The sequence below is a fragment of the Lynx rufus genome, unplaced genomic scaffold (assembly GCF_022079265.1).
Source record: "Lynx rufus isolate CCGP_SWC_20201006 ecotype Redwood Valley unplaced genomic scaffold, mLynRuf1.p SCAF_7, whole genome shotgun sequence".
In the NCBI taxonomy this organism is placed as follows: domain Eukaryota; kingdom Metazoa; phylum Chordata; class Mammalia; order Carnivora; family Felidae; genus Lynx; species Lynx rufus.
The window spans coordinates 136,975,268-137,044,959 of NW_025814889.1; positions in this window are offsets into that span (position 1 = coordinate 136,975,268).

A 69,692-nucleotide genomic window follows, 5' to 3' on the forward strand; every position below is an offset into this window, starting at 1 on the left:
AAGCCCCCTTTGGGAGGGAGCGAGGCCCGCGGAGGCCGAGCCCCTGGGCTGGGCAGGGGGAGGGGTGCCAGCGTGCGCACCCCCCAGCTGCTCCCCCCCTCCCCGGCCTCTGAACCACCTGAGCAGACTCTCAAGTCCCTCCTCCCTCTTCAAGATCTTAGGGTTCCGACCCCGAGTCCCTGTTCCCCCAGTTCAAGACAAGGCCCCGGGGCTCAGAGACATTGGAAACCTCACCCCCCAGAGTCACCCATGGAGGATGTGGCCAAGCCTGGATTTGAACCACTGGCCTGGCTCAGGGCTTGTATTCTGGGCCATCTGGCCACTCGGTCCCTCCCGTGGGGAGGACGGGGGTGGTGGGCAGGCCACTCACCTCTTGCTGGCTGTTGCCTTCTCAGTCCAAAAAGGCTGCCCCGCCTCTGGATAAAGCACTCTGAAGGGCCCTGGAGGGCATCACGTCCACCCGCCTCGTTCACGGAGGACACGAGCCCCGGGAGAGTGGGAGGAGCTGGCCGGCAGCCGGGCCTCTGGGCCTCCCAGCCCCGCCCCCTCTGACGCATGAGGCCAGTTAGGTCACGGCCACCCTGGGACCTCGCTGCTTACGCTCTCCCAACTGGCCACGGCAGTCACGTGTTGCAGAAAATCTATAGATTCCCCGTGGTGGCAGGGCCACGGGGTCGGTGGGACGCCCAGTGATGGGGGACCGGGGCCCCGAGCTTGCACCCGGCGGCCCGGGCCAGGCTCTCGGCCTGTTTGCTCACCCGGAAGACGTGGTGAGTCTTGACCTGCTCAGAGCCAGGCACATAGTAGGTGCTCAGGGTGTGAAAGCCACTGCCGTGGCCGACTGCCATTCTGAGGATCTGGGAGACCGGACGCGGTGAGCTGGTCGCCGATCGCCGGGTCCAGAAAGGCTGTTCCGTGGGCCAGACGGGCCACGGCGACACCAGCATGTGCCGTGTCCTGCAGGCCGTGAGCGGGGCCATAAACTCACCAGGGGGCCTCCGCGGAGTCTCCCGCTCCTCCCTGCTCCCGCCTGCCTGCCTCCTGGCCACAAGGTGTGAACACAGTTTCTATTCTGGCCCTGGCAGGAAGCCCGGCAGGGCCACTCAGAGCCGAGAAGAGGCCGGGTTTCTGTCTGCATCCAAAGTGCACGTGGCAGGCCCATTTCTAAAATGTTCCCACCGCCTCCTGCCCCCCGCCCTGCCGTTACGCCGTCATGACATTACGTGCCCAAAGGGGTTTTCTAGATACGACGGAGGTTACTGATCAGTTGACCTCAAGGAGCTGATCCTGTGCCTGAGCTGATCGCAGGAGCCCTTCCAAAGCTGGTGTCAGAAGAGGAAGTCGGAGGGTCCGCATGCTGAGATGGGGGGGTGGGTCTCAGGGAAAGGAGGTGAGAGCAGCCCCCAACCCAACCAAAGGAAAAGGATCTCCGTCCTGGGCCACCAGGAACCGCATTCGCCAATCCTGAAGGAGCCCCGGAAAAAAGTCTCCCAGAACTTCCTCTCGAGGGCCCGTCTGGGCTGATACCTTGATTTCTTTTTTTTTTTTTTCTTTAAAGTTTAGTTATTGGGGCGCCTGGGTGGCTCCGTCGGTTAAGCGTCCGACTTCGGCTCAGGCCATGATCTCGCGGTCCGTGAGTTCAAGCCCCGCGTCGGGCTCTGTGCCGACAGCTCGGAGCCTGGAGCCCGTTTCGGGTTCTGTGTCTCCCTCTCTCTCTCTGTCCCTCCCCTGCTCGCACTCTGTCTCTCTCTCAAAAATAAATAAAACATTAAAGTGTATTTTGAGAGAGAGGGGGGCAGGAGGGGCCGAGAGAGAAGGAAAAAGAGAATCCCAAGCAGGCTGCCCGATATGGGGCTCGATCTCACGAACCAGGAGATCATGACCTGAGCTGAAACCAAGAGTCAGACACCTAACTGACTGAGCCCCCCAGGCACCCCTGGGCTGATGCCTCGATTTCTGCCTTGTGAGACCCCAAGCAGAGGACTCGCTGAGCCCATGCGGCCTTCTGACCTGCAGAGCTCTGAGGTAATAAACGGGCGCTGCATTTATTAAGCGCTAATAGAAAAACCAATACACTGAGCCACGACTTGGTGCCAATTACTTACTTAATTTTTATGGGGCGAGGATGCTTACAACCCATCCCTCCCGCTGCAGACCCCCAGGGTGGTCTTTGTGCAGCCCAGCCCTGACCTAGCCCACCCCTCTGCCTGCGGCCCTTCTGTGGTTTCCTCAGGCACCGTGGGTAAGTCCCGGCAAGCCTGTGGGATTGGAGCCAACCGATGTCCTCCGTCACTATGACAGTCTCGCAGGTGAGGGACTCGGGAGGGTCACACCGTGACTCCAGTTCTCGGGAGCGGCAAGAGCTGGGGAAGCAGGGCCCTGGCCGTGAACCCTGGCCCCCTGAGAGCCAGCTGGTGGCCGTGGGCAAGTTCACCTCCAGAGGCGGGAGGAGCGGGGGGCCGGCTCTCAGGAGGCACCGCGCGGGCCCACGCGGGAGGCAGAGAGGCCACGCTGGGGACAGTGAGAGACCTCCAGCCAGGCCTCGGATGCCCGGCCGGTCTGTCCCCCGACCCCGGCACGCATCTGACTGATAGGACCTCCGTTCCCGTGTCCGTCCGGGTTTGGACTCTGCTGCGGCCCGTGGCTCCGGGGCTCCCGTGTCTCACCAGCACCTCCAACCCGGCGCACGGATGACGGAGATTAATACGATGCAAATTGGTGGGTTGAGCCGAGCACCCTGAGCTGAGGCCTAATTTGCACGCAGCCCGGCCCTCCCCACGGGCAGGCCCCGGAATAATCACAACAACAGTGACGATCGGATCATTGGCACGTACAGAACCTCTCCAGCTCGGGGCCGTCCGTCGGCACTTACACCCAGAGGAGACGCGGGGTGTAGGGGCAGGGGGGGCCACCCTCGTCTCAGGGCCGCAGGAGGGGGCCCGGCGAGGTCCCGGGACAGGCCCGAGGTCACGCTGCCGGTGAGAGGCAGTCCAGGGGCAGAGATCTGAGGGCCTCGCTGCCCCGGCGGCCCCTCCTCAGAAGCTCCGCCTTGGGAGACTGGGGCGAGGGCTTTGCTCTGTGGAACGGTCGCTGGAGAGGTGAGGCCCAAATAGGGGTCTCCACCTTGCAGCGGCATGACCCCGGCCGCCTAATCTGTCTGGGATGACGATCTACCTTTTCTCTCGAGTTAAGTGGACAGCTTCTCGGGGTGGGAAGTGCCCCTTCCCTCTCCCCGCTTCCTGGGTGGGCACAGGGTACCGGCTCCGTAAGCATATGCACTCAGTGGGTGCTCTGTGCCCCACGGCGTCACTTGGATGCGCCCCCGAAATCGTCACTACCATCCCAGAAGTTGCTTCTGCACATTCCTGTTTACAGCTGACAAAACAGGCCCAGAGAGGTTAAGGGACTGGCCCAGGATCACACAGCTAAGAAGTGGTAAAGCTGGGATTTGAACCTGGGTCTGTCCACCCCCTGCCCTGGCCCCGTGCTCTCAGTGCCACGAGGAACAGCGTAGAGAGCCCTGGAACGGGAGCACGTCCTGGCCTTCAGGGCCCTCCGGCTCAGACGGCGTGGGGCTCTGGGGGCTCAGCCGGGTGCCGCTTCTCGCGGGTTTAACCCAGGCAGGTTGGGAAGGGTTGGGAGGCAGGTTGTCTAGGGTTCTAGGGTTCCCCAGCCGCCCCCCCCCCCGTGACCTGGATCGGAACTCCAGGCTTCTCTGACTTTGGCCTCTCCCAATATTGTCAGTTGTTTGACTTAGCCTCCCAGAGCCACGTGTCCTTGCAAGATCTCGTGTTTCCGGGGAGGCCCGGGGAAAGTGGAGCCTTTGGTGGTGGGTTCAAGCATCTGTCTGAATTCCGTTCCGGCGAGACCCTTGGCTGTGGGGAGTGGGCCCCGGCCCGGACAGCTGGGCGGAGCCCGTGACCCTGGCCCGGTAGCCCCTGCCCGTCCGGTCGATGTCCCGGCACAGCTTATTCACGGGAGGGAGGGCCGCTCAGGAGCCCGAGGGGTGTGGCTGGGGTGACGAGACTAAGAGGGGGGGGGTCACAGGCTAGGACTCTTCTGGCTGAGCAGGGCCAGCCCACCCCCGGCTCCTGTAGAAGGAGGGGAAAGTCCAGCTTCTGGAACCCGATTCGTATACCCCATGCCAAGCCCAGACTCTGCAAATACTCCCTCATGAGCCTCCCCAGCCCCCCATAAGGGAGGCTCTGTTAGTTTTGCCCCGTCTCAGGTGAGGATGGGGGGGATCAGAGAGGTTAAGTGCCTTGCCCACGGTCACACAGCAGGTAAATAGAGGCCTGTCTACCCTGTGTTAGAATTCCAAGCTCAGAACCGTTCACGCCAATATCCCTCTCTGGGTCAGAGAGAGTGCGGCCTCACTCTGGTGCCCTGGGGGTGCCTTTGTGTCCGTCCTGCCCACAGGGACTAGACCATGGCGGGGCCAGGCTCCCCACGGTCGCTTCTGTTCAGGCCTCGCGCTGAGGTCTCCCCAGAGCCCAATGCCCAGTGCCGGAACCCAGAGCGAAGACAGCATCGGCTGCCTTCTCCTTTCAGAGCCCTGTGGGGGTGTCCTGGCCAGGGATGCACCTGCAAAGATAGGACCCCAAACCATGGCCCAGGAGAGCAGCCTTCCAGGATTAGCACCAGGAAGCCCCACCGCAGATGAGCAAACTGAGGCTCAGAAGTGTCCAGTGACCCGCCCAGGGTCATCCGGCACATTAAACCCTCCCGTCACCTTGATGTATTTTAATGTGAAAATTACAAACCAGCCGTGGCGCACGACTCCTGGGTCCGCCTCATGTCGCAGCAGGCCCTCGGATAAGTCTCTTTCCCTCTCTGAGCCTCGGTTTCTTCATCTCTGAGATGGGGACAGCAGTTCCTATCTTTCAGGGACCCTGTGATAAACGGCCAGCTGAGGCCATGTTGGGAATGCCTTCGTGTAAAGCCCGGCACGTGGTGGGGACCCTGCTTGGCTAACCGTACCCTCTACCCCCGCAGGTCACCGGTGCCTGTAGTTCGGTCTTTCTCTGTCTTCCACCCACAAGGGCACACCAGAACCAGCTTGGGGACCAGCACGCTGGGAGAGGAAGGGGGGAAACAGAGTCATCAAGCACGGCGTGGGGGGACTTTGGGGTACCTCCCCACAGGTGGAGTCCGCAGGGCCGACGATCCGAGAACACCCTTGGCCAAGAGCATGGGGCCTGGCGGTCAGAGAAGGATAGAATGGTTGCCACGGATGCAGAGGCCAGTCCGTGTGGGTGCTCTGCCCGTGACCCTGTCGCGGCCGGGGGCTTCCCGAGGGCCGGCCTGGGTCCGACCCCGCTCCGCGTCCTTAGCGTCGCAGCGCAGGGCCCAGCCCCGAGGTGGCCTTCGTTCAAGAAACTGTGTCTGTGGTTCTAACCGGCCCGGGTGAAGCGAGTCTGCAACTTGGCCCCGATATTTTATTAATAAGCACATTTGGCACTTGCCTCACACCTTTCATCGGCAGCTCTCCCAGGCGTCCCCAACCTTAATTAATTCTCCCCGCACCCCAAACAAGCTGGTCTTCCCTTGGCAGATGATGATGTGGGAAGTCCTTAAAGGTGCCGTGATTAATCCCACCGCGCAATTAGGTCCCTCTCTTCCCCCGGCAGCTCCTCCCTCCCTCTCCCAGCTGTCGGGGGGCCTTGAGACTTCAGACCCTCCCTGACTTCAGACCCCATCAACTCGTGCTGGATTTGGCCTCAGCCCCCGCCCCCCCCCAGCTGTCCCAGTCCCCCCTGTGCCCTTTCCACAAGGCAGCCAAGGGGATCCCGCCAAAGCACAACCCCAATCCTGCCTCCTGCCTGCCCCAAGCCCTCCCCTGGCCCCCCAACACCCGTGGACACCCAGCCTTCTTGCACCCGGTGTCTCATAGCCAGCCACCGAGGACACACCGAAGGTCTCCCGTTTTCTCCACGACAGGTTTCTTTCAGGCTCCCGGGTCATTGCCTCTGTGCTGCCTCTTCTAGAATGCAAGTGACTTCTGCAGGAGCTGACACGTAAACAGTGCCCTGGAGACGACTGGCTCCGGCAACCCTTCCTAAAGCGACTGCCTGCGCCCCAAAAATGAGATCGGGGCTCCTTCGGGGATTAATCAATACGTTCCACAGGTACTGATGGAGATTTTGCAGGTGCCAGGCACTGTCCTGGGTGCCCCGGGACGCATCCGTGGACCCTGGGCACCTGCGGGCGAGTGGCGAGGATCTCACCGCGGCATCGCTTACCTGCCTCGGGGCTGTGGCCCTCCCCCACCTGGCTGCCCCCCCTGGGGCCGGGTCCCCCCACCCCGGCTGCCCACCCTGGCCTGTCCCCTTGCCTTCCGGATCAGGGCAGCCCATGGACCAGGCACTCTGTCAGCCTGTCCAAATCTGAGTCACTTCTCTCTCGGGACAGCAGGGTGACCTTGCCTGTGGGCCCCCGGGAGCTAAGAATAGCCCGGGGAGCTGAGAACCCGCCATCGCCCCTCCCAGCCCTGTGTGCGGCCAGGGCAAAAGGACCCTGTCGCCCGCGGAGGGGACAGCTGCTCCCGGCATGTTTGGGCGCGCGGCTGAGCCCTGCCAGCTGTTCGGAAGAGGAGAGGAGCCAAAGGAAGGGGGGAGTTTCCGACTCCAAAAGTGCCGAGCCCACGCTTGGCCGCTGTGCCGCCTGGAGTACCGGGAAGGTGCTTGAGCCCTGGCTCTGCCTGTCATCGGTGAGTGACCTTTGGCAAGCCACCTCTGCCTCCCAGGTGAGGAAATGGCACCCTTGCTTCAGCCTGGGGAGCTGGTCCACGGCCCCTCCCTACCCTGCGCCTCCGAAGCACCTAGCAGGTGCCCGGTGTGGGTCTCGTGCGTCCTCGTGGGAGGGGCAGGGTGCAGAGACTGGCACACAGGTGAGCTCCACAGGGCCGGGCTGGCCGGGAGAGGTCATGGCCACGCTCTGTGTCCCCGAGGGGCAGGGCTGGGGCCGGCAGGGAGACCGTGTGGGCCGATTGGGAAGAGTAACCCCAACCAGTGGAGCTGAGAGAGACGGTCCCGTCGGGTAGAGAGCTCCCCGTTTCTAGGGGCTACCAAGTGTTAGCTGGTCCTCTGCTCTTAAGGGGGATCGAAACAGTGACTCACACATATGTGGGCCCATGTCTCCTCGGGGGTTTCATGACCCTGGGGTTCATCTGGACCCGGGGCCAGTAGGGGCAGGCTGTGTAGACTGTTGGCTAAAATCCGGTGTGCATCTGCCAGGCTGCTTCCGGGCGCCCCTCCATTTTTCCGCTGCCCCAACAGGCACGGGAGGGGAGACGGGACGGGACGGGACGGGATGACGGTGGCCCTGCAGACCCCCGTCCTGGCCCCCAGAGCTGGGCGGGGGGACGGACGTAAAGCCACGACCACAGGCCGGGCGAACGTGGACGGGGTACATCCGATCCCCAGATGTGGCCGGAGAGGACGAGGCGAGGCCGTGACTGGAGCAAGAAAATGCTCCCCGTGCCGCTGGGCTCTGGGCGAGCGATTCACTGGCCGAATTCGCCCGGTCTCACAGAGGCGGAGCCTGAGGCTCCCAGAGGGTAGGCGAGAACTCCCCACGATGGGTGCACCTTGCGGGTTTACTGGATACGAGGCAGGTGGCAGCGGGGTGGGGTTGGTGGTAGGGCCCCGGGGGGCTGTGGTTCTCCTGTGGCTTCCTTGCTTGAGGGGGAAACATGCAGACCTCTGGCTCTGTTCAGGGCCCTCGGTCCCTGTCCGCCTCCTGAGGTCACGCAGTTGTGGCTCCCTGTGCTGCCCATCAGGCTGGGGGCGGGGCTTATGCCTACCTGGGCCTGCATTCCGGGTCTCAGGGACCCTGAGGCACCTCTGTCAACACGGAGACGCATGAGCTGAGCACGGACAGGTTTAGACCGTGGGCAGGGCCTGGCGGGGTCCCCTCCGGGCCCCAAGTCTGGCCTCAGGGGCCTAATGAGGGACCCTCCGCTTGCAGCTAAATTCCCGTTGGTGGCGAGCTGGGGCGGCCCCGCCCCTCCCCTGCACTCCCTGTGCCTCCCGGCAGGTAGCAGGTGCTCACTGGCGCCTGACCTCCCAGCCCCTTTTGAGAACCCTCCGGGGCCACTCAGTGGTGGCCACAGGGCTCCTAAGGGTGCCTCTCGGCACGCAGAGAGCACCTGACCTGCACGCAGCCCTCGCGTAGAACTCACGGCAGCCAGTGGGGCCACACGCTGATTGGAGACACGAGCCGGCCACAGGCTGGCTTGTCCAAGAAGGCCCAGCGGCCGTCGGGAGAACCAGCTTTCTAAGCCTCGGTGCAGGGCGCCTGGGGGGCTCAGTGGGTTAAGCATCTGACTTCGGCTCAGGTCATGACCTCATGGTTCGAGTTCGAGCCCCGAGTTGGGCTCTGTGCTGACAGCTCGGAGCCTGGAGCCTGCTTCGGATTCTGTGTCTCCGTCTCTCTCTGCCCCTCCCCTGCTTGTGCGCTCTCTCTCTCTCTCTCTCTCTCTTGCTCAAATATAAATAAACATTAAAGTAACCTTAAAAAATAAAATAAAATAAACCTCAGTGCAGTCACAGAGGCTTTTGGGTCATTTGAGGACCAGAGACTCACGCAGTTGAGATATTTGGGGCAGAGCTGTGACTCAAATGCCCCTCTGCTTCCCAGTCTACTCGCGGCCAGCAGCCCGAGGGACCCCTTCGCTCCCGGGTGCTCAGGCTCACCACGGCCCCATCCCAGCCAGAACCAAGGCAGGCTCGTAGCCTCCCTTCTCTGCAATACTCTCTCTCTCTCTCTTTAAATGTGTATTTATTTTATTTTTGAGAAACACAGAAAGAGAGAGAGACAGAGGCAGAGAGAGACAGAGAGAGAAAGAGAGAGAATTCCAAGCAGGCTGTGCTAACAGCACAGAGCCCGAGGCGCGGCTGGTTCCTTCCCTGGTCTGTTTCTGCAGAAGCACCTCCCTGCCCATCTGGGCATTTTTGCTCCTTTGTCATGTTGTTACAAATACGCCCAAGTTCTGGAGCAGGGGGGCGGGGGGGGGGGGGGGATCCTGTATCTGCTGGCTCCCTGCTGTGCCTGGGGGGCGGGGGGGCTGGCACACAGTAGGCCCTTAGCAAAGCTTTGCTGAACGCTCAGGGACATTTTGCAGAAATGTTAGGCAGCTCGCCTGCTGCTCCTGACTGTGCCAGTGTTTTTAATATTTTTGTTCCATTTATCAGAAATCAAGCCTACGTCAAGCACGGCAATACATCTAAATTGGTTGATTAAAGCATCAGGAAGAAAAGTGGTGCTTTGCGGCAATTAAACCAAAGCCACGGGAAGATTTGGAAATATTGTGATCTCTTCTGCGGTTTTTGCAAATAGGGTTTCTCTTCCTAGTGAGTCCGTGGTCTTTGTTTCATTATTTCTGGGGTTTTTTTTCCCCCGGGCTCCTGCCCGCCCAGGGTTGCGGGATACACTGTTACAGAAAGTGACTTTCAGTCCTGACCACGCAGCACTGTTTGCTTTTGCCGGTTTGGGAGCCCAGGTTTATTGTGCAGCCAGGAAAGGCCTGGGGGCCTGGGTGTGACTCAGGGGTTGGGATTCAGAGGTTGAGGCTTCTCTCACCATCACATGGAGGGATCAAGGGGAACAAGCCTGGGCCAGAGGCTGCGTTACATGAGGCAACCCACGCACCTCCAAGACCTCCTTTCCTGTGCCTTTCTCACGTGTCCCTTTCCTCTACTCCACTGTCCTCCTTGCTGCTCCCGGGACGTATCTCGCACACGCCTGCCACAGGGCCTTTGCACGGGCTGGTCCTGCTTACCGGCTAGTTCTGCTGTCCCCCAATATCTCCGCCCACCCCGGGCTCCTCCTTCCTTCCTGCCTTGGCTGACACACGTGCCCTCCCTGAGGCGCCCTCCCCTCCTGACACTTCCTACCTGCCTTCTCGGCTTTTCCCCCTGAGGGGTTCCCTGTCGTCTGCTACATTGCATGCGTACTTGCTGCTTTGCGAGGCGTGAACAGGTTTAAGAGTTCTTGAGGCGGTGGGGGTTCAGATCTGAAGGCTGAGGGAGGCACCAGGGCCCCCTCCCGGGTTTATGGTTTGAGGGTGGGGATGGGGTGGGGGTGGGGCCACTTGCCCTGATGGGGAACCCAGGCGACACTTCCCTGACCAGCCGATGGTGTCCCCATTGTCCCCCCTCCCGCAGCTGGCCTGTCCCCAGCGCCCACCTGGCACTCAGCCTGACCTCACTGATTCCATGGTTGGCCCAGTTTCCCGGAGCCCCACCTGGAGTCACCGTTACGGGTTGAATTCGACCTCCAGAACCCACAGGTTGAAGTTGTAACGCCTCAGAATGTGGTACTTTGTTTGGAAATACGATTGTTGCACATATAGAATTAATGACGGGACCATAAGGTCATTCTGGAGTCCGCCCTAATCTGAGAGGACCGATGTCCTTATGAAGGGGAAATTTGGACCCAGACTCATTCACAGGGCGGTCGTGTGAAGCCAAAGGCAGAGATCCGGGTGATGTGTCCACACACCAGGGAACTCCCCACGTTGCCAGCAAACACCCCCCGCCCCCCCGCCTCCCCAGAAAGGGCGAGAAGCCCGGGCAGATTCTCCCGCTCAGCCTCAGAGGGAAGCAGCCTGCCCACACCTTGGCCTCAGACTTCCAGCTTCTAGAACCGTGAGAGCATAGCTTCCCGTTGTTTGGGGCCCCCTCCCCTTGCCCCGGCCGTGGTGCTCTGTCACAACGGACCCCGGGACACCAGCCACGTGGCCCCACTCACCCGCACGCCCCTTCCAGCCCCCCCCCCCCGCTGCCCGGAACCCCTCTCCAGGGCCGCCCTCGCTCATCAAAGGAGTCAGTTCTCTGAGTCTCCAGTTCCTCGTCTGAGAAATTAGGATAAGAATACCCACCTCCCACGGCTGTCACGAGCCCTCAGCAGAAAACGCTGGAAAACACACCTGGCTCATCGTAGGGCTCAGTGACGGCTGGTGGCAGTGGTGTGCTGGTTATTTTTATTATTGGTGTATTAATAGCGTTCTTGTAATTAGCTGTCAGTTGCCGGGTCCGAGCCGGCCCTTGTGGGGATAAAAGCGCCTCGCGATTGGGTCTCTGCCGGCACCGCGTGTGGGGCAGGAAGAGGCCTGCCGGAGGGGGGATGGGCTGTCATGCCATCATTTATTCAGACGGACCGTGGCCGCCTCTCTGTTCAGACACATCTGCCCGTAAGAGGGGGCTACGCCAGCAGCCAGCGCAAGGCAGCAGGATCAGGGCTCCGTCGAGGGGGCCCTGAGCCGGCCTGGGGACGGGGGTGGATGCAAGGAAGGCTTCACAGAGGAGGTGACTTTCGAAGGAGGCATAAAAGGAAAGGAATCCATGCACCTGGCCCCAGCGCCTGCATCGACAGTCGTCCCGTGACCCTGCAGGAAAAAACACACCACTCGCGCTTGTCTGTCCCCCGGGAGAGCTCAGGCCGTCACCTTTGCAAAGTCCCGCTGCCCCCAGGCCCTTCCCTCTAAGTCAGCCAAGGTAAGGACCGCAGGTTGCCCGCAAGGCCCTCCGGTGAGTGGGTCACCTTCCAGCCAGTTCCAAGAAGGCTGCCTGCCTGAGGGTACGAAGATGAAAACTCCGGACAAACGTCTAAACCATTTCACAGACTCCCTGCCCCGCTCTTTCAGTTGGGGGTGGGGGGGAAGGGGGACAAAAGGCCAAGCCAATCTTGCTGAGGACGCACACCCCGCCGGGGCCGAGCCCAGACCGTCCAATACCTTCCCGGTCCTTCCACTCGATGTCGGCTCTGCGGCCGGCCACCTGCCTGTCCTTTTGAGCACCGAAATAGAGAGATAAATGGGGAAGCAGAGCCGGGCGGATGTCACCGTTTCCGAGAGCGGCTGCTCCCTTACCACCTGGGATTTTGTTTTCCCCTTTGGAAGCCAGAACATTCCAGCAGCGTGGAGACTTCGCTGGCAGATTTAAGGCATCTTGTAAACAGGCGCCCGAGGCGGACAAAGAGATACCTGTTTGCCGAGCGAGCACCTGTTCCGCTCGGGGAGCTGCCTCCTATGCTGTGGGTGTGGTTTCTTCTCTCTTCTCTACCCGTTTTACAGATGTGGTTGAAGGTGCAGGGAGAGCGCCCTGGGCGGGGAGCCAAGAGGTGAAGTCAGGGCTCTGAACGCCAAAGCTTGCTGCAGACCGGGTCAGGGTAAGATTTCAGGGATGGGCAGCTTTGCCGGGGAGGTGGCTGGGCTGGCGGAGGCCGGGGAAGGGGGGGCGGGGGGCTTGGGTTAAAGAGAAAAGTTGCACCAGATGCTTGTTGCAAACAGCAAGGAAGACTGTATTCAAGACTATTATTGCTGCAAGGGTCAAGAGATTGAACTCCATTCCAAATACAGCAAAGACAGCTGGACATTTACAGCCGTGGAGCAGAGCGGGGGGTCACCCGATGGAAAATTACTAAGAGGGGCTTGATTAGACACCAGGGAGAGGGGGATTCCTGCTAAACGGCCCCACAGAATTCTTCCTAGGGGCCGAGGACTTCGATACCGAGGGCGGGGGCTGAGGAACAGAGAGATCCTGGATAAAGCGGCTTAGCGAGATTTCTTTGCCGAAGCTGGACTCGGGCCGAGCGGGGCCTGGGACACTGGCGCCGCCTGGGGCACCTGCCTGCTCCCCAGGGGGCCACAGCGCAGTTGATGCTAAGCGCTCTAGTGGCCACAGAGCGAAGCCCGGCTCATCCTGTTGCTGATGGTGGTGGTGATGAAGACGAAGGAAGAGGAAGGACGGGGGCAAGAATTAGGTCCCCCCACCCCAAGCCGTGGCTCCCCGGCCTGACCACTGGGCTCTGTAAGGCTGACTGAAAGGGAGAGACCTCATCTACACCCGCATGAGCTGCACGGGGGTATGTGCAAGGGGCCTGGGGCAGGCCGGTGATGACACACTTAAAAGCTTTTCCTGTTTTGAAAAGAATTTCTCATGTCACCTCTCCCCGACCCTCTCATAGCTCTTAGAAGGCCCCGCGTCTATTCCCGTTCTGTGGATGCAGAAACTGAGGCGGGGCGGCTCAGAGAGGCCAAGGGGTCCACCTGGGGCTCGCAGCCGGCAAGGAACTCGGGAGATGTGAGTCTGGGCCTGGGGACCGTGCGTCCAGCTCTCTGGCCACGAGTCCTCACCCGCAGTTGGGGGGGGTGGGGGTGGAGTGGGGGTGCGGGGAAGGCATTTCAGGGAGTCGGACAGCTCAGGCCAAGGCTGGGAGGCGGGAAGGGACACGAACCCTTGGGGGGTTGGGTAGGAGCGAATGTTCGGGGAGCACAGAGCAGAACCGGGAAAGCTCTTTTCCTTTTTGGGAAAAGCGTCCCTGGGATGAGGCCAGGGCCACCCAGGTACATGAGCGACGGAGCCCTAAGTGTGATGGGAAATTCCTGCCCCTCCCCGCCCCCCGGCTGCGCGCCATAATTTGACCCTGACTGAGTTTCTCCATCTGTCAGGTGGGGCCCCGATGCCGATTAGCTGAGAACCACAAAGGAGCACAGCCCGTGAAAGGGGCACAAAATCATGGCTCCTCCCCCGGGGCGATCGCCACCCCGCAGCCTGGGGGGCACCCCGAGCTCCGACACAGCAGGCCCGGCCGGTCACATGTCATTTGGCAACACAGTGCCAACGGGGACAGAGACAGACGGGCTTGCCGCTGTAGGTCCCCGCCCTGCGGGCTGTCCGGGCACGCTGTCTACACCGGGGACCCCAGGGGTGAGGCCTTCAGAGCTGGGCCCAGTGTCCTCCACGGGCTCTTCTGCGTGACGAGGTGACAGGCTGGAGCCGCTCGCTCGGATGCAGGCAGGCGGGAACATGTGGGGGCCAGATTTGCGCCCCACCAGAAACCCCTCCAAGCTCCGTCGTGACTCAGTTCCGGGACAGCTGGGGGCTCGGGACGTGGGGAAAGGTCAGCCCCACCCAGGCCCCAAACCAGAGGGGAGGGCGGCCCGGCTCTTGGCTGGGCGTCCTGGGTGTTCAGATGTGTGGCCAGCCGCCCTCCGGCAGAGCGGGTGTGTTCCTCCAGGGCAGCGACAGTGCCTCGTGTCACCCAGGATTCGACCAGCGGTGAGCGGACCGGGGCTGCGGGCCGGTCGCTGTGGCTACAAGATCACTAGGTGTCAGTTCTGTGTCCCTGAGCGGGCTCCAGGACTGGGCAGCTGGCCAGTGCCTGCAACCTGATGTAAGGCGACTGACCGCGTCGCGGCCCCTGCAGGCAGCTTCCGGGGAGTCCGGAACTTTCCCGGACCACTTTAGGAAGCCGTTATGGCACGGCGGAAGGCCAACAGGCTCCGGAATGCGCCAGGCCTGGGTCCCAGGGCTGTCTCGGCACCTGGCTGGCTGTGTGGCCGAGGGAAAGTCAGGGTCTCTCCCAGCCTTGGTTTCCCTGTACGAGGCAGCGCTCTCGGTGGTGCTGGGAAGGGGCATTCTGTTTTGGCTTTTTTTTTTTTTTGAAGTTTATTTATTTACTTTGAGAGAGAGAGCGTGATGCACACACGTGGGTGGGGGAGGGGCAAGAGAGAGGAAGAGAGAGAATCCCAAGCAGGCTCTGTGCTGTCAGCTCAATCCCAGGACCCTGGGGTCACGCCCTGAGCCGAAATCAAGACTCGGACACTTAACTGACCGAGCCCCCCGGGCTCCCCGAGGGGGGTGGCCGATCTCACAGGGGTTCCCGGGGTAGTGGTCCTGAGACTCATGACGGGTGCCCCATAAATTCTAGAATTACGAGCAATCACCAGTGTGCTACCAGATTGATTGTGAACCTGCCCTTCCTGTGTGGAGCCCTTGGACCTGAGTCCTAAGCCCTTGAGTCCTAAGCCCTCGGACCTCAGAACGTGACTGTATTTGGAGGCAGGGTCTTCAAAGGGGTCGTTAAGCTCAATGAGGTCATTAAGGAGGCCTTAATCCAATAGGACTTATGTCTTTATGAAAAGGGTTTAGGACGCAGACCCGCCCAGGGAGAGGATGGCCGTCTAGAAGCCAAAGAGGAGACTCAGAAGAAGCCGGCCCTGTAGATACCTTGACCTTGGACTTCCTGCCTCCAGAGACAACAGATGACGACGGCTCTTCGCCCAGAGGATCCCAAATGCTCAATGGCTCCCGGCACCCCTGACGGGGGCAGAGCCAGAGTTTGCTGCCCCCGGGCCGGGCGTCTGCCCCTGGGGGCCGTTTGCAAGGAAGCATCTGGGCACAGATGTTATCGTGGGCACAAATCACGGGCAGAAACGGCCAAGTGAGCCGCGCGGGTCCGCTCCACGGAGGCCCCTCTTTCTAGGCTGTCTGTGTGTTTCTCCTACTATCCTAAGTGAGGCAGAGAGTTTTGTCCCTATTTCGCGAGGCTAAAGAGCAGGCCCGGGACCACTCAGCCAGAGGGCGGCAGTGCCTGGGGCGACCCCGGAGAAGGAAACACACGGGGCGCGGGGGCGGGGGTGGGGGTGGAGGGAGCCCAGCCCGGGGCACTGACGGGAGGCAGGCGGCCCTGAGGGCGTCCACGCAGGTTAGGGCGGTGGGGTCAAGGGAGCTCCCGAACACTCCTCACCCGCTGTTGTGCAGCGACAGCGTGCTCGAGGCGCGTGAGGCCTGGGGCAGCCCCAGCCCCCTGGAGGGGCCAGCCGCTGGGTCAGGGACACTGGCCCGGCTGGTGGGGAGGGTTCCCTGCGGAGCGGGCTGGGCTGGCGGCACCTGGACAGCACCCGGCGCTCTTCTAGGGCCTTCCGGAATCCTTCTCCGGCTCCTGCCTGGACCCCCTTCGGCCGACGCCGAGTCGGCCCTGCTCGGGAGGTGCTGGGGGACGCAGGGCCAGATGGTGGCCGGATTAGAAGACGGGTGGGTCCTAGAAGCCGGGGCAGAGGGCAGAGCATGGCCCAGAGGCTGCAGGCTGTGGAGCTCGTGGGGGGTGTCTCCAAAGACTGCTCGGGGGGCCCGGCCCCAGCTCACGGCCGCCTCTCCTCACCGCCTGCCCGGCAATGCGACGGAAGGGGGACAGAGGAGAAGCCAAGCAAGCCCCTGGCCCCTAAACCAGCTGAGCTGAGCTGTCGCAGGCGGGAACTTTAGATTCCATGAGATTCTCCTGCTAAGTACCCTGCGATGCGTGTGCGAACGTGGGAAGAACGAGTCTCTCGAATAAATAAATAAACTTTTTTTTTTTTTTTTTTTTTTTAAAGAATGACGCTCTTAAAAAAAAAGAAAAAGAAATTCGGCAGTTTGGCCCAGGTGAACCCTAAAAAGGATGACGTGTGTGAAAATGGAGTAAAGACAGAAGTGCTCCTGTCTCAAGCCTTTGCTCAGGCAGCTGGCGCGCCAGGGGCGCCCTCCCCAGGCCTGGGCCAGCTGGGCGTCTACACGGCGCCCCGCGGGTGTAGACCCAGCCTTCCCGGTGGATCACAGATCTGCAAGATCCAGCCCGAGGCTCTGATGCCTGGCTAAGCCTTCCCCGACCACCCCCTGCGGGGGCTCTTGGTGCTTCTGCGCCTGATTCCCGTGCCTTGGCACGAGGTGGGAGTGCCACAGAAATGCGTGATCCCTGCCCGTCACCCAGATGGGAAACTGAGCCTCGGGAGGAGCCACCTGCACGGGGCCGGACGTGGAGCTGGCTCGTGCGGGGCCCCTCCCGGCTCCCCGGGTCTCAGCCCCGGCACGGGGGCCTGGGGACTCTCCGGGAGCAGAAGCGGGTCCGAATCCGCTTGTGACCCGGCAGCTTGCAGGACTCGCTCCACACTGAATGAGGGCGCAAAGGAACGGACCCCAGTTTTTGGGGAGCAGCGATAAAAATAAAAGGACAAAACCGACTCCTCCCCCAACCGCCACGGGTGGGGTTCTCCTGCCGCCGCGTCAGGGAGACTCCGAGCTCAGCCGAGCGCCGGGCCCGCTCTCCAGAGGCCACCGAGGCCCGGGGAGGCTAAGGGACGCCCCGAGGTCACCCGGCCGAGCTGGGGCTGGCCCCCACGTGGACGCAGTCGCCAGCATCTCCTGGGGGCCTCCCGTGACGCGCAGCACCCCTGCACCAGCAGACGGAAACTCCGTTGATGGACCAGGCAACCCTCAGCCTCAACGGGGAGACTTCGCTCCCGAGAGAGGCAGATGTCCCCCCACCTGAAGCCCCTTGCTGTGTGGTGCTGTCACACGGCCGAGGAAGCAGCTCAGGGAGGCGGGAGGCTTGGGCTCCAGCAATAACGTCACCGAGCGTGGACCTACGCATACCCTGCACGCCAGACACGGTTGTACGCGTTTTGCACAAGTCACTGAACCCTTCCCCCAACCCCGGGACGGAAGGACAGCGAACGGACCCACCCTGCGGACGGGAGACCCAGCCCCAAGAGGCCGGGGGCGCCCCCCGTCCCCAGGATCAGGGAGAGGGAGGCGGCCACGCAGGTGGCACAGTGCTCCTTCCCTCCCCTCGGCTGTCTTGGGCATCCGTGACTCAGTTTCCCCACTGTGAAGGGTCTGGGCGGTCTGCAGCCGTCTCCGGTCTCTGGCACTCTGAGACCCCACCCCCAGCTCCTCCTCGCTGCTGGCCTCCGGCAGCCCCTCGCCCCCTCGTCACCTCACGCGGGACGCCCTCTCGGAGTGGAGTGGGCTGGGTTTGTGAACAGATTTTCGTGTTTAGAGCATTTTAGGCTCACAGCTAATGAAGCGGAAGGTACAGAGTTTCCTACATATCCCCGCCCCCGCCCCCGCCCATTATCGACACCCTGCACCAGAGGGGGACATCTGTCACCCGAAGCCCATCAGGGTTTGCTCTTGGTGCTGTTCCTGCCGTGGACGCAGACAAACGTACGACGACACGCGGCCACCATTACAGGGTCCCCGAGTCTCGCTGTCCCCAAATCCTCTGTGCTCTGCCTTTCATCCCTCCTCCCCCATCACCCTGGCCTGACTGGTCTTTTTAGTGCGCCCGTAGGTTTGCCTTTTCCAGAACGTCACAGACCTGGAATCACACAGTCTGTGGCCTCGTCAGACGGGCCCTCACTGAGCAACATCGGCTGGGTTTTAATGGCACCTTGGCTGGGGGGGGGGGGTTGCGAGCTTGCGTGCCCCCCACCCCCAATACCACCAACCACCCAAGACAGGATGCCCAAGGCCACTTGAGAAGATGGCTCACCTCCCACTTCCCCTACCCCGTCTAACGAACCCTACCCTCATTTTCCAGAAATAATAATGACCTGGGGTGCCGGGTGGTTCAGCTGGTTAAGCGTCCAACTCCGGCTCAGGTCATGATCTCATGGTTCGTGGGTTCGAGCCCCACGTCGGGCTCTGTGCTGACAGCTCGGAGCCTGGAGCCCGCTTCGGATCCTGTGTATCCCTCCCTCTCTGCCCCTCCCTGCTCCTGCTCTCTCTCCCTCCCTCCTTCTCTCTCTCTCTCTCAAAAATAAATAAACATTTAAAAATTAAAAAAAAAACAAAACGATAATGATCTTAGATTGCAAAAACGGCCACCTCTTCTCTCCCTGCCTCTTCCGTTGAGCTGGGTAGTCCCTCCCTCACCGAGGCTGGGCTTGCCCTTGGGACTTGCTTTGGCCAAGGGGACACGAGCAAGGGCGGAGAAAACAGAGGCTTGGAAACCACACGTGCACTGGGGTTTGCCCTTGTGTTGTACTTGGGATGTTGAGAGCAGCAGGTGAATTGTCCCCAGCTCATTTGTTGGAGAGGCCACGTTGCGGGACGAAGGTGCCTGCGGACCACCGGTCAAGTGGGCGAGGCCACCCTAGGTCACTCTATCGGCAGTCAACCTGCCAGCTGACCGCAGGTGCGTGAGGGAGCCCAGCAGGAATGAGCTGAGCTGACCCAGACCCAGCACTTCTCAGCCAACCCACAGAGTCATGAGCTAAGTTGTTTCCTTTTTTTAAGTTTTATTTTGAGAGAGAGAGTGTGAGCAGGGGAGGGGCAGAGAGACAAGGAGAGAGAGAGAGAGAGAGAGAATCCCAAACCCTGTGGGCTCAGAGCCCTCTGCAGGGCTTGAACTCACAAACCACGAGATCACGACCTGAGCCAAAATCAAGAGTCCCACGCCTCACCGACTGAGCCACCCTGGTGCCCCCAGCGGTTGTTATTTTTAAGCCGCAAAGATTTGGGGATGGTTTGTTACACAGCAGAAACTAACTGATACAGCCAGTAATATCCGATTTGAGAATTGGACACTGGGTATGGTATTCAAAACTTCTGGGTACCGGGGGAGTCGCTTTCAGCGCAGACTTGCCTGGAAATTGCTCTCCACGTCAAGAGCTCAGAGCGCAGTCCAGCCTCGTGTGCCCACGGCCAGCTGCCCGCCCCTGCGGGGCTGGGCCTCCGTGAGTTTCAGGACCTGTCCCCGGGCGGCTGTGCGCCCTGGGAACAGCGCCTCCTGCAGGTCAGCGGCCGGTGACGCCTTCACAGGGAGCCTCCCGGGTCGCTCAGCTCACCGCAGCCACCCTCTGCCACCCTGGCCACCCCCCGCTCTACTGTCATTACTTTCCACGGCACTTGCGATCGCCTGGCATCTGGTGCCATGGCCGCCCCCCTCCCCCCCCACGCCGCCTCTGCCGGGATGTCAATTCCACGAGGACAGGGATGTTTGTCTATTTTGTTTCTCCGCCGTGTCCCCACTGTCTGGAAGAGTGCCTGGCACGTCATGGGTGCCCCGTGACTGTTGGGTAAATGAACCAGTAAAATAAGGTGATTTTGAGCCTCACCCCATCTTTCCAGAAGGGCGGACAGAACCCTATTCTGCCAGTAGGAGAAACGGAGGCCCCCAAAAAAGCAGTTTGCCTGAGGTCACGTACAAGTAAGCGGTGAGGCAAGTTGGGGCCCAGAACCCAGCCGGCCAAGGCCAGGGACCCTCACGTGCGTGTTCAGCAAACACTCGTGGAGCCCCGATCATGCGGCAGGCGCAGTGCTAGTCAGGGGGATATAGCAGTGAGCCAGCTCCTTGTGGAGTTTGCGGTCCCGGGGGAGATGAGGGGACACCAAACGGTCATCACCAATAACATACCGTCGCAAGCTGACACGTGGGGAGCTTGACCCGAGCAAAGGACGTTCAAGCTGAGACCTAAATGGTGGGGAGAATCAACTGACCACACGGATGGGGGGGGGGGGGGGAGAAAGAGCATTCTCAGGTTGGGGGACAGCTTGTGCAAAGGTCCTGGGGCAGGACCTCGGGACGTATTTGAGGCAATGAAGGACTTTCAGGGTGGCCCAGAGAAGGGGTGTTGGGTGGCCAAGAACGGGGCAAGAACCCATGGGTTCTTGGTGGCCACACTGAGATATTTGGTCTTGACTGAGGGTAGCTGGGTCCCTTGAAAGTTTTATCTGGAGTGCGGTCACCAGGCCTGAGGCCCTTAGAGCTGGACACCAGGGGACTCTTTTGGGCCGCTAGCTCTGGTCCCCTGGCAGCCCAGGTCCCGTCGGGCTTGCAGGCCCTCGTAAGGAACACCCAAACCTGATGCCGTGGGCTCATGCTGTGTGCATGACCCACGGATGCCTCCAACACTGGGAACCAGTTTGCCGTGGCTCTGTGGCCAGAAACCGGCTGGAGGTGCCCTGAGTGAGGGCAGCAGCACACACAGTGTGCCTCGAAGGATGGCCTCGGGGGGGGGTGACAGGCTTGGGGACACATTTCAGGGTCTCGGGGACGGCGGTGGGCCGGGGCGCCCACCCAGTGAGGGAAGCACATCTCTGGATCGATCACAAATACTCGCTAAGCTCCTGTCCTGGGCTGGAAAGGGTCCCCCCAGATCCTTGTCTGCCTGGAACCTCAGAACGTGACGTTATTTGAAGCTAGGCTATTTGCAGACGTGATTGGTTCAGATGGAGGTCCATCCTGGAGCAGGGTGGGCCCTAATCCGGTGACCGGTGTCCTTCTAAGAAGGCCCCGTGGAAAAGACCGACAAGGAAGAAAGCAGGGTCTGGAGGGATGTGGCCACAAGCCAGGGAGCACCGAGGATGAAGCGGGAAGAGGGGGGAGGAGTCTCCCCTAGAGCCTTCAGAGGGAGTGCGACCCTGCCGACACTTGGTTTGGGACTTCCGGCCTCCAGAGAGTACATTTCTGTTGCGTTACGCACCCCGCCCCCCCCAGCCTGTGGTCATTTGGAACAGCAGCCCCAGGACGCTGACCCAGCATCCGGGTCTAGCCCGGGCCCCGGGGTGGGGGGGGGGGACACCTGGAATGTGCTAAGAATTTAGGGGGCTACCGGGCACCTGAGCGTGAATCACCTCCTGGTGGTGAGTTGGCCACTATATTACTCTCTGGGCTAGGAAGGGCCCTGCGGCAGAGGGGGTGGGGGGGGCTGCATCGGGTGACCTGGCTCAGCCAATCAGAGGCTCCCCTGGGACTCTGCATCTGGGGCTCGTGGGGCGAAGAAGCGGGTGTCACGAGGGCACGTTCTCGGGGGAGACCCGGCCACCCAGAGCCTGGCAGAGCCGGTGCTGAGTGCCCAGGTGGCCACCAGGCTGTTCTTGGCCTCTAGGCCTCTTCCTGGCCGGGCTCTGCGTTTCTCATTCTTAGACTCCCCGAACATGCCTCCTATAAAACACTTCTTGCGGCCAAAGGCCCTGACGGTCACTTACGGCGGTTGGGAAAGGGGCGGGACCCACTCAAGGGGAGCATCTGAGCCTCAGCAAAGGAGAGGACTTTCTCTTGCTGGCTGAAATGAGTGAGTCAGATGTCCCTGAGCCTGACCTCACGCTGGGCGCCGGGAGGTGGGGGCAGGGAATCGGACCGCCCCCGAGATGCTCTCGTCTGGGTAGGGGAGACAGAGGCAAGGGTGGCCCACCCAGAGTGCCGTCGAGTCCGGGAGGCAGTCGAGAGAAAGATGACCCCTTCTCAGGAGGAGGGGGAAGGCTTAGGAAGGCTTCCTGGAGGAGACAGCCTTACAGTTTTGAGGGGTGAAGAGGAGTGTGTTGCGTGGCTAGGGTCTGGGGCAGGCAGTGGGTAGGGGCCAGGAGCTTGGCCGTGGAGCCCGAATCTGGTGTCTGAGACCCTAGCCCAGTCACCTCCCCACGTGACCCCGTGGACCCCCTCCTCCGGCCCCTCCCCTCTGCCCAAACCCATCCACAGCCCCCCCCAGAAAATCTCCCTCTGAGACCAACGAAGGGCTCCCAGGAGGGCAGTTTCCCCACACTCTGCCACCAGCAGGCTCTCCCAGAAGTGCGTCCGTCCCACAGACCCTGCCCTACGGGGACCTTAGTCCCACTGTCACAAGGGTGTGGCAGCTTGCCGGGCCAGCTCTCTTCCGTGTGGTGCGAAAAGGGGAAGTGGGCAGCCGGGAAGGGGCTGGCCGGGTAGGGGCGGGGGTGCTCCAGTGGGGGGTGCAGGAACTTGTCGGGTCGTTGGTCTATATCCTGTGCGCCCCCAAGGGCCAAGGGACGCCGGGTCGTAACAAGCTGTGTGTATCTTTAGTTTCCTCTAAACCGCTATGAACACCTCTCTCCACGGCAGCCCTCCCCCCCCACCCCCCCCCCCCGCCGCCGCCACCCTGTCGGGGGGCAGGCTTACCTCTGGCCCTCGCCCGCTCTGACCCTAGAAAGGGGAGGGGTGTGGGGATGTGGCCTGGCCAGGACTGAGTGAGAGCCGGGCACAGCCAGGGGCCCAGGGAATGGTCTGGGGAACAGCTCTGGGACTCGACCAGTGACCCAGTCGGACCTGGGCACAGATATGCCAGCTGCTGGCGGAACAGATGGCCTGGGGCCTGGGACGCACCTTCCGTGGAAACCCAGCCTCACTGCCCGCTGGAGCCCAGCTGGGTACGGAGCGGCAGGTCCCAGATGCCCTCGGACGCAGGAGACACCTGTCCCCCCACGGCTGATTATTAGCCAAATTCACATTTCTTTAGTGAATTCATTCCCCCAGTGACCTGAGACCATCTCGGTGCTGGGCAGCACGGGAGACCAGCAGACGAAGCCCCGGCCGTCGGGGGACGTGGACAAGGACGTGGATGGTGGCCACAGAGTGGTCGGGGCGATAATGGGGGGGACGCAGGGAGGTTTGGGCGCCCAGCCTGTCTGAGTCCGGGAGGGAGCAGACACCAGCCTGGCCTTGGTGAGTATATGCTCGGCGTCCCAAGGGACAGACTCTGCGTTCGGCGTTGACTCCCCTGCCCGCCACCAGCATTGCCTCCTGCCTGCCCTCCTTCCTGCTCTAACGAGGAGAAAGGTGAGATCACATGCAGGAAGCATCCGCTTCAGGGCATGGGAGCGCTCCCGTGGCAGCCAAGACGAAGTGGCCAATGTCCCAGAGAAGAGAGAAGCTCATTTACGTGAGGCGGAACGTCTCCCCCGTTTGTCTCCCGAGACACCTGCCCGTTTGCAGGTGGTCGTTCCAAGAGGCCGAGGAACCAGGCATCTCTTGGAACTTTTGGAAACTTCATGGGGCTGGGAGAGGAAATGTGGAATGGAGGGCATTCGGGACTTGAGGGTCTGGATTCCAGGCGAGGAAAAGCACAGAGGGGTGCCCTCTCCGTCCCCCCTTGGACAAACCTGCCGTTCCCTTTAGCAGAATGAGCCCAGCAGAAAGCGGCGGCCAACAGACTGAAAATCTTAGCAGAACTTTCCGCCGTTTGAAGAGGTGGGAAACCAAGATTGGAGTTCAGGGACCGCCAAGGGGGCGGGGGGGGGGACGCCGTAATCTCCGTTGGACCCTGAAGTTAGTTAACCCGGAGGAGTAAAGGTAAGTCAGAGGTAAAGCATGCCCAGGACAGACTTCGGGTGATCTGTCATCGAAATGCTTTCAGAAGCCAAAGTAAACCCTCTCGAAAGGATTATGACATTGCGCTTGCGGGGCTGAAAGAAAATCACTGCCAACCTAGAATTATTTACCTACAAGTACGTCTATAGTGCTCAACATCCACTGAAAAATCCCCAGGCTTGAAGCGACTGGAGGAAGAGGAAAACAAAACAAAACAAAACAAAACAAAACAAAACAAAACAAAACAGACAAAATAAATGACCCCCTAGAGATCCAAATGTTGGGGCCATCGGATGTGGACGGTAACATTATTTGTGACTAGTATGTTCCAGAAAGTGGAGGACAATGTGACAGATTTCAGCCCCAAGCTGGAGTATGCAGGAAAAGAAGCAAATGGAAAGTGTGGACCTGAACGGGACAATAACTGAAAGCAAGACTCGAAAGATGGAGTTGAGGGCAACGTAGGCTGGGCTGGATGCAAGAGGAATGAACTGGAAAAGAAGCGATGCGGAGATATCTGTGGTGAGGCACAGAGTCGCAAAAGAAGGAAGAGTACCGGGGCACCTGGGTTGCGGGGGGGTGGTGCTCAGTCGGTTGAGCGGCTGACCCTTATTTTCAGCTCAGGTCACGATCCCAGGGTCGTGGGATCGAGCCCCGTGTCAGACTCTGTGCTGAGCACAGAGCCTGCCTGGGATTGTCTCTTTCTCTCCCTCTGCCCCTCTCCCCTGATCACGTGTGCACACACTCTCTCTCTCTTTCAAATAAAAAAAAAAAGTGAACGACACAGAAAAGCTAGTAAAGGGCCTGCGGATCAGTTAAAGGATCCAACGGGCATATAACTGGAGTCCCAGGAGGGGAATTGGGAGTGAATCAGGCAGAAACAATATTTGGGAAAATACTTCCTTTTTTTTAAATGTTTATTTATTTTTGAGAGAGGGAGGGAGACAGAATGTGAGTGGGACAAGGGCAGAGAGAGAGGGAGACACAGAATCAGAAGCAGGCTCCAGGCTCCAAGCTGTCAGCACAGAGCCCGACACGGGGCTCGAACCCACAGACCGAGAGCTCGTGACCTGAGCCGAAGTCGGACGCTCAACCGACTGAGCCACCCAGGTGCCCCTGGGAAAGTACTTTCTAAGGAGCTCCCAACTCTGACAAAAACACACCACACCAAGATTCAAGGAGCTTAATGAACCCGCCCCCCTGAAACCACAACATAGCAAAAAGGCCAAAAACCAAAGACAAAGAGAAAGTCTTCTGAGCACCAGAGGGGAAAAGACACGCTACCTTCACCGGAACAACGTTAGGACCGGCAGGTGGCTGCTCAACAAAAACGATGCCACCCATGAGACCCGAGATGGGCATCGTGAAGGGACTAAGGGACAAGAACCATCGACCTGGAACTTTAGGAGAATATCCTTCCGCTTAGGAGAATATCCTTCAAAAAAACCATCGAGCTGGAACTTTACCGCTTAGGAGAATATCCTTCAAAAATAAAAGTGAAATGAAGGTATTTTCAGACAAATGGAGCTTAGAGAACTTCTGTCTCGTAGCCCCCCAAGAAAGCAAATCCTATAAAAGAAGCTCTCCAGGCAGAAGGCAATTAACGGCAGGCATACTGACAAGGAAACTTACTAGTACAGGGAGGGGGGAGACGACGAACAAGGGTTAACACGCGAACATGTGGGTGGAGCAAGTGGGGGACACACGCGGAGGGGGGCAGGTCCAGTGAAAGTGCCCTGAGGCCCTCGCCATTTTGCATTTTCTAGGAAGTGGTAAGAACAGTACCTTTGGTTAGGCTGCAACACGTCAAAGACCCTGGAGGTAACCACTAACAGACGACTTTAACGACGTACAACCAACGAGCTAATGGAAAGGGGAAAATGGGACCAAAAAGGTTTCAGTCGTCCAAAAGAAAGAAAGCGAGGGAGTAAAAGAACACAGGTTGGGTGGAATACATAGGAAATAAAAACTTTTATGAAAAGACAGCTCACAGTTCTAAAAAATTTTCTTAACATTTATTCATTTTTTGAAAGACAGAGTGCACGCAGGGGAGAGGCAGAGACAAGAGGGAGACACAGAATCGGAAGCGGGCTCCCGGCTCCGAGCTGTGAGCGCAGAGCCCGATGCGAGGCTCAGACCCACGAGCAGCGAGATCATGACCTGAGCTGAAGCCGGTCGCCTGACCCCAGGGCCCCGGACATTATCTCGCAATTGTAACTGGTTCAGTTTTAACCCAGCTGTGTGCCACTTGGAAGAGAGATCTTAAATACGAGGCTGCCTAGGAGGGGTTGAAAGCGAAGGGGCGAAAGAAAAGGTTGTGAAAGTCTAATCAGAGGAGAGTGTGTTTAGCTACATGATGTCAGGCAGAGTAGACTTTAGGGCAAAATTCCCAAGTAGAGATACAGAGGGACAATTCACCGCACAGATCAGTAATGAGGGAAGGCCAATTAACTAAGAAGATAAAACAATTCTACATGGGTACAGACTTCCCAACACAACCTCAAAATAAACGAAGCAGGGGTGCCTGGTGGCTCAGCCGGTCAGGGGTCTCACTTCGGCTCAGGTCATGATCTCACGGTGCACGAGTTCGAGGCCCGCGTCGGGCTCTGTGCCCATGGTGTGGAGCCTGGAGCCTGCTTCCGATTCTGTGTCTCCCTCTCTCTCTGCCCCTCCCCTGTTCATGCTCTGTCTCTCTCTGTCTCAAATATAAATAAACGTTAAAAAAAAATTTTTTTTAATAAATACCCTTCCAAATAGCCAATGGGTTGGACGACGAAAATCAGAAAATGTTTTGAAATAAACACTGATAAAAAATGGATCCCCTAAATATGGGATGCCGCTAAAGCAGGGCTTAGAGGGAAAACTATCGTCTCAAAACTTGTCGTTTGGGGGAAAAAGACGGAAAAGAAATGATCTAAGTACACATCGTGAGAGGCAAAGAAACCCAAACAAACAAGCAAACAAAAACAAAGGAAACTCAAAGAAATTGAAAGGAAAGAAGTAAGAGAGGGATCTCAAAATAATAGCATAGACAATAAATACACCTCTTCCTGCCAGTAAATTAAAATTTCCAGCTGAAACGGACAGACCCTTAGAAAAACAAACTGACCAAAACCGACCAAGAAGAAATAGGAAGTTTGAATAGTCCTATATTTATTTTAAAATGTAATCAGTCACTTAAACCTTCCCACAAAGAAATCTTCAGTCCAGATGGCCTCCCCGATGAATTCTTTCAAACACTCAGGGAAGAAATAACACCAATCAGAAACGACTTACGCACAGAATGAAAAAGTGGGACTATTTCTCTACCTGTTCTAGAGTCAGAGCAGAGCCCTCATCCTTAAATCCAGAGAGGACATTACAAGAGAAGGGGTAGAATGCATTTCCCAAAGGCAACATCCCACTGTGTTTACCCCACCCCCAGACTCCTCTTACAACGGGATGGACATTCTCACTCTGGGGGACTTCCCTGACCACTGGAGAGCTGTAGAAGTGATGTTATGTGATTTCTCAGGCTGGTCTACAAAGGACAAAACAATATAGTATATGCCTCTCTGCCTCTCTCTCTGTCTCTCTTTCCCTCCCTCCCTCTTGAGACACCTGCTCTTGGAATCCAGCCACCATGTTGTAAGGAAGCCCAAGCTAGGTCCCCAGGCAGCAGTCAGCATCGACCACTGGCCGCCTCAGATCTCCTGCGATCCCTGTCCTGTCCCAGCCTTCTAGTCTTCCAGCTGAGGCTCCAGACATCACAGAGCCAACACGAGAAGTCCCTGTCTGAATTCCTGACCGACCCAGAAAATCCGCCAGAGATAAGATGACTGCTCTAAGCCAGGGTATTTGGGCGCGATTTGCTATGCAGCAATAAGTAACTAACACCGAAGAAAAGTGAACAGCCAATTAAAGGCCAAAAGTTAAAGATGCAAAAATCTTAAATAGAATACTAGCCAAGTAGAATCTAGCTATCTATACAAAGAACAATACATCATGATTGGGTTTACTCTGGGACTGCAAGACTGATTTGACATGAGACAGTCAGTGGAATTCACATCGGGGGAAAATAATACATGACGATATGCTTACCCGATAGATGTAGAAATCGCGTGTGATAAAATTGAGCACTCGTTCATAATTTTTACAAAATGCGTAGGGGTTTATGAGTAGAAGAAGCTTCTCTAATCTGATCAAAGTATCTACAAAATCTTTAGCAAACATACTTAATGAGGAAGGATTGAAAACTTGCCCCTGAGGTCAGGCACAAGTCAAGGGTACCCACTATCACTGCATCTGTTCAACATTAAGGTTTTAGCCAGAACAATAAGGCAAGAAGAAGGAGAAGCACAAGGACCGGAAAAAAAAAAAATGAAACTGTCAGCATATAGAGGTGACAGACGATCCAAAAGATTGTACAGATAATGTTAGAACGGATCAACTTAGCAAGATTGCTGGATACAAGGTCAATGTGCTCAAAGCAACTGTATTTCCATACGCCACTCACAAATAACTAGGAAATGAAATTTTTTGAGAGAGAGGGACAGTGCAATGCAGGAGGGGCAGAGAGAGGGGAAGACAGGGGATCTGAAGGAAGCTCCACACAGACAGCAGAGCCCGACGTGGGGCTTAAACTCACAAACTGTGAGATCATAACCTGAGCCCGAGGCAGACGCTTAACCGACGGAGCCACCCAGGCGTCCCAGAAATGAAATGTTAATAAATCATTTGCAATGATGTCAAAAACAAAAGCACCCAAGAATAAATAATGAAAGACGTTCAAGACACCCCCACAGAAAAATCAGAACTTGATTGAGAGAAACCAAATAAAACCTGTTTTAAAATGGAGAGATATACCATGTTCATGGATGAGGAGGCTCAATATTGTAAAGCTTTTAATTCTACCCAAATCGATCTGTACATTGAATGCTATCCCAGTCAAAATCCCAGCAGGTGTGTGTGTGTGTGTGTGTGTGTGTGTGAGTGTGTGTGTCTGTGTGTGAGTTGACAGACTGGTCCTACTATTTATATACAAATGAAAAGGACCTATAGTATTTTTTAAATCTCTAACAAGAACAAAATGGGAACTCACAGGGGTGAATTCAAGAGTTTCTATCAAGTCCCGGGGCGCCTGGATGGCTCAGTCGGTTGGGTGTCCAACTTCGGCTCAGGTCATGATCTCACGGCTTGTGGGTTCGAGCCCCACATCAGGCTCTCTCTGTGACAGCTCGGAGCCTGCAGCCTGCTTTGGATTCTGTCTCTCCCTCTCTCTCTCCACTTCCCCCGCTCTCTCTCTCTCTCTCTCTCTGTCTCTCAAAAATAAACATTTTTTAAAAGAGTTCCTATCAAGCCCATTACCAGCATTCCCTGAGTGTGGTGTGCAAATGCAAGGTTTATGAGGGAGTGACCCCTCATTGACGCGGGGTCAACAGAACCACCGGAAAGAAATGGGCTCGGGGAGTGGCAGGTGGGGGGGGGGGGGACAGGGGCAGAGCACCTACTGTTGACAGGCCTCCCTCCTGAACACTCTGCAAGTTCTCTCTCTCTCTTGGAATCCTCAGTGCGGCTCGGAAAGAGTGCGTCACCACCCCATTTTACAGACGAGTAAACCGAGGCTCGGAGAAATGAAACCACTTGCCCAAAGTCACGTAGGGCCGTGATTTAAACCTAGATGCAACTCTACGACCTGTGTTTCCAGTCATGGAAACTGGGCTCAGGCCCAAGAAGGGGCCCCAGGAATGGGCAGGGGCCACACGGGTGGCTCTGCGTCCTGGCGAAGCAGGGCACCCCCAGCCTGGTGCCTCCACGGCAGGGCTGTCGCCGCCTTCCTCCCCCCCGCCCGCAGGCCTGTGGGCTCTGCAGCCCCCCTAGCTGGCTCTCACACAGCCCCGGCCTTCTCTGCTTCCAAACACCACGGATCCGGGGTGGCCGGACAGGGAGGGGGGGCCGGGGCCAGGTCTGCCCCTGTCCTCGTTCTGCCCTGAGCATGGGGGGGGGGCTCACTTCCTCCTCGGTGACATGGGACGTCACCCCCTCACCGGACTACCGGGAGGAATCTGTGGGATGCAGAATGGGAAGAGTCTGCTCCCGATGCCTGGCACACAGTAGGTGCGCAGGGCGCACAGGCTCCAGACACGTGGGGAGCCACCTGCCCAAGTCACGTGCTGAGGGCTGCGTGCGGAGCCCTGAGCCTCCTCTCCCGCCAGACCCGTTTGCTGCTCGACTCCAGGAGCCTCCTGACTGTAAGTGCTCGGGGGACGAAGGGGTCCCGACAGGGCACAAGACCTACGCGCAGCCTCCGGGCCCTTTCTGGGGAGCAGCTGCCCCGGCATCAGGAGCTGAGGAGGGGAATCCCGGCCCCGCAGAGAAAGGGGTTGGAATCGGGCAGGCCGGGTCATCTGGGTGTCCCACACGCCCCCGGAGGAGGCGCGAGCACTGCTTCTGGGGACAGCGCTCCTCAGTGTCATGAGGTCCCTCCTAGGGGCCAAGGGCCCCTAGCTTCCTGGTCACAAGCAAGCGAGAACGGCGTCTTCCGCTCCCTCGTCCGGGGGGCTGTGCGGCCTTGGGCAAATATCTCGGGCTCTCTGGGTCTCAGTATCCTCAGTGGTGAAATGGCATCAGTGGGGTGCGTTCCGTACAGAGGGGCCAGGGGATCCCGGGAGGCCACGTCGTCAGGTGCCGGAGACAGGCCAGCCCCTGAGGAGGCTGGAACCGGGTTCCCTGCCATCCTCACCGCTGCTGCTGGTGTCGCCGGTGTCGCTCCTGGCAAGGAGTGCGGGCGGGAGGCGTAGGGGGAGGGCGGGAACTAGGGAGAGACAGGGCGCTGGGGCAGAGCAGTCCAGTCGCCGGGTGGCCCCAGCACGTCACTTCTCAAGCCCCCCCCTTGGACAGGTGAGGGGCTCCCTGGATGACCCCGGTGGGGGAGGCAGCCCTCAGGGACAGGAACACGCGGCTCCCATCTATCCACTCGGTGCCCCCAAGCCTCCTGGCACCACGTGGGAGCAGGGCGGAGGCAAAGGGGAGACGTCCTGAACCCACGTGGTGGTTGCTCAGAGCAGCTGGGGCATAAGGACTCTGAACCGTGGTAGTGAGCACCCTGTCACCAGAGGTGTGCAAGCCTCGGTGCTGGATGTAGGGGTGGGGCTCCTGGGCCAGGGAGTCCGTACGTCCTGAGAGGTGAGAGGCAGTTTGATACAGGGGGTGGGGGGGGGAGCCCACAGACATCTGTGCCTCAGTTTCTCCCCCTGAGAATATGACGGTGACAGCAGGCCCCATCCCGCGGGGCCGCCGTGAGGACTGGGTGCGCTCCTATGTGCAGACGCAGAGTGCTGGCCCGTAGGGACACCAGCTAGGGTGACTGTCACATGCCTGGAGGGTGAGGACAGACGGGGCTCAGGCCTCACGCCTCACCCCGGGGAGGTCGCTTTTCCTGGCCCGCAGCACAGCCGAGAGGGGTGGGGGCTGGGGGCACTCATTAGCCTCGTTCCCGGATCTCAATGATCAGTCCTAGACCACAGGGCGGCTTCACTAAGTGGGGAAAACGTCCATTAAGGTTTTTAAAGCAAAGCTCAAGACGTCATCGCCTCCTTGTCAGGATCTTTCCTGGGGCTGGCGGCCCCTCCCCCAGCCGCCACTAAGGCCCCAGCAGGTGACTGGGAGGAGGGGCCGGGGAGCCAAGGCCCTGCGGCCGGCCTCAGGCGGCCCGGCCACACTCGAAACAGCCCAAAGGACTTCAAGATGCCCTCTCTAGAGCTCTCCGCCACGAATTGATCCGGCCTCTCCCGGCTCATCCGTCCCCGGCCGGAATAACCTTTAAGAGTCTGAGTCCGGGGGCGCCCGGGGGGGCTCAGTCGATTCAGCGTCTGGCTTCAGCTCAGGTCACCATCTCACGGTTCGTGAGTTCCAGCCCCGCATCGCAGGCTCCGTGCTGACAGCTCAGAGCCTGGAGCCCGCGTGGGATTCTGTGTCTCCCTCTCTCAAAGATAAATAAACATTAAAAAAAAAAAAAAAATCTGAGTCTGATCTTGTCTTTCTTCTGGCTAAAGTCTCCAATGGCTCCCCAGTGCTCTCTGGATAACATCCGAACCCTCTGGGTGAGGATCAGCTCTCCGCCGGCTGGCATCTCTCTGACTGCCCGGCTGGGTGCGAGACCCTGGTGGGTGCCCTCGAGCTGGCCTCCCGGCTCTGCCCTTCCCAGTAGGTCGCCCGGCCTCCCGGGGCCCCAGCGCCCTCACCTGTAGACGCTACAGAAGGAACGGCTGCCTGGAGGGGTTGCCGAGAAAATGGTGAAGCAACACAGGGAGAGGTCACCACGGTGCCAGGCTAACTGTCCCTTGTTACGGGGCCTCCTCCCGGCCAGCCTGCCCCCCACTCGCTCACTGCTTGGCCTTGCAGCCCCCTGGTGGTGCCTCCCTCCTGGTCCGTTCAGGCTGTCCTCTTCCAGGAAGCCCTCCCTGATTACCTAGAGTAGCCCCAGTCTTTCCCATCACAGAAAGGAGCGCACAACGACATGAGTTTTCCTGCCGCATTGCGGACAATGTGCCCTTCGAGGGCAGGGCCCGAGTCCGGCTCCCAGGCCCGGCCCAGGGGGGTGCCACTGTGGGCCGTTTGATCCAAACTCTCCCCCGAACTCTCCATGGCCTTTAGGCCCGCCCCCTAGTCTGGCACTGAAGGCCCTCTACCGTGGGCTCCAAGAGAGTCTTCCAGGCCCTTCCACGCCCAACCCTCCCTGCTTTGACTCCATCCGGGCTGGCCCACCTCCTTGCTGCCTCGGCCCCGAGCTGGAGCGTTTGCTTACAGAAGCTGGCAGACGGCACCGTCCTGGAGGGAGGGAGGGGACAGAGCCCGGAAGCCCACCTGAGCCCCTGGGGACGTGGCTGGCAGAGACTCAGAGGCGGGGCCCCTCTCCGTGTCGCCTGGGAAGGAGCAGGAGAGCCAGGGGGGCTGCGGTTCACCCCCAGGCCTGTCCTCCAGGCCCGTGTGAAGGCACAGGAACCCGCCTCCCCGCTAACTGCCCCAGTTCCTGTGTTTTACGAACCGCTGATCTCCCCGGGCTCCCGGCTCGCTTGCCTGAAAGAGTGTTAAAGCCCCTGGTTTCTGCCGGTGGGGTCCCGCAAAAGACAGCTCCTCTGAGGGGTCAGAGGTGAAGCAGGCAGAAGGGTGAGGAAGTCAGCCGTGCAGAGAGCCCGGAAAGAGCCTGCTGGGAACTTCCAGAAGTCTGGAGAAGGCTGACAGTTGGGTCTGAGCGGCCGGGGGTGGGTTGAGATTGTGTCTACGGTGCCTCAAGGCCGCGGAGCCGCGCAGGGAGGAGAAATCACGTGATGCCAACAGTATCCTAAAGAGCCCCTTGGCAGGTGCAAAGCCCTGGGGGCTGAGGGGAAGCAGGGGCCGACTGAGCGGTGGGGGGGGGGGGGGACCCCAGAAGCAGGTGAGAGATGAACGGCTAGAGAGGGTGGCCGGACAGAGCGGGGGCCATGGAGAGACTTGAACGGATTCGGGAGGTTTCTGGAAGGCGGGCCTCCTTGTTGTGTGCTTCTCGCTCCAGGGGGCTGGCGTGGTTGCCCCATACCCGTGGCAGAGGTTGGTGAAATCCCCCTGAAGGTCGCTGGGCCCTGTATCGCCCTCTTCCTTCTGCGTCCACCTCCCCATCGGTGAGCCCCCACTCCCGGCCTCACCCCCGGCCGCACGCCGAGGGCAGCCACGTGTGCACGTCCTGCCCGCCGCCTCCCTGAGCCCCAGACCCACACTCCCGGCGGCCCTGACCCCTTCCCTCGATGACCACGGCATCTCAGAGTAAACGTGTGACCTTCTTGGGGTTTTCCATCCGGTCACGTTTCCCTGGGCTCAGAGGCTAGAGACAGCCGTGACAACTCCCTTGGCCGCCACAGATGACGCGAGGGGGTTCTGGTGTCACCTCCGCTTGTCTGGAGCTGCGGGCTGGGCAGGCAATAGCCTGCAAGGTGGATTCGAGGGGCCCCCTCCCCCCACCCCCTGGCCCCCGGAGACGGGGCCTGGGGCCGGCCTGGCAGAGGGAAGCAGGCCTGCGGGCAGGATGCCTGGGCAGGGGGTGGGGGGTGGGGGGTCCCCAGTCCGGGCTCCTGTGCCAGCTCAGCTGAGGAGAACGGGAGGGCTCAGAGAACATGCTGGAATGTACCCATCCTGTGATCTGGGAAGCGCTGCACCCTGGGGACAGGGCATCCCGGTCAAGGTCAATGGTGACCGTGGTGCAGGAGCGAGGGGGGTGCTCAAGCCCGTGGGTCACAGAGCTTCGCCTGCGTGGGCGGCTCCTGGCGCTCGTCCTGCCTCCTCCCAGGTGGCCGCCCCGCCCTCGGGGACCGGGGAGGCTGGGGCCCGGGGGCTCAGCCCTGGGGGCCACGGGCTGTGTTGAGTTTAATCCAGACTGAGCCCCAGTGGCCCAGCGAGGAAGAGGCTGCAGCCAGTGCCACTCAGCTGGTTCACACAGAGCGCCCCTCCCCGGGGAAGCGTGCGGGGAACAGCCACGGCCAGCCCACGGGGTGCGTGTGGCAGTAACGCATGAGCCCTGATGCTCCAAAAGCAGGTGTGTGTGTGTGCAGGTGTGCACCCGTGTAGTGAGCGTGTGTGCGTGCCTGGAGGGCCTGGGAGACAGCCAGGAGGCAGGAGAGGCCAAGCGTGGAGGCCGTGGCCTCCCGGCTCCCACCTGTCCTCACCCAGCACTCTCCTCTGGGGAACAGCACCCCCCCCAGCAATCCACTTGCACAACCCAGGAACCCTGGCAGCCCCTCGGGTCCCCCCACCACACCTCCCACCAGCTCCGGTAGCTAACTGACCTCTTAGCGCCCAGATTTCACCACCCTGCTCCACCCCATTTGCCGCACCGGGACGGAGGGGACGGGGTCCCCACAACCTCTTCCTGGGCCTCCTGGTCGCCCTGCCGGAAGGCTTCTTTGCCCGCATGCGCCTGACGGCCTCCGCTCCCTGCAGAAACCCGCCAACGCCCCCCCTCAGGATAAACACTCGGATCCTCGGGACTTTGCTCTTGAATGTAAAAGGGAGAGCTCGGAATGACGGAGTTGGCACAACAGGTGTGCATGGGCTGTCCTGGGCCGTCCTGGACGTGTGGTCACCTCATGCTAAGCCTTCGCGTAAGGGGGAGACTGGCCACTGCCCATGGCCACATCACACATCCTGCCGCCTCTGTCTCCTGAGCTTTTCTCTTCCTGAACAGTTTAGGCTCCTTCCTACCCCAGGACCTTTGCGCAGGCTGTTATCTCTGCCTGTAATGCTTTTCCTCCCTCTTGCCCCCCTCTCCCCCTAGGTACTGTCTGTCCACCCTTTGATCCCAGCTCAGGGAAACCTTCCACGCTCCCTGGTGGGCTCACAGTAGCTACCTGCCTTGTAACCACTCATCCCCTTGGGTAGCTAATATCTGCCTCCCGCCCATGGGCACCTGCCTGTCTGGGGCATTGACATCTCCCCAGGCAAGGCCTGGTCCACAGTAGGTGCTTACTAAATGCTGGACGTGTGGTCACCTCATGCTAAGCCTTCGCGTAAGGGGGAGACTGGCCACTGCCAGTCTAAATGCTGCTTCAACCATCCCCTCGTCCCCGAGACGAGGGACCCCTGCCCTCCCAGGGTGACTTTACCCATTCCTCCTCTCCGTGGCCCTTGGCTATATTTTAACGTGTCTCATTTAGGTTTTAGTTTATGACTGTATTCTGTTCCCCTCACTGGAACATGAGGTCTGGGGCTCAGAGACTTGGTCCTGCCTCTTTACTGCTTACGGGTGCCAGATAACAGCCCCCAGCAGTGTCCACGCCCGAATCCCCACGCCCTGTAAAGGGGTCACCCCACCTGGCAAAGGGACTTGGCAGATGTCGTTAAAAGCACGAACCTTGAAATGGGGGGGATTATCCTGGGTTGCGCAAGTGGACTCAATTTAGTTCGAAGAGTCCTTAAAGGCAGAGAGCCTTTCCTGGCCGGGTGGGGGCCGGCAGGGGAAGGAGAGGTCAGAAGGGCAACGGGGCCGCCCCTCGGACTTCCAGAAAGGAACACGGCCCTGCCCACACCTTGGTTTTAGCACAGTGAGGTGAGCCAGACCTCTGACCCCCAGTCCTGTTGGAGAACAGATGTTACACAAGCAGGGGTGGGGCAGAGAGAGAGGGGGACACAGAACCCGAAGCAGGCTCCAGGCTCCGAGCCGTCGGCACAGGGCCCGACGCGGGGCTCGAACTCACGGACCGCGAGATCGTGACCCGAGCCGACGTCGGAGGCTCAACCAACGGAGCCCCCCCGGGAGCCCCAAGGTGCCACTCTTTCAACCACCAAATGTGTGGCTGCTGGTTACACAGCGATCGAATGGCTAAAACATATGGCAGAATCTCCCTGCCTAGAAAGGCGCCCGCTGTATACAGAGCTGGGTCCCCATACTACCCGCTCCCACCCCAACAGCCCCCCCTCGACGGTGCTCCCGCCCTCCCACGCTTAGAGAGCTTCGGAAACCTTCTGGAGCTCACGCAGCCAGGGAGTGGCAGAGGTGGGACGCAGGCCCGTTTCCCCGGGGGGGGGGGGGAGCATTTCTGCCAGGAAGCCGGGGAAGCCAGGCTGGGAAGGAGCTTGGCGCCAACCTCCGCCTGTGCGGAACCTCACAGCTGTCCTTTCCCTGCACGCTGGGTGCCCGTCGAACGGCCGCCACGCAAAGTCACAGCCCCACCTGTGCTGGAGGACGGAGATGGGGAAGCTCCACAGGAGGGAGGCCTTCTGAGGAGGAACTTTCTAGAAGGTAGAGCTGTCTGTCCTCCTAAGAACATCCCGCCTGGGTAGGTGGCGAGGCACGTGACATTGGCCGGCGGGCTGTGCCCGAGATGCCCTTGGGGTGGTCCCGGATGGGAGGGCGGGAGAGGGAGGGACGGGCAAAGCTGAGATGCCTGCGGCCTTGAGCCCAGGCCACGTGTCGGCCGCAGGGGTTGGCGAACCAGGCACTTTCTTGGGGACCGGTGGCCGGGATGGGGGGGTCCAGACATACAAATACACATGAGTGTAAGAGATCGGCCTGACGGCCCTGGGGGTGGCAGGGGGACTGGGAGAGTGCTTCCCATGGAAACCGAGGCAGGAGGTGAGTCGATCTCCGGGAGCTGATCCGGGGACCATGGCGGACAAAGGCACGGAGGGGACCTCTGGGCGTGTCGAGCCCTGAGGCCAGGGCGCAGGACTGCGTCCAGGGGGGGCCTGCAGAGGCGAGGGGGGGTGGCGTGGGGTGGGAGCGGATCACACAGGCCCTCCCAGGGGTCTGGAGTCCAGTCTGTGGAAGATGGGGAGCCACAGAGCAGTTTCAGCCGCGGGGCGGGAGCTGGGCAGGTCGGGGTCTCGGGAAGCTGTGTCCGGCACCTGGGAGGAGGCCAGGACCCCCGCCTCCAGCAGAATGCTGTTTATCAGAGGGCCCGGCCAGCCTCTCCAAGAAGGGCAGATGCGAGGAGGAAAGCCCCCAGGAATGTTCCAGGAGCTGCGGGGAGAGGCAGGCCAGCCCGCGGCTTCCTCGCCTGTCTGCAACATCCCCTGGAAGGGCTGGGGCGGGAGAAGCGGGTCTCGCCCAGAGGCAGCCCTCCCTCCCCAAGTCATCTGCAAGAATTCTCGATCGGAAGCAGAACAGCGAAAGAAAAAAAAAAAAATGGAATTCAAACATAGTCAATCCCTCCCTTTGCCCGGATTAGCTGCCAGGAGTGTAATGATTTTCATTAATACCGTCAGCTTTCCTCAAACTTGATTATAATTACTCTCGAGCCACATTCCCCTCCGCGGTGCGGGGCCGAGTGCATGTACGTTAATCACATCAACTGATCCCAGCCGCGTGCTGATGGCCTGAAGTCACAGCCCGAGGCCCGTGGGAGAGGCCAGAAGGGGGTGGCCGGGTGCCACTCTCCCTGGGGCGGGACATCCATATGGATGGAGGAATGAATGAATAAGAATGCCTTTCTGATGAGCCTCCCCCTCCCCCAACCCCCGGCCTGCCTCCCTCCCTCCCTCCCTTCACACGATTGGATCGCTTGGCATTTATCACTCGTGGGGCCCTCGCCGCAGCTCCTGGTGGCAGGAACACGGTTTGCACGTCCCCCCCCCCCCCCCGCAAGAGCCTCAGCTCAGGGAGGTCAGGTGACTTCCTGAAGGTCACACAGCGTGTGGGAAGTCAGTTTGAAACCGGAGTTTGGTGATCCTTCCCATCCCCTCCCCCTCCCCATCCTGACTGTTCCCCTGGGAAGCAGGGTGGGTAGGGCTGGGTGCTGGAAGGAAGAAAAAGGCAGAGGACAGGGGCAGAGGAAGTGGGAGGCACGTGTCCCGGCCCGGCCATGCTGGAGTCCTGGTGGACTGGTGGACACCTGCCCCGCCCGCCCCACCCCTGCAGATGACAGTCATGGAGTAGCCTGTGCCCTCCGCCCTCTGGATCAGTTTTAAATGCAAATGCGAGCATGTCGCTCTGGGTCCTGGGGACCGAGCCCCAGCCCGCACCTGGCCCTTCCCCTCCTCCACCTACAGGAAGGACTCCGGTGGCTCCAGCTGTTTGCCAAACCCCCCACCCGCCCCCCACCCGCCGGCTGTGGGTACCCTCCCCATTTGGCTCCGGGCGGGGACCCCTTTCTGGTCTGGGGGTCTCAGGCACACAGAAACAGTCCGTTGACAGAGTCAAAGGCTGACTGACCCGTAGGCCTGGCCCCACAGCAGTTCTGCCACCTGCCTGCCACCTCTAGGCCTCAGTTTCCCCATCTGCAAGGCTGGGCCATCCCAGCTAACCTGGGGAGGGGATGTGAAGGAACTCAAGGCACTTGCCCGGGGCCCTGGGCAGCCTTTCCTGCCCTGCCCCCATGCCTCTGGGTAAGTAACTTTCCATGAGGACCCGGTTGCCCCCCTGCGGACTGTTTTTATTGCTATTTATTTTTTGAGAGAGAGAGAGCATAAGCAGGGGAGAGGCAGGGGTGGGGGGAACAGGGCATCTGAAGCAGGCTCCCGGCTGAGCATTGAGCCCAACGCGCGGCTCGAACTCGCGAACCGCGAGACCATGACCCGAGCTCAAGTCAGATACGCTCCACTGACCAAGCCACCCAGGGGCCACCCGCCCGCCCCCCTCCCCCCTGCAGACTTTCTAAACCATGAGAACATGTATCTCTCTTCTCCGCCCTAAGACTTTCTCTGAGGCCCAGGCCCCGCAGGTGCCCAGAAGCAGAAGAGGTTGGCCCGAGGACGTCACCGTTCTGTGCCACAGACACACCCTGTGCTGTGCAGCTGGGCCTCGGGACCCGGGGTTCGGGGCACCACCACATGTCACCGTGCTGATGCAGGGGCAGCGGGAGGCCCCCCAAATCCTGCTCTGGAGCCCAGAGAGCAAACCAGCCAAGGCCTCACAGCCAGCCGAGGGTTACCAGGCAGAGAAAAGGCACGATCACACGGCTGACGGGTTAATTCCTGGCCACTGCCCTGGACAAAACCAAATACGCCGAGTCGCCCCTCCCCCGCCCCCACCCCCACCCCAGCTCTCCTGGAGCTGCCCCGGAGTGGGTGAATCACACATGCCTGACAGGTGACTGGATCTCACTGGTTAAGCTGGGGGGGAAAAAGCAACGCCTTAATATTTACTCTAGGGGAAAAAAAAACCCCAAAATATCGTAATTTGATTTGCTGGGGAAAATACTGTTTGGGCATCTTCCTGCCCAAGATGGCACACGGGGCTCGGGACCCTGCCCACCCCCTGCCCACCCCCACACCGAGGTGTCTAAAAGCAGAAAGCGTGCGTCTAGCGAGGGTGACCACGGCCAGGCTGTGCCGGCGAGGGAGGAAGGGGCCGCTGGTTGGCCCCCTGCGGGCTGGACGGCATCGGGCTGGAGCGATTGGAGTCAACCTCAGCCGGGGGTGAGGGGGAGCGTGGGTCTCCCTGGCGGGACCCGGGGGGAGGCAGCTGGGCGTGATGAGTTCAAAGGGTGTCACCGGTCAGGGGGCAGGAGTCAAAGGGCCCATCTGGGATGGGGGGGGGGGCTCGTCTGGGTGCTCCTCTCTTGTTAGCCAGAGTTGCTGGCGACCGTGACTTCTGACCTCCCCCAACCCGGAGCTAGCGTGCCGGGGCGGGTCCTGCCTGGATCCTTCTCATGCGGGAGAACCGTTAGGATGCTGAATATTGCTGACGTGCATGAAAACGGTCTCGCAGCGAGGCTGACCAATCACACAGTCTCACCTGGAGATCAAGGTGGTGTCCTGGAAGACGAGGAAGGACCCCCCACAACACAGGACGGAATGGCCGAGAGGCAGAAGTGAGCCAAGGACCAGGCACCTGGACACCTGATCTTGGGATTCAGTAGCGTCCGAGAGCAGCTCCCAAGACAGTGAGCCAGGGACGACGGGGAAGGGAAATCCCAGCTTAAGAAATAACGACAGGAGCAACGTTTCTCCCCGAGCCGCAGCCAGATACACGCGGACAGATCGAATGTGCCCGACGAGTGTGCACAGGGCTGACGATGGAAAAAACCCACACCTGGTGCAATTCAGCAGGGCAACAATACCGGAAAACGCTGAAGGCTCACGTGGGGAAAAGCGTGTCAGGAAAGGGGATCAAACCCGAGTAGGGCTTCTCCCCGTCAGCCAGCGAAGCAGGAAGAGACGACAGAACAAGGTTTGAAAGCAAAAGAGACTTCTCCAGACGGAGGGCGAGGCGGCCGGCTTGCCCCCCACCCCCAGCCCCATGAGTCCGGGCCGCATATACACATGCTGCTTGCAAACCCCAGGCCCAGGAGAAGGCAGCGGGGACCGGGTGGTGGGGCCGCCGGGCAATGCAGAGCTGCGCGCCAGGTGGGTTCTCCACCCCGGGGTGTGTTTTCAAGAGCTGGCATCATACGTCCCGTCTGCGGATTCAATCACGCTTCGTGGCTCCTCGGGGCCTAAGATTTACGGAACGCTTACGTCGTAAGCCCTACTGACTAATTTCCAACTCGTAGACGTGAAGGCATCTGAGGAGGCACAGTGGTTGAGGGTTCTGCCTGGATCGTAGCCACCCTCAACCTCGACGGGGGGGAGCAGCCCCACGCAGCAGGCGAGGCGAAGAGGGAAGGCGTCAGTGAACAGAGAAGCCGGGAGCCACGTCTCTCCTCCTGCGCACAGGGGACGCTCTGCCCGGTGCCTCCGGAGAGCTGCAAACACGTGGGTGGGTCGTGGGCACAGTCGAGAGCGAACCGGTTCCTTCTCTCATGCGAGAGTCAGACGCGAAACCCAACAACATAGGAGGGAGACGCCAAGAGTGGCCAAGAACGGCCGGGGCTACTGGGGGCTGAGCTCTGGGACAGGAGGTCCTCCGATGGGCCAGCAGGGACTAAAGCTCGCGAGGAATGAATGTCAGGAAGGGCCAGCGGGGAGCAGACTTCCAGCCAGAGTAGGACCAGGCCTACGGAATTAAGGGAGGCGGTAGGAGGACACCCGGGTGGCTCCGTGGGTTGAGCACTGACTTCGGTTCAGGTCATGATCTCATGGTTCGTGAGTTCAAGCCCCACGTCGGGCTCTGTGCTGACAGCTCGGAGCCTGGAGCCGCTTCGGATTCTGCGTCCCCCTCCCTCTCTCTGCCCCTCCCCCCTTGCACTGTGTGTGTGTGTGTGTGTGTGTGTGTCTCAAAAATAAAGAAACATTAAAAATTAAAAAAAAATAAATAAGAGAGGTGGCAGGGCTGGTCTGGGAGTGGGGTCCCGGAAGGTGGGGAGACCCCAGGGCCAGCCCACGTGGGCTCTGGAGGCCACAGCAGAGTCTGGACTCCAGCCTGGGAGCTGCTGTGTGGTTTTAAGCAGGGGACAGCCCTGATCCGCAAAGCGCCTTGGGGCTTCTGCCTTGAGGTCCAGATTCAGGCAGCGGAGGGCTGAGCCCGGTAGGCGAGGGCCCGGCCACGGAGGCCACGGAGGCCTAGCGTGGCCAGTCGCGGAGTCCGCGGGGCAGGTGCTGGGAGCACAGCAGCGGGAGGCGGGGGCGCACGGGGAGCGGAGCGTGGGCGAGCCGAGCCTCCCGTGCAGAGCAGGAGCGGCGCGTGTCGTGCGAGGTCGATAAGAAAGACGTGGAAGCGTGTCCTAAAGGGAACCGCGGAACTAGGAGCAAAAGCGGAGAGCAGCCGCTGGCTCGTGGGGGAGGGGCTGGGCGGGGGGCTGGGCAGGCAGCTTGTGAGCCTCAGGGGACACATTTCCATAAGATTGGCAAACGCGTGACCCACGACCAGGCGCGCATGTAACTTTTTTAATTGACAGGAGGGGTGGGGGGGGGACCAGAAAGCAGCAGAGGGACCCTCCTTTCAGAGTGACAAGCCCACCTTAACGTCATTGGAGGGGACGCGGTGGCGCAGAGAGCTGCGCGCCCTCCGGGAGGCGGCGCTGCGGCCGAGCCTGCGGAAGGGATATGGAAAGGAACAGAAGGAACAGCACGTGCAAAACTCAGAGGCTGGAAGGGACAAAGGATGTGCGAGGGGCCCCCAAGGAAGCAGGAGTGAGGCCGCGGAGGAAGTGGGCGGGCAGGTGAGGGGTGGGGGGTGAGGGTGCCCACGGGCCGCGCCCGGAACTTGCTCCTGGGCGCGTTGCTTGGGTGCTTCACAATCACATCGCGAGCGCAGCCAGCGCTGATGGACCTCGCTGCCTGCCACGACTGCGCACGCACGGTTAGCTCATTTACTCCTGGCGACAGCCCATTTTACAGATGGGAAAACAGAGGCTCTGGGGTTGGGGGGTAAATTGGCTCGCGCAGAGTCCAAGGGCTGGTAAATGGCAGGGCTGACATTCGAAGCCCGGCAGGCCCAGCTGCCGGCTCTCCGAGGCCCCGGCTCCCAGGGGGGAACAGGACCATCCCCTGAGAATGCCCGGGGTCCCGGCCACCTGCCCAGCGGGCCGCACCAAAGCCCCGCTCCTACAAGGAGGCTCCCCGGCCCCGGACTGGCCCCATCCCGGGGCTCCCTGGGAGTCTGAAATCCAATTACATTATAAATGCATTGAAAAATCGTGGGAACTCGGAACTCGGAAGCCTTCTGACTGCAGAAACGGCATCCCGGGGCGCGGCCGAACGAGCCCGCCGGCTCCTCTGGGGCCGCCTGCCGCTCTTTGAGGAAATAGTCCTGAAGTGCCCACCGAGGCAACAATAGGCGCTGCGGCCTAGCCGGGAATGACGGATGCTAAACGCTCGCCTCCTAGGCCGGCCCACGGGCGCCCCGGCCGCGCGAGGCCGCCAGGCACCTGCAGCCTCCTGGAAGGGACGGGCTTCTCCCTCTCCGAGCGCAGGGATCCCACGCATAAACGCCAAGCAGGCTGTGCCTTGGGGTGGAAATAGCACGGGATGTGGTCCCAGGCCTACGTCGGTGCCCTCTGTCCCTTTGCTGCGTGACCTTTGGCAAATCACTCTGTCTCCCTGAGCCTCAGTCTCCTCGACTATGGAAAGGAGGTGACAGGAGCGCTGCGTCGCAGGGCTCTCGAGCCCGGCACGTCAGAGAATCCCGGAAATGGCAGGCGAGCTGCCGTGAGCCTGACCGCCAGGGGCCTCGTCCACGCCGTTCCTTCTCCCGGGATGCTGTTCCCTGACCTGCCCTCGCAGGTCACTTCCTTAAATGTCACTTCCTCGGCGAGGGTGTTCCTTGCCTTCCAACCTATGCTGTGAGACTGCTGTCCTTTCTTGAGGTGCCCCGTTCTCCACGGACATCTGCCTCCTCCGGCCGGGCCCCGTGGCTGTGGGGGCGAGGGCGCGGCGACTGAGAGCAGAAGCGGTGACCTGGAAACCGAACACAGTGCTGGGGGCCCACGGGGAGAGTCAGTTCCTACTGCCGTGTCGCGACTCGGGGAAGGGGCCCGGTGTTCACAGAAGCCAAGGTGGGGGGGCGGGGTTTCCAAGTCAGGGGAACAGCCCGGGCAGAAGCAGAGGGGGGTCTGATGGCGCACGGAAGTTGGGGGCCAGACTGGAGTCTTTACGCGACTGAAGCTCGCGGAGGCAGTGGGCGCCACGATAGACCCACAGACCTGACCGCTACGGGAGCCCCGGTGACAGATCCTGCCGCAACAGGTCCTCGGAGGAATCCTAGCTGGCGGTTCGGTGGCGGTATGCAGGGTCCCCATGGGGGCCAGCCCACCCCGATTCCTCGCACAGATGCCATGCCACCAAGGCCCCCACGGGACCTCGGCCCGGACCACGTCAGCCCCAGCGCTGGTCTACACCACCAAGTGAGTTTCGGGGCTTGGAAGCCAGGCCGGCTGGGCTCCCGGCCCCTCTCCTGGTATCGCCAGTTCTAGGGTCTGGTGCCAGCGTCCCCTATGAGCTTGTTCCCTCGGCTACAGATGGGTCTACTGTTGACTGAGGAGACGGCCAATGGGCGGGGGACGGGGTCTTCCGGGGGGGGGGATGCTGGTCTGGGGAGCACAGCACGTGCAAAGGCCCGGTGCCCAGGTTTTGTCTCGCGGGGAGGGGGGGAGCAGACGGTAGCGGAGTGGGGGCTGCAGGGGCAGGAGGGGGCCCGAAAGGGGTTGGGCTTTACGCCGAGCTGATCGCTGGGGAGGGATGTGATGACGGGCGTCTTCCAGAAAGAAGACGCCTATCGAAGTGCAGGGGACGGACTGGAGGGGCCCGGGGTCCTAAACTTGGCAGCCGAGAGCAGAGGCACCGAGGAGGAAATGCCGAGGGGCTGCTTTCCGGGACGATGGCCGATAACGCACGTTTAGCGGGCCCTTGTGAAGGGAGAGGCTCTGCGCAGCTGTTAACTCAAATGCTGTCCCTTTACTCTGCTGCGGAGAGGCACCCCCTGGGGCACAGAGAGGTTAAGCAACTCACACGAGGCCACACAGCCTCATGGTCCGCGTTCCCAGCACATCCTCCCAACCCCTGGGCCAGTACCTCCTGGAGAGTCCCCTGAGCTATGGGACCCCGGCACCAAGCATATCTTGTCACCAGCGCCAGCCTGTGTCACGCGTACCATTGCCATTACGGCTCCTGGCAGCCACCCGTGTGCTATTTGCACAACACTGGTCTGTTTGCAGAGCGGTTTCCTTCCTCTACGTCACCTGCTAGGACCCGCACAACAGCCCCGAGCAGCATTCTCAGGCCTGTTTCTCAGAGGAGGTCGAGGGACCCGCCCCAGCTGGTGCGGTGAGCAAGGGTTGCACCGGGACCCCGGCCAGGCCGGCCCACCCCCGCTTCGTAGACGTGGCGCCTGTTACCTGACAGCCGTCGCCGTGCTCTAGCCTCCAGGCCCTTCTGGAGCCTTCTCCTTTCGCTCTGCCATCTGTCCCCTTCGCCCCAGGTGCATGCTGGGCTTTGCTCTCTACAGAGGAGGCCACCTGGAGCTCAGAAAGCTGGAGTCAGTCGCCCGAGGTCACACAGCCCCCGGGGGCCGGCGTGGGGACGGGAGCTGGCTTCAGGCTGCAGAAAAGCCCCAGCTCTCCCCGCCGCGTCCTGCAGAGCTGGGGCCGCGAACCGATGACTGAGCTGGCATTTTCCCGGCTGACCCCTCCATCCCATCGGTTCTGCCCACCTTGCGCCTTGATTCGGGGCGACGCGTCCCGGCGGGGCGAGAGCCTGAGACGGGCCGAGGGGCGCCTCTGAAGCAGGGCCAGATGACTCGCTTTTCTCAAGAGCATCAACGGGGAGGCACAAGCAACCTTCACCGTCTCCCGGTCTTTCATCGTGAAGGACCTACTTTGTCCGCGGGCCTCCGAGGGGGCTAATGGGCGGGCGGCGAGGAGCGGCTCGTGCTGCCCGTGACTGAGCTCGGAGAGATCGCACGGCTCGGGACTTGCACTTGGGGGGCAGCCCGGCTCTGAGACCCGCCCGCCCGAGAAGGCCGGCAGAGAACGGGATCTCTGATCTCTGTGCTGCATCCAGGAAGCGGGGAGACTTCACTGTTGTGCTCAGTTGGCCCGGATTAGAGGGTGTGGACAGTAACCCCGAGAGTGACGTTTCGGGGTGCGGTGCAGGCCGGGATGCCCCCGGGCGGGAGAACCCCTGGTTCGTAACGACGACGTGACGTCACCCAGAAGGGTCTCGTGGCCCCGTGAGGCCCAGTCTCTGCAGGGAAGCCAACCGCACCCCAAACCCGGTCCGCCCCCACCCTGCTCACGCTTCCGTCCCTCCCTCCGTCCTGCTCGCAGCCCCGGACCCTCTCTTACTGCCTGGGCCTGCCCGCGTTCCCAGCACATCCTCCCAACCCCTGGGCCAGTACCTCCTGGAGAGCCCCCTGAGCTATGGGACCCCGGCACCAAGCATATCTTGTCACCAGCGCCAGCCTGTGTCACGCTGTGTCACAGTCTGTGTCATGGCCTCTGCTCCACTCTGCCCGCGATCCCGACGCTCTCCAACGAAGGAAAGCTCAGGAACCGACCCAGTGAACAGGTTCTTTCCCTCCCCGCGCCCCGCCCCGCCCCCTCAGCTTGTTTTCTCAGCTCTGCGTCTCATCTAGGACCTGGTGGCCCCTCCAGATGCTCCCTGGGGATGCGAGAGACGGAGCAGTGGCCTGGAGGAAGACAAGGTTCCCTGTGGCCGGGAGAAAGTGCCGGAAGCTCCCGCGCAACCCCAGGGCCTTGCTGCGTTGTGGTGGCGACGGTCCCTGTTTGGGAAGGGCTCCTCCGTGGCGGGCTCAGGCCGCCACTGTCCCTGCCCTCGAGGGGTCCCCTCTCATGGTGCGGAAGGCCACACCGTCCCCGTGCCTTCCCTCCTGGAAGTCTGCGCGGGTCCAGTGGGCGTCGGGGGGGGGGGGGGGTCAGGATGGCTTCACGGAGGAGGTGATGCTTGAATCAGGAGAAGTTAACTTACTGGGAAGAACAGGGGCCCTGGGAACAGCAAGAGGGGAGGCATGAGGCCAGACGAGCGCAGGGCGCAGGGCGCGGGCGCTGAGGCTGGGAGCAGAGGGGTGGTGGAGCGCCAAGGAGGACAAAGACACCGAAGTGGCACAAAGTGACAGGTGGGCGGAGACAGGAGGGAAGAGGGCTCAGCATGTGCGAAGACCTCAGGGTGGGAGGGAGCCTGGGGACTCAGGGGCCCGGGGAGCTGTGTGCGCTCGGGGCCAGCTGGCACCCTCGGGAGACGGGCAGGGCCGGCCGCCTCTGTGCCAGGTACGGTGTCACCCCTGTGTTAGTTAAGGACATGGTGACCAGGCCCGCGGTGGCCCAGGACGGGGCCCGCTCAGCTCTGCCTGTGTCCGAGGCCCCAAGGCCCCCTCCCATCCCCCAAGCCCCCCGAGAGTCCTGTCTGCCCCTGCGGCACACAGCTCAGGCCCACCCCGCTCCAGGCCACACGGCTGAGTGGGCGAACGTGCGTGGGCAAGTCCCCGTGCGAGCAAGCTCCGTCCCCGGCCTGCAGAGCACACGCGTGGCCACCGCTACCAGCTCAGTGACTCGGCCGGGCCCTCGCTCCCCCAGATCGGCCCCGACCTGGGACAAAGCGCCCAGTAGGGCCTGAACAGTAGGGTCACCACACCCAGTGCCCACCCTGCTTCTAATGCTTCTCTGTGCAGAGGCTCGAGCTCCGGCTTTGTGACACGCGGCAGGTGCCTCTGGACATGTCCCCGGCCCCTTGGAGCCCACGGTCGTGCCTGTCGAGTGACAGAGTGCCCCAGTGCAGGGCTGCGGAGGGAAGGGGCAGAGAGCCGTGCTGACCATCAGCATCTACATTAGCATCTGGGGGCGCGGGCGGTGGGGGGGGGCGCAGGGGGCAGGCACAGGGTCCCGGGGGAGCCCAGCGGGGTAGAGGTGGACCGTTGCTGCCTGGACCCAGCCAAGGCCTCGGAGGGAGACCCAGACGTGCACGTTCTTGGCGTGAAGCCCTTCCTGCTGCCAGGTCGGTGGGATTAGCGCGAAGGGCGACGAGGCCCCAGCGCCCCGCAGAGAGGGCAGCGGGAGAGAAGAATCCGTTAACTCATTTGGTCCTTTGGTTGCACTTTTTTTTTTTTTTTTTAATTTTTTTTAACGTTTATTTATTTTTGAGACAGAGAGAGACAGAGCATGAACAGGGGAGGGGCAGAGAGAGAGGGAGACACAGAATCAGAAACAGGCTCCAGGCTCTGAGCCATCAGCCCAGAGCCTGACGCGGGGCTCGAACTCACGGACCGCGAGATCGTGACCTGGCTGAAGTCGGACGCTTAACCGACTGCGCCACCCAGGCGCCCCTGGTTGCACTTTTTTGAGACAGAAAGAGAAAATACCCCACTCGTCTGCTTTTTAAATTAAGAACTGAAAACATTTGATACGTTTAAATTGCCTTAGAGGACACTTCGGTTTTATTTCAGGGCCACTCAAGGCCGAGAGAGGGAGGGGGGACGGGGGGGAGGGAGACTGAGGGTCTAGAGAGAAAAGGGACAGACAGATAAGGGAGGGGAGAACGGTGGCGGGGACCCACCCCTGTGGGGAGGGAGCTGAGAGGGAGCGGGCCCGAGGGAGACCCGGGTGTGGCCCCCACCAGGCTGGCACCTCCTCGAACCCACCTCTTCTCTCAGCCTCTTGCCAGGTGGAAGCCGCCCAGGGCAGGCCACCGGGAATGTTCCATGGAAAGGAAGAAGGCTGAGGAAGGCAGGCCCAGAGCCCGCTGGGCTCTCCTTAGCTGTGTGACCAGGATTTGGGATTAGGAGGGGGGCTCTGACTGCCCCCAGGCCCAGGGGGTTTCTAGGGAAAGATGCTGTCCATGGGGGGTGGTCTAACTGTACCCCCGGGTGAGCAGGAGAGCTCCAGGGGTGGGGCCTCCACTTGGGGGGGGGGGGGGCCTCGCATCTCCTCCAATCAGAGTAGCTCCAGAAAACACTTTGTTTGAAAAGCCACCGAAAGAATGCTCAAAGCCCCAAGGCCATGGTCCCCCCTCCCGGTGGCCGTCCACACCCCCCCATCCAGGTTACCCAAGATTGGAGGACGTCCCCCAGGAGAAATGTCTTTACAACAGCAGCCAGTGGTGTTCTGGAGAACCCACTTGCGCCTGGCTCTGGGCTAAGTGCTCGGCACAAATTAACGCCTGCCCCCCTCACCGCGCCTCCGCGAGACCCCCATTCCCAGGGTGGGAAACTGGGACTCACCGAGGTCTCGTGGCTGGTAAGCAGCAGGACTGGGGTTTGAACCCAGGCTGTCTAGCTCCAGAGGCCCCAGTCCACGCCTGGCACACACAGTAGGCCCTCAACTATGGCCCCTGGCGAAGGAGGATAAGGACAATAAAACGGAAACTCGTTCTCACCCAGGACAAGCTGGTAGCTAATGAACGTTTCTTCCCAGGCTGGCCTTCGTGTTATTTCTTACGGGTTCAAACGCTCAGTTTTTAGGAACACGGACTCAGTTCTTTCCCGTTTAGGCCGGAGACGATGGTGAAGCTCCCCCACCCCCCACCCCCCGGGAAGGACAGTGAGGCAGGGCGGGTTCTGTGGGGCTGAGAGTCTCTGACGCTCAGCTTTGAGGCTGGCGCATGCTGGGGCCTCTCAGGGCCCCAGTCAGGGACAGCAGCTGGACCTCTCTCCGCCCTCGGCCTCCCCCTTCCTCCCTCCTGTGCCCTTGGGTCCCTCCTTGCTCCCTCCTCCCCCCGGCCCCATGCACTCCCAACCTGCCTTGGGCTGGGGCCCTCCTAGAGGATTGGCCCATTTCACAGACGGATAAACAGAGGCTCAAAGCTGGGGAAGGTGCACACGGCTACGATGCTAGGGACGCTCCTTAATCCAGGCCTTTCTGTCTCCTGCTCCACCCCGCCTGGCAGGGGCATGTACCGGCACGGGAGAGCCCCCTTGAACACATGTCTCTGAGATGGGATTTGTTTCCGTAAGTGACCTCTCTGCCCAGGGCGTTTCTTGAAATCCGGGGAGATTTAGAGAGTATTTAACTTGAAAAAACCGTCCCTTTCCCCTTCGGTGTTCTGAACGGCTGGTATTTAAATACCTTCCTGGCTTAAGGGCATTTGGGCTGTGCTGCTCTCTATTGCGTGGATTAATGAGAACCGGAGTATGTGTGAGTGACCTTTAACCCTCCAGCCTCCTCTGCCCGTCGCCGGATGGGTGATTCTGCAGACTTTCTCCGGAGCCCGGTGTCCCCAGGCTCAGCCACCAGGAATGATCAAGAAAGAACAGGACAATTATAATGCACATCATGAGATCAGAGGCTCCTGGTTACTACTTAATTCAGAGCAGGTCAGAGGAGCTCGACAGAGTTCTCGGGGAGGAACTCAGGAGCAGAGAAGGGGCCTTGGAGGGGCCCGGGGAAGCATTCTCTGCAGGACCCCAGGGGGCGGCGGGCCGTGTGCTCAGCAGGTGAGCAGCGGGACCAGCTAGGGCCCCTGCTTTCTTGCCTGCAGGATGCCCTCCACCCGGTCCCCTGCCTGCTGGAATCCTTTTATGGGGCCACCGCCCCCGTGAAGACGTCCCCTCAAGGACGCCTCCGTGCTCCCCGGTCTCCGCTCACTCCCCTCCCTGGACCCCCAGGCTGGGGGCAACGCCGTGACCTGGGCGCTGACTCCCCCTCTAGACCCCCAACTTGACCTCGTCCCGGTGATATTTGCAACATCAGGGCCGTGTGGTCCAGGGAGAGTCAGGTACGCGCATGTGGAAGACGAGGCCCCCTCATCTCCTGAACTTGCAGTGTCCCCAGGAGAGTATAGGGTGGGATCTACACCCTCCGCCGTCCGCTTGGGGTCGGGCGGACGGGTGATACCCGAGCGACGCGAGCTGAGGCGTGGCTGACGCGGCTTGGCCCCCTCCTTTCCTGCCCGATCGCATTACAGCCTGGAGTCAAGTGCGGCTGAACCCAGCTCGGCCCGGCCAGACCCCACCACCGTCGGCCAAAATCCACACCCAAGAGCGAGAAAAGTACGGTGGTTGCTGTAAGCCCCCGAGAGGGGGGACTCGTTCGTTACAGACCATGGTTGCAGCAGAAGCTGACCGACGCAGCAGAGATGTGGCTCCAACGCGTCAGGAGCAGGGGGAGAGACGCCCCCCTTCCGCCCAAGGGGCCACCTTAACCTGGATGAGACGGAAGAACGCCGACCCCAGCGGGGCACCTGCAGCGTGGGGAGCGTGACCGAGGGCAGCCAGGGGAGCAAGGTCGGGGGCAGGGCTCTGGTGCCGAAGGCAGCGGGGGGCCTTGTCCGTGGCCGGCGGGCACCGTGCGTTTCCAGGACGGCCTCGACGGCAGACGCGCATCACGACACCGCCAGAGGACGCACAGCTATGTCATCTTGCGGAGCGGTCTCTTTCCAGAGCCGTGCATTCTTCGCGGTAGACCCGAGCGGTCAGAGGCGCGAGAAGGTGTCACGCAGCCGGCCCCAGCCTAGCGTTTGGTTGCTGGCCAGCGGGGTCGCGGCGGCAAAGGCAGGAAGGCCTTTGCTACGAGGCTCCCCGTGACCGAGTCAGTGGGTCTTGGGACAGCCCCCACCCCCACCCAGGCCCCCCCCCCCCCAGGCTTCCTGGGTGGCCGCACAGGCTGTGCTGGGTCAGAGGCGGCTCCCGGGGACAGACTCGCTTCAGAGGCACTGGAGGCGAAGGCTGGGTGTTCACGCGCAACATGAGACAGGAACCCGATGAACCAGATCGGAGAACAAAGACTACGTTCCCGAGACCGGCGCCTTAATGTCTCACAAGACTTGGGGACTCTCCCTTTCCTGCGCTCTGCTCGCCCCGCGGGAAGGAGGTGACCCCGAGTGCCCCGGACCCAAATCCGTCAGCCCCCCGAGCCGGCCAGGACCGTGTGAGGCGGGGGCATCGCCAGGCGCTGGAAGGGGTGAGAGGGGCCGCTTCCGTGGAGCTTGTGACCACATCCTGGTCGGGTCAGGGCCCGAGCAGCCGCGCTCTCGCGTGCGTGCGGGTGCGTGCGTGACTCCGCTGTGTGCCGGGGCCCGAGCTGGAAGGGCTGGCCCTCGAGGCACGTGGCCTAGTGCAGAGCGGGCAGTGCTGGCCTCAGGGGAAGCCGGCACTGGGTTTCATGTCCCAGCGTCGCAGGCCACTGGGATTGGAGGTCGTGCGGGAGCTGGGGTACGCGGGCTGGGTTTCCCGGGCAGGTCCGAGGGCAGGGGCCCCTGAGTTCTGGGGGATACGTGGGAGAAGGTCGAAGGACACCGGCTCCCGGGAGGCGCGGACTCGACGCCGGGACAGCCCCGGGGCTCCGACTGAACCAGTGCGGCCACGTGACTTGACCGTGGCAGAGGCCAGCTCGCTCTCAGGCCATGGAGACTCGTCCTGATCCGCCCCCATCCCCAAGTGACACTCTGCCCCGTGCCCAGGAAAGGCGGGTCTGGCCTGTCCCCCGATCTCCCCCAGCACCTGCCCTCCTCCGACGAACGGGTGAAGACAGACAGCAGGCCCCCTGGCCAAGCCCGTCTCCCTGCCTTGCCCCTCCCCCCCCGCCGGGCGTGGGAGGTCGGCTAGCACCGATCACCTGGTCTGTCGCTGACTATCCTGCCCAGGCATCAGGCACAGAAATCCATTTGGGCAGAAAGTCAGCTGTGACAGCCCCTCCGAGCCCCAGGGGACAGAGGCGCAGAGCGCCAGGAACGGACCCCCTCCCGACTTGGCTCCCTCCGGCCTGACTCCTCGCCCAAAGCAGCCCTTGCCCAGACGGCGTCCTCCCTGTAAACCTCGAAGTACAACCCAGAACCAGGGATCTCGAGGCCCGTCCTGGGAGCTGTAGGTCCCTGGGATTTCTCCCGGTCTTTCTAGAGAATCTTCCCCACACAGGGCTCTCGAGGAGGCCGGCCGCCAGGGTCCCCTCTGCCCCCTGTGCACGTCCCCACCCACTGCTGGAGCAGAATGGGAGGCCCGTCTCCCCCGAACCCGCCGCCAGAACTTTTCGATCAGGCGCCTGCAACCCCATTAACCTGCAGCGGCTTCTAATCGAGCCAACAGGGCTCTGACATTCTGGCAACGGCTGAGAGCATTCAGAGCTGGAAAGGGCAGGCCGTTCTCCACCAGGCTGGGGGGCGGGGGGCGTGCAGAGGGAGGAGAGGTGGCGTCACCCTCCTCCCCCATGTCGGGGCTCCCTGACGTCGGGGGCACAGGAGCCCCCGCCCCCACGCCAGAACTCCCCCACCCCAGCCTCACGTCCTCCGGGGAACGAAACGTCCCCTTACCTGTGCCGAGCCTCGCTGCTGTCCAGCCCGCAGAGGGTAACCCTGGGCGTCCGGGGCGCCCGCCACCAGCCCCTTCCTCGGGAGCAGCCCCGGCCAGGCTGTGTGGGGCGCGTCCCGGGTCGGGGCATACGTGTATATGTGCCCGTGGGCGTAGCAGTGCCTCCGGGAGGAGCCAGGGGTCAAATATTCCTGGCTGCCACCTGCCACCGGCCCATCCCAGGGGCCAGCTGCCCGAGAAGGGGGGCGCTCTGGCCGGGCCGGGCCCGCCGTCATCTGCCAGGAGCGTCAGGCGACAGCTTTTGCTCACCAGGCTCCCGCCGGCTGGTCTCCCAGGCTGAGGCGAGTGGTTTATTTTTAGAGCCCGGCCCTTCCCCAGACGCCAGGATCCCAGCTGAGATTTCCAGCGGCTCAAACGAGCCCATTCCTGGGCTGACTTGTCGCTTACTGGGAATGTTCTGGAAGAGAGACGGAGGTGCTCAAAGGATGTGGAGCTCAGTGTTCTGGTCTGAGAAGGGCGGGGCTGGACCGGCGGCGGGGGGGGGGTCTCCGGGACCCTCCGGCGAGGACGGCCCCGGATCAGCGGCCAGAATGGGATTCGGCTTGGGCAAGGTGCTTCCCCTCTCCAGGCTGCCTCAGTTTCCCCGTCTGGAAGATGAAAGAGTGCAGCGGGCACCCCCGTGCAGAGCAGGGCAGGGACGGGAATTCTCCCCAACTGGACTGAGGTCGAGGAGGACAGGGACCCCGGCTGCCCGGTTCACCGTCAGAACCCCAGAACCCCAGGGTGGACGCACATAGTAGGTGTTCAGTAAATAGTAAGTAAGGGAACAAATGCCCATCCTCTGGTAGCCAGTATCAGTCTCCTAACTGCCCCGCAAGGTCGCTGGGAACACTTATTTGATAGGTGTGGGGCCTGAGGTCTGGAAGGGTGAGGGGCCGACCAGGGACCCTGCTCGAAGGTGACAGCAGCTTCCGGGGGGTTGGGTGACGGCTCAGGCATTTCTCGCTCCCCCGTCCTGCCTCCTGATCAGACGGCCGTCCCCTGGCACATCCCCTTTCCCAGCCTCAGCCCTGCTCACGCTGTCCCCACCGCTGTCCCTGCTACTGTCCTGCTATGGTCCCACTACCCCACTGCTGTCCCCATTCCCCACCACTGTCCCCACCACTGTCCCCGCTGCGGTCCTGCTACCCCACTGCTGTCCCCACCTCTGTCCCCACTAGGGTCCCGCTACCCCACCGCTGTCCGCACCGCTGTCCCCACCGCTGTCCCCGCCACTCCCACGCTCCCTCTCATTCTCTGGCTCACGGCACACTGGGTGTTCTATAAATGTCATCTCCTTTGCAGACCAGATGGCCACTGATGGGCTATGGGACTCAGCCGCGGGGCCTCTCTGCAGCCGTCTGGTGTCCCGAGGGGAGCCCCGTTCTCCGTGGCGGGGGGGAGGGGTGGGCAGCGCACCTCCTGACCCGCCTGGGCCTCCCTCTCTTTCTCCCCGGCCCGGGCCCTGCCGCGGCGAGGAGGGGACGGTGCCAGGCGCACACTGGGCCGCCAGTGTTTGCCCATCCACATTGACTCAGCTCGTAGGGAAAGAAGTTTGCTGCTCTGTGTGTGTGTTTGCTGGATGTGCTTTCACCACCGGAGCCTCTCGCCCTCGGCAGGGTGGGGCCTCCAGGCCGCGCTGCCCCTCACGGAACCGACGCAGCCCCGTCCCTGACGCACGGACCACCCGTCTTGGCCACCCCACAGCCCGCCTTTGAGGAGCCGCTCTGCCCTCCGCAGCCTCCCACGCCAAAGCCACCTTCTCCGTAAGGGCTGGGGACTGGGATTCCTGCCTCTGTGCCCCCACCCCTGCCCCGGGGAACAGGAAGCAGGCTTGTGGAATGCTGCAATGCAAATGCAGCCGTGGGGGCTTCTCCCCTCCCCCTCCAGGAGACAGGTGTCAGCCCCACCCCCGCACTCGGGCCTCCTCCAGCCATACAGCCCCAGGGTGCTTGGAAGCAGGGAGGATCTGGTTAACCGGGACCATCCGCCCCCAGGGGGGCTGACCGGGCCCAGCCAGCGGTCTCTTCCAGGACCCGTGGGGTGGGAACGCCATGAGGTGGAGACGACCACGTCCACCTACCCTGCGTTCCGGAATGACCACCCCCGACCCCTGCCACCCTGCCCTCTGAAGCAGGTCTCCCTGGTTCTCTCCAGGCTCAGACTCCTCAGGGCACCCGTCCGGAAGATTCTGGGCGCTGTGTCCTCGCTTTGGCTCACAATGGTCTCTTCCAACAGGGTAGGAACTCCCCAGAGGCAGAAACGTGGCTTACGCGGGGCTCCAAGGGCCCTCTGCTCCTGTTTGTCGGGCAAACGGGCAAATTCCCCCAAAGGAAGGGTTCGGTGAGTCGCGGCCGTCCACAAGGTCCAGATAGCACTCGGTGTCCGGGACGAATGTCCACGATCCGGGCTAAGTGATCGCCAACTGCAGCTATGGGAAGGCTTCAGTTTTGTTGAAGACACACGTCGGTTGTGACGGTTTGGAGGGGAGTCGCTCCCCTCCGGAGCCCAGCGGGCTCACCACGTGCCGTGGTCCCTTGCTTCCTGTGGGTGAGCGCGAGGCCACCACGTGGTGGTCGTGACCAGATAGAGGAGCTCAGACGCCGAGAAGCAGGAGGCATGAGAGCAGAGCCCGAGAGGTGACAGGAAAGGACGGGGGGTAGGTCGGGGGTGAAGGGACTCCCCAAAGAAGACACCTCCTCGTTTACAGAGGAGGAGCCCCTTCAGAGCGTCTCCAGGGTCCACAGCCTGGCACGTTCCCCGCCTGAGCTGTTTCGCTCGCCCCACATGTTGGCCACGTCCCCTGTCACTCGCTGCCTGTGGCTTGGAGACCCTGCCCTTGCTCACAGGACTCCAGCTGCATCCGGGAGTCTGTGCACCGGACGGAGTAGCTGAGAAGCCCAGGGGATGGTCACCCTCCGGGGACAGAGCCCAGAGCCCCCCCACCCCCCCGTACATGCCTCCGTGTGGGCATCTGATGGGCCACCGCCTTCTCCCCAGGGTGCGCCCACTCCGCTGTCCGTGGTTCGACGGCCACGACACTCCACCCGGCATTAGTTCAAGGTCTTGATGACTGGGTCTCCCTTGTCCAGAGGGCCGTGAAGTCCACCTGCCCCAGGATGGGGGTCCCGAGCAGAGAGGAAGCAGATGGTGGCCGTCGGCCTCTCACCTGCTGGTCTAATTCCAGGGCCGTCTTGTCGCCCTGTCGCTCACCGGGGGTGGGGAGGGGCTGGGACAGACAGGAGACACGCGGAGAGATACACAGATGGAGAGGGACAGTGGGGCCGGCAGGGACGGAGACAGGGAAAGATGGGAGACAGAGGCAGAGAGACGCTGAGGGGGACAGTTGGCTGGATGTCCAAGAAGGGGGGGGGGAGGAGGGAAGGGAGATAGGCTACCCCTCCTCCAGGGAGCCCTCCCGGAGGGAGGCCCCTTTCTGCCTTCTCCCCGAAGTGGGGCCTCCCCTCTGCTCCCTCCTCTGGCTTGGCCCCTGTGTGGGCTCGCAAGGCCCCTAAGGAGGAGCTAAGACAGGGAGAGTGAGGTGTTGACCCTGCCTCCCCGCAGGTGGGCAAGCTTATCCTGAGGACGCCTGGGGACCCTGGGGCCTGGCGGCTGAGTGGGGGAGAAGGGCCCCCTGAGCTGAGGAGACCCCTCTCCCCGCTCCCGGCCCCGCTGGCCCCACACAGGTGGCTCCTTGCAATCGTGGATGGTGCGTCGCAGGCCTGCTGGAATCTGTTATCTTCCTCTGAAGATTGCTTCCTGCTTCCGCTGGCTGTTAAATTAGCAGCTGACCACCCGCAACTCACGTAGGCCTGGTTTGTACTTGGCTCGCGTGGGTGTGGAAAAACCTGCTGTTTGTCGTCCGAATTACCTGCGACTCTGTGTTCCCTGCGGAGCTTGGGGTGGGGGGCGGTGAGGCTCTCTGCCTTGTCCCCCCTCGTTATTCCGGTCACAGTTTCAAATCGCCTCTTGGGAGAATGCTTCCCGGACTGGCTTCTGTAACAAAACCCAAGCCCTTCTCCGCCATCGTTTATTTTCTGTATAACCCTGACCGCCACCTGAAATTATCATGCTTATCACCAGGTTTATTTGCTTCTTCTCTGTCTCCCCAGACAGAACATTCTGCCCGGAGCGGGAGCCGGTCTGTGTCCCTAGCCACAAAACCTTGGCCCAGCACAGCCCTGGCCGTTGGCTCTCGGTAAGGGTGTTAATGGACTCCTCCCTGTATCCTCTGACACCTGCTGGCACCGTTGGGCTCTCGGTAGATATTTCCTGAATGGAGAGTCATTTTCCTTGAAAGAGAAGGTAGGAATCCCTCTGGCACCTCAGGCCTTCTCCCCGCCTCTTGCCATCTGCCGGGCTCCCTCCTTCCATCAACGGCGCCTCCCTCCACCGTTTTCCTCCAGGCGGAACTGAGTACGCACCCTTCCCCCACTGGGCTGTGTCTACCAAAGGCCTTGACGCCCCCACCCTGGGCCCAGGCCAGAGGCACAGCCGAGGGCCCACAGTCAGGCCCGAGATATGAGAAACGAGAGACCCAGGGCAGGACTGGCGTCCTGGCTTGGAGCTGGGTTCAGAGTCCGGTCCCAGGGGCGTAGGAGACTGAGGGGGAGCCCGCATTGGGCATGCAGCGTCAAGGAGGGGATTCCAGGGGGAACCCCTGGGGACAGGAAGGAGGGGGCGGGGGGGGTAGAAGGCAGGCCTGGCACCTGTGGACAGAAGCCACTTCTTCAGTCCACACAGCTCTCTGCAGTGGCTGCCCCTGGCTGCATAGACACATCACCGGGAACTCGCAACTCCCGGGTGCCTGGGAGCCCCCCGCCCCGCGCCCCCTCTGACCAATCGCTTAGACGTCACGGGGAGCTGGCCTCAGTGTCTAAGAGCGGCCCGGGTGACTGGAAGCCATGCCCCGGGGCTGAGAACCGGACCGTGCTGGGGACCCCGGAGGAGCGTTCCCGCAGCCCTGAGCTCTGCGTCCTGGCATCTGTCCCCCGGGGCCGGCAGGATGCTGGAGGTGTCCCCGGTGGGGGCTTAGTTCACTGTAAATTCTAAATCGAGAGCCACCGCTTTCTTCCAACACGTTGTTGTTACTTGTTTTCCTCTGTTCCCAGGGGCAGGAAGTAAGAAACTCACCTGCTATTAAGCCTGAAACCCCCTGGATCTAGGGGCGGGGGGCTCAGAGGCTGCCTGCCCCCACCCCAGTCCTGCTCCTCTCTCTTCTGCTGTGACCCCTAGAGGGGGCCAGGCACAGGCATCCGGGACGGGCTGACAGAACCCTCGAAAGTCCGTCCATCCTCAAAAACTAACAGCCCCTCCCTAAAGATGAAAATGTGCTTCCTTTTCATTTTTCGTTTTGTTTTTTTTTTTAAGTTTAGTTTTTACTTTGCAAGAGAGAGCGCACAAGCTGGGGAGGGGCAGAGAGGAGGAGAGACAGAATCTCAAGCAGGCTCTGCACCATCGGCACAGCCCGACGCGGGGCTCGAACTCACAAACCGGGAGACCACGACCCGAGCCGAGGTCAAGAGTTGGGTGCGTAACCGACCTAGCCACCCAGGCGCCCCAGAAATGTGTCTCCTTAAAAGCCACTCTCTAGAATATTCTAGAGAGCCAGCTTCTGTAATGACCACCTCCTGAGCCCTCGTCTGGGAGGCGTGTGAGGCAGCGGGTCGTACCAAGGATGCGGGGGTTGGATGTCTGTCGTGGGTCCTGGGATCGAATCCCGCCTCCGCTTCCGAAAACCAAGTTCCCTGTGAGCTAGATTCTTCCCGTCGGGCTGTGAGGACAATATCAAGGGGAGCAGCGGGGATCCCAGGGAGTGCTTCAAACGTGCTGTTTGTCGTGCCCACCGGGCCGATTGCAGTGGCCGTCGAAGGGCTATTCGGAGCCGCCTCCGAACGTGCGGGCGGCTCGCCCAAGACCGGGGAGGGAACCCACTCCCTGTGGTGGGAAACTTCCGGGGTGCGAGTCAAGCTATCAGTCACACTGTCTCACCCGCACACCCCACATTGTTCTCCTCATTTGCAGCGGGAATCTTTGGGCTAATTATAGAAGTGAAGTAATTACCAGGCCGGCCGGCTCCACACAGTGTAATCCGTGAAAAACGAGTTTACCGTGGTGCAGGGCGCCTCTGCTCCCCGGGGGTTCGAGAGGCTCCAGACTGTGGCTGGTGCCTGGGTGGGGAGGGGGTCCTGAACTCTCCGGATGGCCCTGTTCTCACCTCCCTCCGAGGTCTTGGCTCCGCTGGTGACGCCTGGGCTGCAGACAGACCAAAGGCTAAAGCTAGATCCTGGAGAGGCCGTTCAACTTTTCCTGGGCACGTTGTGGGGGGTCTCGGGTGGCCCCAGCTTCTCTCTAGCCCGGCCTGGCATTTGTCCCCCCGCTGCTCCGCTGACGCCCTCGAAGACATTGCCGGCAAGCTTTCCCACCGGGTCCCCACCGGCCCTCAGAATCCTTCTCAACACGGTCCCAGCAGCCCGGGGATCGGTGAGGGCTGGGGTCTGAGACGAAGGCGGCCGGCCCGGCCCACCTCACGTCTTCCAACCCTGAGAGAATCCAAGACGAAGGCTAACTCTGGTGCGAGGCGGCCCGTAGCTGTTTACGGGGAGCCCCCCCAGGATCACTCCTTGGAGAAGGCTGGAGCACTCAGCAGAGGGAGGAGCACTGTCTCCCCCCGCCCCCCCCCCAGACTCCCGGCCTGCTGCCTGGGTTCCTAAGTCACCCCCTCATCAACCCCCCACGCCCCTGCCCCAGAGTCTCGGTGCCCGTGGGGGGGGGGGGGACGGGCACGGCAGAGGCGCAGATGGCCTCAGGTCAGTTCACCGCTCTGTCACCACAGTAACCTGGCCCCACGTGGGGCTCGAACCCACGGACCGCGAGATCGTGACCTGAGCCGAAGTCGGACGCTCAACCGACGGAGCCCCCCAGGCGCCCCTGGTCTGCGCGTTTGCTAACAAGCCCCAGCAGCCGGTGGTCAGGGTTGGTTCCAACTCTCCAGCTTACAAAGTACTGCCTTGTGCTTAGCGTTGTGTGTGGCACCAGTGAGCCCCCAGGCTGGAGTCCGGATGGTTAATTGCCGGAGAGGAGGGATCGGGTTTTTCAAAGCACATCTTTGGCCCCCCCGATCGACGTGCAATCTCTTATCCCCGCTTTAGGGAAGAGGAAACCGACCCTCGGCATTACCTCGTTCAAGGTCACCCGGAAGGCCAGCAGCAAGGTGGGGCCCTACAACTAAGCCGTTCTATTCCACCGCCCAGAAAATCCTCGCCGCCACTCTTGGTCTAAAACACTTGTGTCTGTGCCCCCGGGAGGCCTGAGACACCACACGAAAACCTTAAAAGCTTCCCTTTGGTCGGACTTATTCGGGTCTCTGCGCTGATGCACATTAAGCAGGTTGCAGCCTTGGGGACCTCCCCCTTCTGCTGCCAGGAAGCCCAAGTCCCTGGCAAGCAAGGATTTGTATGTATTTATTCTGGTCCGCGAGCTGCAGCAGGCCCGGGCGATGGGGGGGACTCATTTTCAGCCGTGACTGTGCCCTCTCTGCTTTTCTCTAGAGCTTTCTCTCCCAGCCTGAGTGGCTGACCTGCCGTTCACCAGGCAGCGAATTAATTACGTGCGGGCACCGCAGACTGTCAAAGAACGAGGAAAAGCAATTTTAGAAAAGAAACCCCTTTTTTCTCGCTTGGTGGCTTTCACTGTGGGAGAAAAGGACCATTACGAATTACATCAGAGCTATTCTGGGGCACTGGGCGGTGGGAGGGTGGGAGGGGGGTGCTGGGAAGGGCCCGGTCTCCGCTCTCTGAGCTGGTCCCAGGCCTCAGGGCGTTTGCTCTGCCCCAGGCCCACCCCCCAGGGAAGAGGGTCTCGCGCCCAGGTGTCCACTCAAGACCCTTGAGTGGAAGGGTCCTGTGTGGCCTCTGTCAGATCACAGGATGCCAGGGAAACCCTGAGGACGATCCAGCACAATTCCCTCATCAGAAGTTGGGAACCTGGGGCCTCTGAGAGGGGAGGGGCTTTATCCAAATTCACATGGCCAGACAGGTGAGGGCCTGGGGCCTGGCCCCTCCTCTCGGGAGTGTCCCTTGGCCCCAGAGGTCTGGGGAAGGAACAAGCATCACAGGCTGGGTCCCCTGCAAACCGAGGAGCGATTTAGCACAGGGGGCTGGAGTGGGGTGGGCCGGGGCTCTCGGTAGACGCCTCTAGCAGGGTGAACGGTGACCCCCAACAGATGTGTCCACGTCCCGGTCCCTAGAACCCAGGAACTTGACCTTCTGTGCACATGCGATCAAGTTAAGGATCTCAAGATGAGACATCATCCCGGGTTATCCGGGCGGGCGCTAAATCCAATGACAAGTGTCCTCATCAGAGAGAAGAGGGAAGGCACAGGGGACAGAAGGCCACGCGGCCGGGGCCAGAGGGTGGAGGGGTGCACCCACAGGCCCAGGAGGGCCGGCCGCCAGCCAAGGCTGGAAGCGGCAGCAGGAGTGTCCCCTAAAGCGCCGGGAGGGGCCGCGACCCTGCCGACACCTTGGTCTCGGACCTCTGGCCTCTGGGCTGGGAGAGAATGGGTTTCTGTTGCTTTAAGCAGCGAGCTCGGTGGCACTTATTTATGGCGGCCTCAGGACACGGACGCACGTGGCTCTGTCCTGACGAGCATCGGGCTGGGCGACAGCCCAGCCCTGCCAGTCCCGCGGGCGGCTCCGGGGCCGGCCACACCCTGCAGGTGGCCCAACCTGGCGGGGGGCTGGAGGGCTGGGCCACGTGTGTGCATTAGCCGGTGGGTCGCGGGGCCCGTGGACAGGCTGTGTCCTGGACGGAGGGTGGGTCTCACTGCAGGGGCCGCGGGGCCACCGTTTCCTCCACGGAGAGGCTGATGAGCCCACCTGCCCCGCAAGGAGGAAGCTCCTATTCGGCAGAAGAACGAGGACGAAGCGAAAAAGGCCTCGGCGGGAAGAAGGAACGGGGCTTGGGGCAAACACAGCAGAAGCCTGGCCGTCTCCCTCCGCCGAGAACGTTCTGGAAGCCGGGGAACCGAGCACCAGCAGCACCACAGAAAAGGGGGCAACGTAGCGAACGAAAGAAAAAACAAAACGGGTTCAGCTTCGGCAGCGAGGAGGGAGTCCCCCCTGTCAAGACGCGGGCCTCGCGGGCGGGCGTGACTCTGCCTCCGGGAAGGCAAGACTTAGCTCGAGACTGTCAGGGCCCCCCGTGGAAGGTGCCCCGCAGGCAGGCCGGGATAAAGGTGCCGGGAAGGGACTCGGGCCGAGATCCAGGGGCCCCCGGGTGCGGGGCCGTTCGGACAAGCTGCCCTCACCCCACGGCACGTGTGCAGAAATACTAGTTCGGGAAAGATGCCCGTGAGATCTTAACACGGGGGCGATCGGAATGCACGGAGCTCGATCACGTACGGAGGAAGGCGCCCAGCTCTGTCCCCGTGTGTGGGAGTGAGAACGAGTGCCGGAAACACGCGTCCCCACCCTCCGCGGGACCTGCTTCTCAGCCCCCCCCCCCCTCCTTCCTCCAGGCTCCCACGCCGCCCGCTCAGCCCTGGCCCTGCTTCTGGAAGCCACCAGGTGAGGCCGGTCTCTGCTGCCCGCCCGCGCCTTCTGCATGGGTGGCCTGGAGCCCCTGACACAGCCCGGCGTCCCCCATCGGAGCGCCCCCCCCACCCCGCTTTCGTGCAGTCGAGTGGACGCGCAGGCGCATTCTGGCCACGTGTGTTTACGGAGGAGGAGACGTGTGGGCCACGGGGTGGGCGAGCTGCCCGGCACTTTCCGCAGCGGGGGCGGCGGGCGGCCAATGGCAGTGACCCCTCTCGCTTTCTGTCCCTTTCCTGATGAATGCCGCGCTTGAGCCCCGGGTCTCGCGTGTTTTGACCGTGTCCGCCTGTCCCTTGCTAAAGTGCACGGTTCAAGCCCTTTGGCCATTTTTCTATCGACCTGTCTCTCGTCGGCTTTTTTTTTTTTTTTTAACGTTTATTTGTTATCGAGAGATAGACACAGCGTGCGAGCAGGGGAGGGGTAGAGGGAGGGGGAGACCCAGAATCCCCAGCAGGCTCCAGGCTCCAAGCCGTCAGCCCAGAGCCCGACGCGGGGCTCAACTCACAAACCTCGAGATCGTGACCTGAGCCGAAGTCGGTCGCTTCACCAGTGGGGCCACCCAGGCGCCCCAGGAGGTGACTTAATACGGGGGGACTGTGGGCAGCCAGCACTGTGTCAGCGTCCATAGTCACTGTGCTTCCCGCCTATGCTCTGGCAGGGGACCCGCCCCCAGCGGGGGCCGTGGCTCCAGGACTCTCACTAAATGCCCGCTGTCAGCCGCACGCCTAGTGACCTGGTGGACACTTGGCCAGAGCCTTCACTCCCGTCCCTCATTTGACCCACATTGCTTCTGCAGGGAGGCGCTCCAAGCCCTGTGGGACAGGCGAGGACGCTGGCCAGGGGGGACAAGTGGCCTGAGTCCTGTTCTCGCCTCCTGCGCCCAGGTCCCCACCCAGGGACAGCCGGGGCTTGTGGGAGCAGGTGTAGGGCACGCTGCAGGAGGGGACAAGCTACGGGAGGGGATGAGCTGCAAAGAGGGACAATCTTCAGGAGGGGATGAGCTGGAGGAGGAGACACTTTACCGCAGGAGACGGGCTGCAGGAAGGGACACACGATCGATGTTGGGAGGGGGCATTCAAGGATATGGGTGCTGGCTGTGGGCTCAGAGGCTGAGGCTTTGCTTCCAGAAGTTTCTAGACCTTGCCCAGGTCCTGGGCTGGTCTAGGAGAGCCTGGTAGAGTCCGGCAGGGGGAGGGGAGTCGATCTCAGCCTCTGAGCAGGGGAAGGCGCTGGAAGCCGTCTAGGGATCAGTGGACACAGGCCCCTGGCTGAGCAGGGGCAGGGGCGGTCCGGGGTTCACCTGGCAGTGCTCGCGAGTGGAAGGATCTGGCTCCCCCGTTGTGGGGAGGGAGACATTTCTGTGCAGTCTGACAGCTGGACCTGCTGTCCCCGGGGAGGGGACCCCGGCTGGGGGGCACGGGGCATGTGAGAGGTGGAGCTGTGGCCCCGGGTCAGGCCGGCCCTCCCCCAGCACCCCCGCCTCCCGGGGCAGCGCCCCGGCGGGGACAGGAGCTGTGTTCCGGAGGCCCAGCCGGTGGAGGCAGACGGAAAGGGAAGGAAGCTGGGCCCGCGGGGCGCAGTGGGCTGGCTGCGGCGTCACCTGGGGGCTTGTTGAACTGGAAGTGACAAGCTCGAGTGAGGGAGCAGGTGGCAATTTCTCCAGCTCCCTCAGACAGGAAATCTGTCCAGCGAGGGCTGGGCTCTCGCGCTTTCGAGAATCGAGCTGCCCGGGGGAGGAATACGGAGCCCCTGAACTCCTCCTCTGCCACGGGGCCCGGACCAAACATGAGGGGGGCGGGGGGTCACGGGAGGGTCTGCGCGGGGCGGGGCGAGGAGAACACCCCCCGTGGAAGGTTTAGAGAGCGGAGGCCGGCCTGGAACCCACAGAGGGTCCGGTTGACCCTCAGCTCCCGGCCGGCGTCCCTCCTGACCCTGATGTTGGTGACAGTACGCAGGCCGGAGGGTGCTGACCTCTCCAGGTCGATGGCTTGCGGGCCGTCCCCAGCCGTGTCTGGGCTCAGGGAGGGCGCGACAGAATCCCCTCGGGGGAGACGCTGGCTGGTGGGACCCTCGGGGCCCCGTCAACCCGGGAGCAGGTGTGAGGAAGGAGTTAACACCACGAGTCGCCCGAGCTCCGCGCCTCCCCAGGAAACGGTTTCCTTGCAGAGCGGATGTAGCAAGTGGGGTCTGAGCCCGTGGACCCTGCACCACCGCCCCCAAGCTCCCGTCTGGCCCCCAAGCCTCTGCACCTTCGCCCTGCCCTTCCACCTGCTGGAGCCCCTTCCCCACAGCTGTCAGCTCCGTCGTCCTGTCTTTCCCTCCGTGGGCCCCAGCACGGGGCCAAGCCCGGAGCAGGTGCTCAAGAAACACCAGCTGGGTGTCTCGGCCTGGGTGGCTCGGTCGGTTGAGCGTCTGACCTCGGCTCGGGTCACGGTTGGCGAGCTCGAGCCCCACATCAGGCTCTGTGCCGACAGCTCAGAGAAGTCCTCAGGCTGCCCCAGGTGACATGACTTGTAAAAGGACCTAGAACTTGTAAAAGGTCCTAGGATGTGAGGACTCAGGGTGTCCCAGGCTCTCCCACAAAGCACGAGATGCCCCCACCAGCAGTCAGGCTCGCCCCCCACCTCCAGCTGGTCCCTGCCATGCTGTCCACACCTGGGTCATAGAAGGGCCCGTGTTTGGAGGAGGAAATAATGGATACGACCGCCCCCCACCCCCTGCCGTTCACCAGGGCTCTCAGACTCTCCCAGTGGACACGGACCTCCAGCTGGTGCTGTCATATCATGAGTCAGCACACAGAGAGACCCCAAGAGCCTGGGCTGGGGGTCCTCGCCCCCACGCCTCACAGCAGGCGGCCGCAGCGCACCCTCGGGCACACGTGCGTTCGTCTCCCTCCCCCAGCGGGCACGTCCGCTCCCCAGGCGTGGACTAGGCCGTGATGATGATGACAGTCTCAGGAGGCCATCGTGAGGGACACAGATTCGGGGCCGACCGAGCCCTGTGCCCGGGGAACGAAGCCCCGTAAGAAAGAGGCACGTGTTTCCAAACGCACGTGCCCCGGAAGCTGCTTTTCGGTGAATGTCTGGCCAGGGGAAGGGGAAGCTCAGAAGCGCCGACTGGAGGGGGCGTCCCTTCCCTCACTGACGTAGGAGGCTCCCTGAGTCCTCCTGCGCGCGGCCCCCAGCCCAGGCCGGGCACACAGGAGGCCCTCACGGGGTGACCGTCAGGCAGTGGGACGGATGGATGGAAGAAATGCACACGTGGCCCGAAACAGCTCAGGGAGAAGAGGCCGGCCCAGCCCTGGGGGGACGCCGTGGACCTGGGTGCAGACCTCATATCCAGCTCTCACCGCGCAAGATCACAAGCCTCCCGGGAGCCCCGGTTTCTCCGCCTGTCAAATGGGAACGACGTCCCTGCCTGCCTGCCTCCCTGGGACGTGGGGAGGTGTGAACGTCAGGGGCAAAGTGCGGTGCGCTGTGCTGGGGGGGGGGGGGCGCCATCCAGGCAGCTGGGCCGCAGGGCCCCGAGTGCCAGACGCCAAGGGCGCAGGGGTCTCGGGTCCGACACCTGCCGAGGAGGCGCACACACATCTACAGACTTTTCGAGCTCAGTTGGGGTCGGCCGGGATCGGGCTGGGCAACCCGAGACTCTTGCGAACGAGTCCCGAAGAGCCTCTGGCCAGTGTTTTGTGCAGGGAAGCTTCCGGAACCCTCCTTCTCCCCCTTTCCGCTCCCAGAGCTCAGCTGAGACCAGGGTCCCCAGGACATCGGGACTGTGGGTGCTGGGGGGGGCGGGGGGGGGCGGCAGGACAAGGCACGCAGGGGAAACCCACGACTCCCAATGTTCCAGGACGTGGGCAGGGGGGGACGGCTTGCTGGGCGAGAGGCTGGCGGAAGAATCAGGGAATTTCTTCAGACCAGACTCTTCCCGTACCTGGAGCTTTAGGTATTGCCCCACTGCGTTTCTGGAAGCCCCAGGGCCCCAGAGCCCCCCCCCCGCCCCGCCCCTGGCTGTGGCAGACTGGCCAGATGGCACAGCCCTGGGAGGGGGGGTCCTAGAGAGCCAGCTGCCGCAGGCTGGGCCCCTGGGGGTTCTCACCGGCTCCAGGGGTACACCAGCGACCAGAGGGCGGGAGAGGAACACAGCCAGCTGCGGCCCTGCTCACCACACTCAGCCCCAGCCCAGGCCCTCCCAGGCCCCCTTCTTTCCAGCCCCAGCTGTGGGGGGCTGGGTGGGCAAGAAGGCCTGGGGTCCCGGTTTCCACAGCAACCACAACAGACGGGAGGACTCGGGCTCCGGCTCTGAGGGGTGGGGGCTGCCTCTTGGGACCCAGCACTGGCTGCCCTCTTCAGGCCCTCGGGGTCTTGGTCCTCCCACGCTGTGCTCCTGCCCATCATTCTGACTCCTGGGACAGTGCTCTGCGGCAGAGCAGCCCAGCTGGCCTCCGTTCGAGCCCCGGGCCCTGCATCCCCGGCGACAGGCCCTGGGGAGGGACCTTCGGGCCTCAGGGTAGGCGGATACAGCAGATACAGCCTGGGGCAGCGGCGGGATCTGCCGGGGGGGGGGGGGGGGGTGCCGCGCACCGTGAGTTGTCTGGGCAGCCGCCCGGGACCCCCAGTCTGGAGCCTGGGCCCCCGGCGCAGGGGGTGAGGCAGCGCGGACGGCGAGTGTAGACCGCATTCCCAGAGGGCAGGCCGAAGGAGGGAGAAGAGAGACACAGGGGAGACTGCGGATGTGGGGGTTCCCCTAACGGAGGCCCCAGAGCAGACAGGGCTAGAACATAGTGGATGGGAGTTCGGTGTGCCCGGGGGGTGCCCCGCCTGGCCCCGGGGCCTCCCCCCTGCAGCCAAGCAGCCTCACAGCGCGAATAGGAGAGACTCCGCATGGGGCTGGGGCAGGGAAGGCAGAACCCGCTGGAATCAGCCCCATTTGCTCTTGAATGAGAGAAATGGAAGCAAAATGAAGCGGGGCCCCGGGGGGCGAGGCGAGTCTGGGGGCCTGGGATACCCCGCCCTCTGCCAACCACGGCCGGAGGGCCCCAGGGCACCCCCCCCCCCCAAGGCCAGCAGCGGCTTCCAAGACTCACCGGGATTTCCCCGACGCAGTTGGCCTGTTTCTTTGAGGCACTGGACAGTTGTCCTGCAGAACACTCAATTTATCCGCGAGCAGCGGTCGGCCGAGCCGCCAGCACCTTTCCTGCCGGCTCTCGGGCGGGACGAGCCACACGCAAGGGCCGCGGCGTCGACGCGCTCCGTGGGGACCCGGGTCGGTCGGAGGCTCCTCTGGGGACGCCTGGGAGGCACGTGGTGTAGGATCCTGTTCTCGGTAAGGACGGCTCGGGACAAAGGATCCTGGAGCGGACCCAAAGAAACAGGGAGGTGGGAGTTGCACCGCGGCCTGCGGGTTCCAAGGCTCCAGGAACAGGACGGGGCTGGGGTCATACGGGATGAGGGGGGAGCGCCCGCCTCAGCACGCAGGGGTCCCCGTTGCCCCTCCGGACACTTGCCCGCTCTGCCCGACCCCGGCCACGGGTCACGCGGCATCCCGCGCCCCCGGGCCTCCCTCCCTCGGCCCACACGGTTTTCCCCACCCGGGACGCAGGTGCCGACCCTCCTCCTGCCCTGAGGAAGCCCCTCCTCGTTCCAGGGGCTGATGCTTTTATCAACAACACGCATCGAGGCAACCGATATTTATTGGGCACATGCTCTGGGCCGGGCTCGGATCTAGGAAATGAAACTTTGCTACACTTTTCAAATACCGGCGTGAAGCTCAGGACTGTGCCTCCATTACCCCACCGAAGGCTCCAAACAGGCCCTTTTTACAGATGAGAAGACAGAGGACCAGAGAGATTAAGACCCTTGCCACGCTGATACGTAGCGATGGGGCCTGTGCTCATGTCGGCAGCCGCTTCCTGCTGGATAACCGGGGCCAAAGGTCACATGGTCCTTGCCTTCCTGGAGCCCAAAGTCGGCTGGGGGGAGTGACATTAACCAAGCAGTCCCATTGCTTTCGGGGGCTGCAAAGGAGAGGGACACGGAGCGTCATCTGTCGCCGGGGATTACCAGGTGGGTGAGATCAGGAAAGGCTTCCCGGAGGAAGCGGTGCTTGAACTGAGGTCTGAAGGTCAAGCCGAAACTAACCAGGCTCGGAGGAGAGAGAACTGACCCATCCTCCTCATACTAGTCATCTTTCAAGGCCCAGCCTGCCTCCTCCAGGAAGTCTTCCTTGCCCTCTCCCAGGCTGGGCTACCACACTACAGCTTTGCACCTGTCTCTGGGGGTGGCCGGTGGGGTGGGCTGAGGCCAGAGGGCAGCACGGCAGGGACCCATTGGGCTCATGGTGCCAGCTGTGTGGGCCGAGAGCCTGAGCCCCCGGGAGAGGCAGGGAGAGCCTCTGTCCAGGCAAGGTTTGCAAACGGAGGAAGCAGGGGAACAGGAATCACTGAGCCACAGCCTTCCCTTCTGGAAGAGGGCTTTCCCCCACGACACCCTGTCCTTAGCTTGTACCCCAATTGCACGACGTCTAGCACCTGGACAGGCAGGGGTTGCCTGGCCACCAACAGGAAGTGGCACTTGCTCCGGGCATTGTCACTCCCTCCCCGTCCCTGTCTGTAACTCAGAGCAAAGGCAGCATGAGTCCCGCCATGTCGAGGGACAAGGCGGCTCTACCAGGGCGTCCCAGGCAAGGCCCGAAGCTGGGGGGGTGGGGGGGGTGTGTCCTTGACCCCTCTGGCACCAGGAAGGTGAAACAATAACAGCGGAAACCGATCCCGAACTCCCAACGTCGTGGCGGGGATGGCCGGGAGCCCGGGACCGCCCGTGTGCACAGCCCCGCCAGCCGGGGACCTTGGGTCTGGTGCTTTGTGCCTTTGCCCTGGTTTTTCCATCCTCAGAAGGGGCGAGACGATCCTAGTGCCGTCGTGGGAACGGAGGAGTCAGACAGAGCCCGTCCAGCCCCCGCCACGGTGTCTGACCCACAGGGACGCTCAGTTCGTGGCGACCATCGCCATTCGTGGTTTGCTCACAGGCTCAGAAGGTCTCACTACGTGTGTCGCCAGCCAGCCACGGTGCCCCGGGATGAGCCTGAGAAACCCAGGATGGCAAGAAACGGGTCTGGACTGTGGCCTTGCGTGGCACGTACTATTGTTTTGCGAGTGGGTGGGGAGGATCACCCCAGGAGCCTCGCGACCACCAGCCGCCGCCCCCGCCCCGCACAGGTCGGTAGGGCCAAGCCACACTTCTGGCCCCGTCTGCAAAAACCTCGGGCAGAGAATTTCGACTCCGATGGCCTCCTCCAGACTTCTCACAAACAGACGCAAACCCCCTCCGGCGGAATTCACCTCGGAGCCAAACAGGACGGTAAAATGCCAAGAATGATGAGCTAAGTCT